The sequence below is a fragment of the Ostrea edulis genome, chromosome 9 (assembly GCF_947568905.1).
Source record: "Ostrea edulis chromosome 9, xbOstEdul1.1, whole genome shotgun sequence".
Classification (NCBI taxonomy): Eukaryota; Metazoa; Mollusca; class Bivalvia; order Ostreida; family Ostreidae; genus Ostrea; species Ostrea edulis.
In genome coordinates this window covers 31,481,806-31,553,894 of record NC_079172.1, presented here as the reverse complement: position 1 = coordinate 31,553,894, position 72,089 = coordinate 31,481,806, and the positions used below count along the sequence as shown (strand labels likewise).

Sequence of the window (72,089 nt, the reverse complement as noted above, 5' to 3'; positions counted from 1 at the left end):
CTTTAAGAAACTCTTGTACACAGTAAGGTGTGAAATAATCTGTATACACGTGGGGTGACACAAATCCCAATTGCCCATCACTGCATTACATTGTGAGTGAATGTGCTTAGTAAGTTTCTCATAAGCAGTTTCATCACCCGAATTCGATGGGACTTAATAAGCAATTGAAATCCTTTGTTTCATTGCATATAATTATATCATATCTAAGATATTAGTAGCAAATATGTTTTTATGTTAAAATCATTTCAGTAAAACATTTCTTTAAGAGCATTTTATATTTCTTACATTTACATTTTTAAACATAAGCCACTTTTCATATTTTTATCGCATTCCTCACTCACTGTAGATGCACTCTGTAACACTTAGGCATTCAGAGTAACACTAAATGCACCTCCTACACAGAAGAACTCTTATCTAAAAAAAACCTGTGTATTCTAATCTGCCCTTTTAGGGTGAATTTGAGCATTAGGAAATTATTCAAACATTTGGTACACTTTGTTTAGTACCTGGCAAAACAGACACGGTGGCTTTGGAAATGACATCCCTGACTTTATGATTGCAGTAGTCCGAGTTGATCAAAGCATTGTAGAGGGTCGATTTTCCACTGTTGGCAGTGCCAATCATGCACAAATCACCTGTGAACAAAAACAAAATCTAGTCAGAAAAGTCAAGTAGCTCAGGGTTTGACACTAAGGCACGTCCGACCGATCGAGTCTACTAAATGATAGGTCCGGTTGGGTAAAATGTCAATTTACTAGTCCGACTGGTCGTGTTTAAAAAATGAACAAATTTAAGAAACTTTACTTTAAATCATAAGATATTTCATTCTTTAAAAAACCTGTAAAAAGTCTGTGAGCAATTTTGAACCGCATGATGACATAATCTATATTTAAGTTCTAATAAGTCGCGGTCAGAAGTGATGTTCTACGACATCTACACAGTGTTAATGTGTGTAAAGTTATGTTTTGGTTAAATAGAATTAATGAATTCATTTTCATTTTAAAAAACCAAAACAGTTCATTTCAATTGAATATAAGAAAGTGTTTATCACATTAATGGATTACGTCATAAACAGCAATTTTTCGGTGTTAACATATGTGCTGGAATGTCTATAGTCTCGTCCTCAAGGAAAGCAAAATATGTCCCAAGAAAGAGAAAAAAGGAAAACGTTGGGAAGAAACAAAGCAGGGCTGACGAAATAGAATTTTTAAAAAAAATATTGAGGTCATTTTATTCTAAATGGATTAAAGAATTTCCGTGCCGGTAAGAATTTAAAGAAACTGAAAATATGTTTGAAAGTAAAATCATCAAATTGAATGGCAAAACTAAAGATTTTTTTGAGACAATTAAATGCATTTTAGTTCAAACTTAACGTTTGTCATTTAAAAGAAGTATTTAGATATGGAGAATCATCAGATTTTTTTTCTGGAAAGTTGGTCAGGGCTAGTGGATGTAAGGTCAGGTCTAGCAAATATCATTTGAAGTAACCCAATTGGTCTACTGCTCAAAAAAATTAATGTCAAACCCTGTAGCTGTTAATTTGCATGCATTCTGTTGACAATTGAATATACATATATCTATAGTATACAATGTGTGTACGTATTACACATCTACCTGTACAATGTGTGTACATATTATACATCTACCTATACAATGTGTGTACATATAATACATCTACCTATACAATATGTGTATGTATTATACATCTACCTGTACAATGTGTGTACGTATTATACATCTACCTGTACAATGTGTGTATATATTATACATCTACCTATACAATGTGTGTACATATAATACATCTACCTATACAATATGTGTATGTATTATACATCTACCTGTACAATGTGTGTACGTATTATACATCTACCTATACAATGTGTGTACATATTATACATCTACCAGTACAATGTGTGTACATATTATACATCTACCTATACAATGTGTGTATGTATTATACATCTACCAGTACAATGTGTGTACGTATTATACATCTACCTATACAATGTGTGTATGTATTATACATCTACCAGTACAATGTGTGTACGTATTATACATCTACCTATACAGTGTGTATGTATTATACATCTACCTGTACAATGTGTGTATGTATTATACATCTACCTATACAGTGTGTGTATGTATTATACATCTACCTATACAATGTGTGTGTATGTATTATACATCTACCTGTACAATGTGTGTATGTATTATACATCTACCTATACAGTGTGTGTATGTATTATACATCTACCTGTACAATGTGTGTACGTATTATACATCTACCTGTACAATGTGTGTGTATGTATTATACATCTACCTATACAATGTGTGTGTATGTATTATACATTTACCTGTACAATGTGTGTACATATTATACATCTACCTATACAATGTGTGTACAGATTATACATCTACCTGTACAATGTGTGTACGTATTATACATCTACCTATACAATGTGTGTGTATGTATTATACATCTACCTGTACAATGTGTGTGTATGTATTATACATCTACCTATATAATGTGTGTATGTATTATACATCTACCTGTACAATGTGTGTGTGTATGTATTATACATCTACCTGTACAATGTGTGTATGTATTATACATCTACCTATACAATGTGTGTGTATGTATTATACATCTACCTATATAATGTGTGTATGTATTATACATCTACCTATACAATGTGTGTGTGTATGTATTATACATCTACCTGTACAATGTGTATGTATTATACATCTACCTATACAATGTGTGTACATATAATACATCTACCTATACAATATGTGTATGTATTATACATCTACCTGTACAATGTGTGTACATATAATACATCTACCTATACAGTGTGTGTATGTATTATACATCTACCTATACAATGTGTGTGTATGTATTATACATCTACCTATACAATATGTGTATGTATTATACATCTACCTGTACAATGTGTGTGTATGTATTATACATCTACCTGTACAATGTGTGTACATATTATACATCTACCTATACAGTGTGTGTATGTATTATACATCTACCTGTACAATGTGTGTACATATTATACATCTACCTGTACAATGTGTGTATGTATTATACATCTACCTGTACAATGTGTGTATGTATTATACATCTACCTATACAATGTGTGTGTATGTATTATACATTTACCTGTACAATGTGTGTACATATTATACATCTACCTATACAATGTGTGTACATATTATACATCTACCTGTACAATGTGTGTACGTATTATACATCTACCTATACAATGTGTGTGTATGTATTATACATCTACCTGTACAATGTGTGTGTATGTATTATACATCTACCTATATAATGTGTGTATGTATTATACATCTACCTGTACAATGTGTGTGTGTATGTATTATACATCTACCTGTACAATGTGTGTATGTATTATACATCTACCTATATAATGTGTGTACGTATTATACATCTACCTATACAATGTGTGTGTATGTATTATACATCTACCTGTACAATGTGTGTGTATGTATTATACATCTACCTATATAATGTGTGTACGTATTATACATCTACCTGTACAATGTGTGTATGTATTATACATCTACCTGTACAATGTGTGTACATATTATACATCTACCTGTACAGTGTGTGTTCGTATTATACATCTACCTATACAGTGTGTGTACGTATTATACATCTACCTGTACAATGTGTGTACGTATTATACAACTACCTATACAGTGTGTGTAGGTATTATACATCTACCAGTACAATGTGTGTACGTATTATACATCTACCTGTACAATGTGTGTGTATGTATTATACATCTACCTGTACAATGTGTGTACGTATTATACATCTACCTGTACAATGTGTGTACGTATTATACATCTACCTGTACAATGTGTGTACATATTATACATCTACCTGTACAATGTGTGTGTATGTATTATACATCTACCTGTACAATGTGTGTGTATGTATTATACATCTACCTGTACAATGTGTGTGTATGTATTATACATCTACCTGTACAATGTGTGTGTATGTATTATACATCTACCTGTACAATGTGTGTATGTATTATACATCTACCTGTACAATATGTGTACATATTATACATCTACCTGTACAGTGTGTGTACGTATTATACATCCACCTGTACAGTGTGTGTTCGTATTATACATCTACTTATACAGTGTGTGTACGTATTATACATCTACTTGTACAATGTGTGTACGTATTATACATCTACCTATACAGTGTGTGTAGGTATTATACATCTACCAGTACAATGTGTGTACGTATTATACATCTACCTGTACAATGTATGTACGTATTATACATCTACCTGTACAATGTGTGTACATATTATACATCTACCTGTACAATGTGTGTGTATGTATTATACATCTACCTGTACAATGTGTGTACATATTATACATCTACCTGTACAGTGTGTGTATGTATTATACATCTACCAGTACAATGTGTGTACGTATTATACATCTACCTGTACAATGTGTGTGTATGTATTATACATCTACCTATACAGTGTGTGTATTATACATCTACCTGTACAATGTGTGTGTATGTATTATACATCTACCTATACAGTGTGTGTATGTATTATACATCTACCTGTACAATGTGTGTACATATTATACATCTACCTGTACAATGTGTGTACATATTATACATCTACCTGTACAGTGTGTGTATGTATTATACATCTACCTATACAATGTGTGTATGTATCATACATTGTCCTGTACAATGTGTGTATGTATTATACATCTACCTATACAGTGTGTGTATGTATTATACATCTACCTGTACAATGTGTGTACGTATTATACATCTACCTGTACAGTGTGTGTATGTATTATACATCTACCTATACAATGTGTGTACGTATTATACATCTACCTATACAATGTGTGTATGTATTATACATCTACCTGTACAATGTGTGTACGTATTATACATCTACCTATACAGTGTGTATGTATCATACATTGTCCTGTATAATGTGCGTAGTCAAAAAGTGAAGATGACGAACAGTGATCAATCTCAGAAATCCTGTGATTAATATGGAACAGTGATCAATCTCAGAAATCCTATGATTAATATGGAGCAGTGATTAATCTCAGAAATCCTATGATTAATATGGATTCACCACCAGTATGTTTAATTACATCTTTGCTTCATGTTGTAAAAATAAACTAGTTTCTACACATAACTCTACATCCAGCAGTTGTAATAATTGAAACACTCCCTAAAATAAAGCTTGATAAACTAGTAATTATGCTGAAGTAACAAAACACTCTGTAGTTTACAGACTGAGAACCTGAGGTGTGTACCTGACATGCCCCATTGTTCAAGAAGTGTTGTTATTAAATTTTCTACACCATATCCTGTTTTTGCACTTATTAGGGAGACATGTTTAACATTATGTTTCTCTAGTCCTCGTCGCCTGCATGAATTGATGAAAGTTTGTTCCACAGAATCTAGATAATAAGGGTGATCCTGGGGAATGATGTCAACTTTGTTTCCAATCAAATAGACAGGTAAGCGTTTAGGTAACATTTCTGGCAAAATGTCCGGAATGCTGTTTTCAATATCAAACAGATCTATCACCAACAAGACCAAACATTTCTTGGTCGTAATTTTTTGCATCATCTCCTTGAACCTGTCACCAGTAGCTCTGATGTCAATCACAACACCCTGATGTTGAATTTTGTGACATTTCTGACATTTGAATTTTCCCTGTTCTTCTGTTATTAAACTATTTAATTTCTCGCCATCCACGTAACCAGGCTCGGTCACGTCCCCACTGTGCAGTAAGGCCCCACAGCCCCCACAAGGGATGTCAGTCACTCTCCTGGACAGTGGTGTCCCCTGCAGATCGTGTTTGCTTTCCACATCATCCTTTTCAACAGAATACGTTTCCAGTTTTTGTGTAATAACATTCAGATCTTTCGTTAGATCGTTTATTTTTCCCTGCAAATCAGAAAGTTTTCGTGGAGTCTGTACGTTTTCAAGTTCATCATTGGTACGAAAATTGTAACTCACGTCGACGACAGCAGGTTTAACCGTCACATTCTCCTTCCAATTATTTTGACGATAAGTTTTCTTAATTCGAGTTTTATGAAACGACGTAAGGCTAAAAGTCCTTGAGAAGAGTACAGAATATGTTCTCTCGATATCCATTCGGAAGTCACAAGGTAATAAAGATTTAGTTACCCACAGTTTTTTCCACATGACTTTTATTTATTTTTTTCACTCAACCACGAGTTCTCGGTGTCACTTTGGCGCTTCAATTTGACAAACCTAAACTATTTTCAATCAAACGCACACTAGATTATGGAAATGCGGTTCTATTTAATTCCGACACACAAACGTTTCGGCCCCAAACCATACTAATGATCAGTGAGCAAATCATTTAACTTTTAGATTCGGGGTTTCCCATGCACGGATTTAGCTTAAGGAGTTGGGGGTCTACCACTTTCCTAGAGTTTGCTAAGTATATACCGTGAAAATTTACGGACGTGGGGGGTGGGGGGAGTCTGCTAAGTAGTGGCTAGAACCAAATCACAAAAATTAACATGAACTAATTATGTACAGAGTGTTCTCTTATAAGAAACTAAATTGCACGAGAGTATACTTCATGAAGCACATTCATAGAACATTATGGAATAATGACTTATAGCATTGCCAACAGTCTTTTTTAAGTGAAACTCCCACAAGAACACACCCCCCCCCCCCCCCCCCTCCCTCCAGTTTTGTCACATAATAAGGAACATTTGTATACGAAAGCCTATAAGGGTCAAGTTGATAAAAATTATATGTCGAATAAACGACATAACTATGTCGAATAAACGACTTAATATGTCGAATAAACGACATAACTTTGTCGAATAAACGACTTAATATGTCGAATAAACCACATAACTATGTCGAATAAACGACATAACTTTGTCGAATAAACGACTTAATATGTCGAATAAACGACATAACTTTGTCGAATAAACGATATTTTAATAGTTCTACAGTTGAATACACGCATTGTTTCGGAGAGTTGCATCAGGGACATTCCTAGTTCCATGTATCGGAGAGATATCAGGTATTTACGGAAGCCTATAAGGGTAAGTTGATAAAAATTATATGTCGAATAAACGACATAACTATGTCGAATAAACGACTTAATATGTCGAATAAACGACATAACTTTGTCGAATAAACGACTTAATATGTCGAATAAACGACATAACTTTGTCGAATAAACGACATGACTCTGTCGAATGAACGATATTTTAATAGTTCTACAGTTGAATACACGCATTGTTTCGGAGAGTTACAAATGGGTGGCAATATCCCGTGGATGTAGGAGAAGGCATAACATTGTACGGAAACTTGCGGAGATCGCTTATGATTGATCTCAATATCGAAGAAATCAAACCCCTCAATTAGTGCAGTGCTAAGTTTCCTTATTTTGATGACTATGATTCGAGTGCATATGATATACTAAAATAAAACAATACTAAAATATACAATGTAGTTAATGGTTTATTATACTTCCTCGTAACTTTAACAGAAATAAGCTCTATGAGAAGTCTATGATCGGTTATTGTTTACACGAAACATTCGGTCTACATCTCAAAAGTTGAACATGCTTAACTGTAATAATAGGGAAAAACCCGGTATTTTGCAGTTTGCAATAATGCAAACAAATACAGAATTTAAGCAGGGCGTAAAGATGTTTTTCACAATCTTTAACAAAACTAAAACATGCATCAAAATACAACACCTTGTGCCTCGAAAATTAAATAAAATTCTGAGCTATAAATCGCATATCGGTCATATACATGATATGAAAAGGTACTGCGACCTTGTGAGATATCGTAGTACTTCCTACGGATGTGTCACATGCAAGGCTAACTTATAGCATTAAAAACAACTTATACCATCGTCTATGTTTTATACCATAGACTGTTTTCCCTTCAAATCTTTCTACCAGAGTCTACTCTGCTCTGTTTTTTGGGGGGGTTTTTGCCAATAGATAATATCAACATACTTTGAATTGAAAAAGAGCATTTATTACAAACGCCAATGTAAGTAAAAACAATATACCTGTAGCAGAATTGTCCTATATAAAATATATGTTACACCTGTCACTAGCAAAATGAGAACAACCCAAAAAGGTACATACAATACAATAAGAGTATGTATTAGATATACCCTAATTAATATAGAGCAATCATGAATACAAAACTGTATATACACAATAAAAAACACATGACTAAAAAATTGCCAAAATTGATGGGACTAGCTTGAATCAAAACATGTCACCAACTTGTCACAAACCAGCGGGTTAGAGACAATTAAGTGCCCCATCCAATATTTTATCGTCTTCCATCTTTTGAATCGCATCTGGACCAACTCATCTCTCCCGTAGAAATATGTGCAAGTCTTAACCCATCATGCATGAGATTGTGTGACGTTTCCTTATGTCACTAGTTCAACACATGTATGTCGTTTATTCGACATAATTATGTCGTTTATTCGACATAGTTATGTCGTTTATTCGACATAATTATGTCGTTTATTCGACATAGTTATGTCGTTTATTCGACATATTATTTTTTATTAACTTGACCCTTATAGGCTTCCGTATTTGTATAATGTTCAGTTTACTTTTAGCATCGTCATTTGTCACCACTGAACCTAAATGGTGTATTTATTTATCCACAAACAAATAACACAATTTGAGCTGTATATCATTTTTCTTAAACTTGTTGTAACTTTTCAATTTATTTTGTACTTGTATTCTCCGTAGCGACAGTGTGTCGACTTTAACCTTGAATCGAGTAAACCTGTTGAATATGGTGCACGAAACATTTATTCAGCATGTAACAGTTTATTGATATTTAGCTACATGCAACAGGATATCAAATGTAATATACATTTGATACCCTATTGTATTTAGCCATCAAACATTTCATGATTCATTGTGGTTCATGTTACAAATAAAAAACAAAAAACAAACAAACTATTGCTGATTGCTTACAAAGAGATTTTCCATCATTTTGCATTGGATCACATATTGAGAACCTCCTACAGGAAAAAAAGACACACTGTCACGACCACAGGCACCTGAAGTATGAATATTAACCCCCCCCCCCCTTTGATATTTTTTTTGGTGGCAATAATTTCTCTGAAATGTGTGAATTCCCTGTCTATATCTCATCCCTCTTTCGATTCATGTAATAATTTCACGCTTTTTGTAAGCTTTAGAGATTGGCTTTCTACCGGTATAATAAAACACTGTACAAAAAGCGTGAAACGATTACATAAATCGAAAGATTTCAGAGAAATTATTATTCTGTTGCAATAAGTTTGAAATTGAAAACGATATGCATAAAAATTCAGTCGGCTGGGTGACATATGGGACAAACACAAGCTACTGTATACACACAATTTATGCATGAAAGTACTTTTTGCGTTAAGATGCGACATTGGACGTGGCGGGTCCTTGCAGAATATTTTTCGACATACTGTAACATTTTGGATATGGTGGGATAAGCGGAGGGAACGGTAAATTTTAGAAGTGATGTAAGGTAAATTCCAACGATTGACTGATTGAGTTCTTCGTTGTATTTACAGGACATATATGGTTTAATTAAATGTTAAATACCTATAGATAAATATTTATAAAAAAAAAAAAAAAAAAAAAACCAAGGAAACTACAAGCATTGCGCAAAAACATTAAGGATGAATAACATTTTGTCATAATGGTTGAATTTCTTTCGAAACACATACGGAATCAAAGTACTGAAAATACTGAAAGCCATGCTCACGAAGTTGTTCTTAAAATAGATACCGTCAATCACTATGTAGATACTAACTTTACAACAACATAGTATTCGAAAAGTTTGACATTTTGCAATAAAGCAATAACATGTTTTATTAATCAGCACCATTGAAAAACGTTCGTGACTCGTGAATAACGTTTCTAACGTTATTTGACGTGGTCTGGGGAATTACCTTAAATATTTCTTAGATGTTGGCAATACATGTACGTAATATGACCTGAATAATTGAGGTAGAAAACCCATCATGATAACAATGTAAAAGTAAAACATGTCTGAGTGTTACAAACGTCAGCGATAATAATTCACTTAAATGTACATTCAAGAAGCAGAGTTAGAAAACACAGAGACACGAAATAAATTTCTAGGCTTTCCTCCCCACACTCTGGGAAGGTAAGGAGCAAGGGCTGCATAGGAACAATAAGATTTTGTCATCCTTATGTAACATAGTAGCAATATTGTTCTCGATACATACCAATTCAATTTCCCATTTTTCTATATGGAAAAGATACAAATTCAAAAGACTCTTTGGAAATATTGTAATATTCATATAACCATACATTTTCAAAACTTTGTAAACAATAGCAAACCTTAATAATCTTTGTTTACACAACAAATATATGACAAACTCTCTATAGCGAGCTTCCGTCATACTGTTTAACCTTATTAATTCTTTTTTCTTGTTAAAGCTTTTAAACATAGCAGACGATAGATCTTGATCAGTTTAAAAAAGTGAAAAACAAACGTGAATCAGTCCCTTTAAACTTAAGATTTTTTGCCTAGCTGGTTGGCTCAGTCGATTGACGCATACGGTTACCGATCTGAAGATTGTGAGTTCGAGTCTAGCAGAGGATTTGTATTCTCCTCTGTTTTACACCTAATAAAATAAATCTTTTCTTAATTAAATTCAAATATAAAGAGAGAAAAACTAGTTTGACTGATGAGTTCGTTACAAGTTCCGCAACGTCGCACATGTTTAATTCACGAACTACATGTACATGAAAAAAAGAACTAGTAAATGTAACACAAGTCTGGTTAAGAAGGGAAAACCAAAGATATAAACCACCTTTTTGCAGTTGTAATGACTATCGTAATAGTCGAACAAGACTGTTTTCAATTTTATACCAAGGAGGCGAAATGTTATTTAGGATACAATCGTGTATAAAGTAGTATAGTATTCATTCAGCCCATTCACTGGGATTTTAAATGTGTTAAAATATAAACTAAGGTGATTCTGAAGATTTTCGTCCTCTGAAAGTGAATTGTAAGTATATGTTGGATTACAAAATGTTAAATTAAAGGTAAGTTCTTCTAAATACAGCGTAAAGTTATGATAACGAGCTTATTATGTACTTAATAACATGTTTATTCGCAATGTATACAGTCTAGAAAATTCTCTAGAACTTTGTTTCAGTTATACACAGACTGTTAATTTTATGGTTATAAGCACTGCAGAATTCTATTGGATATTGCATTACATTGCGTAAGGTGTTTGTCTATAAACTGATTCGTTACGCAAGAGCATGATCTGCGTATGATCAGTTTTTAAATGGAGACAGGCTACTAACAAATAAGTTGATGTTACAGGGGTTTCAACAGTCTCATTTAAAGTCAGCATTTCGCAAATTCTATGGTCGTTATAACTATCTATTTTACCAATACAACCTGTCATTAGGTCAAATGCTGTCTGGCGTGTTTCATAAATTCATATCAATTGTTAGGCTGTTCTTTACACACTGAATTACTTCATTTACCAGATCAAGATACAGGACTCACGGCGGGTGTCACCGCGGTCGACAGGGGATGCTTAGGAGCACCTGATCACACCTCTAGTATGTCCGGGGGACCGTGTTTGCCCTACACTTAATTTTGTATTCTTTATAGGGATTATGAGATTGATCACTGTACGTTATCTTCACCTTTTCATTACTGGAGACTGAAGTTAATGGCCGATTTCTCGTGTGTGAATTCAGCGCAGCGGTAAATCAACAACGGACACTGCTGTTTGACCTTGATTACGGTAAGTTAGTATTTTTCGTTGATTATTTTACTGTAAGTACAATGTATATTTCTAAATCTTTGAATTGTGTTTTAATTCATATTTACTGGACTTGGGTTATTCTGATCCTTAACACTATGTTGTTAAAAGTAAAAGAAGGATAGATGGTACTTACATTTGTAATAGTAATAATTTGTAATACGAGATTGAAATATCCCTCTTATAATCTTAATCCATTCTGACAAGATGTCAAGGTCTTCCCTTCATATTCAGCCCATCGTCTGACATAATTTTCGACAGAATTCATGACAAAAAATTTTGAAGCCCTTTGAAGGATTGGAGTTCCCTAAATTTTGAATCTATTTAAATGACTGCATGATTTCAAGACGTTTTTTTACTAGTAATGATGTCTACTCGCAATATAGCGAACGAATAACACGTAGTAAGATTTTGTCCATATTTGAGAACTGTTCGTGATTAAAAAGGTTTGGATGCATTAGTAGACGTTTATTTGTATAAACTTGATTTTGAAATGCAAGACTGAACATTTTTATTTTTCATGATATATGTTAAGATATTTTCATCAACGAGAACAAAAATCTGTTATAAAAGGAAAACATTATCTTAAAATCTTCCTATACAACTTCTGACATAGCATTGGGGAGAGAGAGAGAGAGAGAGAGAGAGAGAGAGAGAGAGAGAGAGAGAGAGAGAGAGAGAGAGAGAGAGAGAGTATGGTACTGGAGTATTTGTATATTTTAAATTCTGTTGTAAACGGTGTTTTTCATTCGTAGCTAACCTATAAAACCCCATGCAAATGATAAAATATTACAAAATACATATCATAATCCTCTGGTTCAAACCCCCCTTGAAAATTTCCTAGATCCGCGACTGCATAGTCTTTCAATACAGTTGGCATTTCCAAAAGTTTTCAATGAGAAAGTGAAGATAACGAACAGTCATTAGTATAGCAAATATATTTACGTCAATAAAAGTCCATGAAGTACATCATATATATGTACTATTGTTGATATCCACTTACATATTAATTGGATAACTCCGTGATGTACAAATGAATGCTAAACTTGCATGAACGATATCGATACAGTACACCTACAGCAGATAAAATGAAACAGGTGGTTTGTTTGTTTCTGTTTTTTGTTTTATATATCCCTACGAGGATGTTTTACTCATACTGAGACGTCACCAGCTGTCGGTAAAGTACTACTTTAGATTTATGCTTAGCGCCTACGGTCGTAGGAGTTAGGTTCTTTAATGTGCCTAAACGCCTAACGCGACACGAAATCCGAAAGACCTGTGACCCTCACTCTAAATACCGAGCATTTGGCGAAGGAGCAATCACTACCTATATTTACGTCTTAGGTCTGACGGGGCTCAAACTCACGACCTCCCGGTTACAAAGCGAACACTCTTCCACTAAGCTACTACTCCAGGAAGTGAGTAATATTCATATGAAATACTCATTGATAATGATAGCAAATATATCATTGAAGGTAGAGAGTGTGTGGACAACATGCTAAGATGCTTCTTAGGACTAAATATAATAGTTTTTCCCGATGAATAAACGTTTTTAAAAATTGCCAGTCAATCTCTATGTGTACATTACTGTATAGGATAATATACGATCTCCCATGGTTTGTGGTTGGATATGACTAAATATCCAACGAGTTGTGCGATCTTGGCAAGGGGATAGAAAACACACAACGAGTTGGATATCATATCCAACCACAAATTATGGGAGGTTTTTTCCATCACATATTTTATCCTAATAGACAATTGAATTCGCACAATCTAATTAAAACAGACTTCTTAGATTCGCGCTTGTAGCAATTGTGAGCGTATCTTAGGATCTGATTTTAATTAGATTGGAATTCGCATTTCAAAAATATTCTGTTTTGTTTACATCAACCGTAACTACCAGGTACGTTCGTAACGTTAACATTATGCGGCTACAAATGGTTCGTTGGGAAATATAAATAAAAATGAATATTGACTGACACAATGTTCAATTCATATAAGATCATTCTTAATGAGAAAAACATTTACATTTTACTTTGCAATTGTGTGATTATTCTTGAATAATTTAGTCATCCGAATCTATATCATAGATGCCGCACGGTCATCCCCCCCCCCCCCCCCCCATTTTGGGGGGATTAATTTGGATGATGAATTTTCCACCATGTAGGCCTATAACATTATTCAGAGATTTTTTTAAGTTTCCTGTGACATGGAGAGTTGTGAAGCTTGAAACAACTGTTACATGTGCTGGTGTTTCTTACATCTGTATTATTAAAAAGTGATGGAATGGTTTTGTGTGCAGTTGAACGTAGCGTATCCCGGGTTCATTTGGTGCATGGAGTTGGAAAGTTGATACTCGAAATAAAAGACACCACAGAGTCGTTCACTTCTGCTTCATACTTAGATATTTTATTGGAAGTAGATATTAACGGCAATCTAACAACTCATCTTTGTGACAAACGGGATGATTTCAACTTCTCCATCGTCAACTTCCCATATTCATGTAGCAATATTCCATCATCACCTGCATATGGTCTTATGTCTCTCATTTGATTCGACACGCAAGAGCTTGTTCTGCGCATGATCAGTTTTCAAATCAAGGCAGGCTAATGACGAACAAGTTGATGTTACAGGGGTTTCAACAGTCTCGTTTAAAGTCAGTATTTTGCAAATTCTATGATCTCTCAACTGATTCGATACGCAAGAGCTTGTTCTGCGTATGGTCAGTTTTTAAATCGAAGCAGGCTACTGACAAACAAGTTGATGGTGCAGGGGTTCCAACAGTCTCGTTTAAAGTCAGCATTTCGCAAATTATATGGTCGTTATAAAGATCTAGTTTGCCAATACAATCTATCATTGGGTCAAATGCTGTCTGACGTGTTTTATGTCCATTGTTAGGCCGTTCTTGGCACACTGATTTTGACTACGGATAACTCCGTTTACCTGGTCAAGATATAGGGCTCACGGCGGGTGTGGCCGGTCGACAGGGGATGCTTACTCCTACTAGGCACCTGATCCCACCTCTGGTATATCCAGGGGTCCGTGTTTGCCCAACTCTTTATTTTATATTGCTTATAGGAGTTATGAGATTGGTCACTGTTCGTTATCTTCGCCTTTCATTTACTAAATAAATGGGTAAATATGTGATATAAAAGATCTTAGTGTGTTCGCTTCCTAATGTGAAATATCGGGTTTTCTAACACTCAGAAAGATTACGCAGTAAGACATGATCAGTTCTGACGAGGGTTTTCATTCTGAGTTTCAAGAAAAAACGATTTCAATTCATGTCTTCTAATGAAATTTCTTTTCAATGTATTTTTGTTTCCTTGTCCATTGAGAATATTTTACGATCAATACAAAATATGATCAGGGGTTGTATGAAACGCAGAGCTGCAGGCTGTTTCACTTTTTCGAGATAACTACATGTATTAACTAGGCTAGATAATGGAAATGACCGGTCTGCTCCCTCCATCGTAATTAATTACTTTACATATAAATTCATTGTTTTCAAATTTTGAAGAATTTTTAAAACAACAACTGTGCCACTTTCATCAATTTTTACAATTTGGGGGGAATTATGTCACCCTGATCCAGTTCCTATGCACATTACGTCACGCGGCGTAGGAACACCTCCTATGGGATACGAACAATATCGTATGCGTGATATCCACTGGATAAAGGAGTAAATATGTGATAAAATATTTTGTGTCATCATTTATTACTGTCATAATTGGTTCATCATCCTTATCATTTTGATCCTCGGGGTATTATTTAGATTACAGCTGAGATGATACCGATCTTGATTTTGCTACTCTTGGTCTATGATTCACGCGCTGAGACAGAATCCAAAGGTTCTAAAAATGTCATACACGATTACATAAGAGAGCAGCAGCCACCTGTCCAAGCAGATCACCATGGAGAAGCACAAAAACGGCAACTTGGTAATGCCATGCTGCATGATACGGAAGAGGCCATGAGACTATTGAAACTTGGTACACCTTAATACTTGTACAACCGTATATATATGGGTATATATGTATGTTCATAAGCTTAAAGATCACAGCTCCTTTTGTTTACTTGAACTATAGCCATATGAGGTGCAATGACTCCTTCCTTCTTGTCAATGTAATTCTGTCCTGTTTCAATTCATGTTAACTCTGTCTCTTGGTTTTCTTTCCTTATGTATGTAACATCTCCTTATATGCCGTGTTGGGGACTCTGAATTAGAATTACGTCTAGATCTAATACATTCTATTTAGAGATTGTATTCTGTTTTCCTAAAAACAGTTATTTCTTATGCTACAGCCACGAGAATCGCAATCAAGAACGTTGTTTACACAAGGTGGGGAAAGAAGACCTGTCCTTCGAAAGCCGAGCTAGTTCACTCTGGTAAACACTCTTAAGGAGGACTTAACTGAAGTTTCTAAAAAAAAAAATCATTTGCTCAATTTCTTTCTGCCTAATTAAAACAAATTATTTTGGCAGGTGAAATAAAATGAAATCATTTTGACTCCAAAAAAACAGAAATGCTTGATATTTTGTAAGAATGTGTATCAACACCCTTGGGCAAGGCATATAAGTTTGCAAAATATAATTTGGACAATACTTATCGGGGAAAAATTTGAAACTCTTTTTACAGGATTTGTGGGTGGGTCGCATTCTTACCATTCGGGAGCGGCTGTTGAACCTCTTTGTTTACCAAGGGATCCGGAATGGGGACTATACAACAATAAGGTTGATCGTTACAGAGGTCTAGTGTATGGAGCAGAATACGAGACAAATTCGTTCTTTCGTCACATTTCTAACCATGATGTACCGTGTGCTGTCTGTCTCAGTCACGGTAGATCTGTTGTGGAGGTTTTTCCAGGTACATGGTTTGTTTATACTTTCGTGAGAACATTGTTAAAAACTATGTTAAAACAACTAAACCCATATAAATAGAGGATATCTATATTGCGTGTTTTGATATTTGGTTTATCCAACGAGTTGATATGGTGTATTTATTCGCGAGGCTTGCCGAGCGAATAAATACACCATATCAACTCGTTGGATAAACCAAATATCAAAATACGCAATCATAGATGTTCTATTTATCTCATACGTCTTCTTTTCACTTAATTTTGAGATGATCCCCAGTATGGTAGAAACAGCTGATTGAATTTGCTTTGAATCCGTGGTTCAGACGTCGTGCTTAATCTGTCTACCTTACGCGGGAAAAAATAGTGCGCTTATACAGTACAAAAGGTCATTGTTATAAAGAAAACATGGATAAAAATTGTTTTAGAAGGGATTATATTTTATAATTAATAATGGTTTTGCCATTCCAACAAAGTAACAACTATTGACCGAGTATTTATTTTTTGACGTAGGCCTGACCTGATAAAAGTTTGATGTCGTCGTCGTTTTGAAATAAACGTGTAATAACGATCAATGAAAGTAATATTTGAATGCAGCGTTATTAGAATGTTCAACAGTTTACAATGAAAAGTAGAAGTGTTTATGCATTTGGATTTTATTTACGTAGTTTCTTTGGATCTAAGGGCGAGAGGAAATCCTGAGCCACTTTAAATGGGCCTAGCCTAGTAAGTAAAGCTGTTGGGATTTGTTACATGTAATATGCTCCAGAAAAAAGAGACTGCTTGTGAATACTTGGTACCGCAGCATGTCGAGGTACTTTCGATTAGGCTTGTCCAATAGGCCGTCGATTCGTTGTCGATGATAATAGTGTGCACATATTTCTGTTTTCTGATCGTAATTTTGAGTAGTTACAGACCGAGTTGGCATTTTTGTGGCCGGTAACTTTTATTAGATGTCAGTGGGGGCAACATCATTTTAATTTTGCTATAAAAGAAATTCTAAATAAATACAGAATAATAAGTTTTACGCCTTACAAGATGTATTTCATGCATGGATATGCATAAACACAGAAAATGTCATCCAAGCGGGGACAGTGTCAAAAGTAGTTCGGACCGGAAGTGCTTTATCAAACGGGCTTGTGATAAAGCTAATGCTTTATCTCACTTTCAATATACACCACACGTATGAGATAAAGATTTTTATCACATGTTTACTCCTTTATCCAGTGGATATCACTTATAACATAAATTTTAATCATTACACTAAAAATGTTTTCCTACACCGTTTGTAACCAATTGGATCACGAGCACGTCTTTTTCCGTAACCGATTTTGCAGTTACGGAAATAGCCGAGTAATTACGATTGCGTTTGTAACGTCACAAACAAACGTCAATTTTACGAATGTGCTACACGGGCAGATGACAAACTCCCCGTCGAGGCCTCATTACGTCACAGTGCCTACGAATAGTGAATTTGTGAGCAAACGAACTCTGGTAGAAGTTTGGGGCAGATGAAAACAACCCATGGTCTCGCGCGGAAATGAGCGAAATGAAAGAGACGTATCCGGTAGTTAGTATTTATCCGGAATGCTTGTGCGCAATGGCGGCAATAAACAAACGAAGCGGATACGTTGAAGGAAAATCTTCTTTATTTATTTCTTACCGTTATGTAGACCAGTGAAAATAATGTACAACGATTAATCGTATAAATCCCATGAAGAATAGAAAACTGAAAGTAGGGCAAACATAGATCCCTGGACATATCAGAGGTGAGATCAGGTAAGTAGGGCTATTCTATGCATGAATGAAATGCAAAACTCACTGTCTGAACCAAATTATCCTACTGGTTTGACAATTCCATTACATCGAAATGATCATTGTATTTTCGTCCAACCCCCAACAAATAATCGGAAAGTAGACATTGATTTGGGGGAGTGGACATCAAGGGGGGGGGGGGGGGGAGCTAAAGTGTTGAGATGAAAATGTAATCAAATTTATCAGTTGTAGCATGAATACCAGAACTAGTAAATGCACAATTGGCTGGAAAAAGAGCAATATGGACTTGTATAATTATATAATGTGTATGTTTAATTGTTCAGAATGCAAAGTTGCAGTATGTATTCACATAGACATATAACGGATAACATATCTGTTATACATGTTATATGTCTATGCCCGGGGCAAGGTTGGCAAAAAAGTGGTCGATATGAGGCCGGTGGTCAATACTGGTTAAAACTGGTTAATACTGGTCGATTGAAAATTGTTTGGTATATATAATATACTTATAAGTCATAATATTACATAAATAATGTACAAATGACTGACTGGGGAGATGTAAAAGTTTCTGTTCAAATTCCTTAATTTAACAAGAACTACCTTAGTATAAGTATTGTTTCATCAATCTTCATTTTAACTGTTGAATACTGTTGAATAAACATTTGAGGGTGGGTTAATGATGTTTTCATAACAATAACAGGTACACTGGTCATCTCTGGTCCCAGCCTATGCTTATTAACACCTGTCCACTCTGCTTCCTGGGCTCAGGTAATGTCCAGCTACCTTTTATTCTTAATCTGTCCAGGTACATATATTAAGAGGTCTGTCTCCAATAATCAAGCTTTGTTATAGAACTGTGACCCTCTGGTAGGTACTGAAGATATTTCGGTCAGTTTTAGCAAACCAAATATATTAAACTTATGAAACTACATTTGATTATCTAATGAAAAATATTAATCAACAATGATCCATATAATGAAAAGACTTAATTTATCTTTATCTTTGCAAGAAATTTACAAAAATAGGAAAATGGACAGTTTAAATCACAACTGACCATTATTGACCACTTGGGGAGTATTGACCGGGATGGTTAAAACCACTGGTTAAAACCGGGGGCGGTTTTAACCGCCCAACCCTGCTATGCCTCTATGGTATTCAGAGATAGATCATACTAACTAATTACTTTTTCTTTAATTAAGTGAATTTATACATTACTTGTTTCTCCTAACTACATGTAATACTTTATGGCATAAAATGAAGATTCAGTCCCTGGTGTTGGAGATCTTTTATCTTGAAAACAATAGATGCTAGTGCCACACAACCAAAGAATGTAGTGAACATACTGCTACCTTTGCATGTATTAATTAGCATATTAAGGTACTAGGAAATATAAATGTAAGGAACAAATGTCTAGGGTGTTTTTTATCTATTAAAAAGATTGTATCAAACTCTAAATCTAATAAGTAAAATTTTGTAATATTCCAGCTTCAGGAAGTTTATCCTATCATAATGGAGATGATTATAGCTACTTTGAACCTACTTTCATGGATCTACCATATTATCTTTTTTTTACTATGACATTTGACTTTATGTTACTTTTCAAAGAAGGTGTAATTTATAAGTATAACGTGCATCACATGCAATTTTAATGATGCAGGCAAATAATTTTGATGCAACATAATTAATAAAAGGCAAGCGTGAACTGTATATCTACCCAGATTAGATTCAATAAGAATTGAAAGTCAAAACCATGGTGGTAACACAAAGCATCTGCATACAAGATTTTTTAGGCTTGTTAAATGGAAAAATTATATGAAAATAATAGTCTCCAGTAATATCTACATTTTAACTCATATGAGAAATCTTATAACAGTTTCAATATTCAGACAGATCATGAGATGGAAACCAATGTAATTGAGATGAAAAGGGAGTACAACTCGAAATATCAAGGAAAAACAAGAAAGGCCATTGTGAATCAGCAGATGATGTCCTATACAACCATCCTTCCATGACACATACAATGGGAAGGTAACAGCTAAGTATATACATATAAATGATATTAAAATCCTGCGTGCTCGTTCCATATAATGTCCCTTGAACATTACAAGTATTTACTTATTCCAAATACATGTAGTTCAAAATTAAGTCAGAAATTCTAAACATTTTTTTTAAATTAAAGTTTATTTCAGGAAACAAAGCCTGTCTGAAACTCCAAAATGACATTTCCAGAAAGCTGAAGAATGGATAAAAATGTATCTTTCATGTGATGCAACGGTGTTCGATCTTGTGACTTTGACCTGGAAGTTTGACCTATTTTTGATAAAAATCTGACCTATTCAATATCTCAACTATTTAAGACAGAGCTTTCATATTTTGTATATAGATTTCTTATGTCAAGATCTTTTGTATCATGCATGTACCATGATTAATTACGTTGTGACCTTGGTCTTATCCAGAACAGCAAGATCTTGTCGATCATATTGGTGTTGAGGCATTTCTGTGTAATGTGAATTCATTTTCAGTAATGTTGTGATCCTTTGGGGCTCATGTAGGCTGGGGCCACAATATGGGATCAACATTTCTCATAGGAATAAAGACTGAAATCTTTTTAAAATCACAACAGCTGTACAATGGCAAGGCCAAGGTGACTCCGTTGAGCGATGTGGCTCTTTGGCCTCTTGTACTGTTTAAGACGCATGTATTTAAAATTTATCATAGGGTATATTTGCATTTATTTTTTCAGAAATTTTGCATGTCCATATGTCTTGGAAGGTGAATAGGTGAAAAGTCAATAGATGCTTACCATATCAGATGCTTGCAGAGGATACTGGAGATAAAGTAGAATTATGGAAAACAGGAAGTGGCAGCCAGGACTGACATCAATGCAATAAACAATGAGCCGAGGAGACGGTCATGGAACTATATAGGACACGTGCTATGGAGGGGAGGTGACAATGACAGTGAGATGGCGTTGGGTTGGACACCAGAAGGGAAAAGGGCATTTAAGAGACCGAAAACAACCTGGAGAGGAACAGTAGAAGCAGAAAGAAAGATTGCAGAATGGAGAAACTTGAATGAGATCAAGATGGTAGCAATAGAACAGAGTGGATTGGAGAGAGTCTCGGTCCTATGTGTTTTGGCATGGAGAGAACTAAGTAATGTCTAGATTGTTGGAGATAGAATGACCAGGAATATGAATGGATGTGCTGGAAACTGTACTAAGACCCTTATGTATTTGGATAGATTTACATACCATCATGATTTTGCTATGAAAAGCTTGAAAAAAATCCTCAACTCATATTGTAGCTGACATTGTACATTTGTACTTATTAATATTTCAAATGAACATATTTTTAGACATACAATATCTAAACTTTGGAGTCCATGTACATCTCCACATTGGATAATAGGTTATGATATATGTGTGTGAAATCTTTTCCTATGGTATGCACATGTTAACACATGAGTTTAAATGATGATGTATATCTTATGACTATGGAAGAGAATGTGTTCAGAACAGAATATGTGTCTAGAAGAGTTGTTGCCCTTGAATGTAATTCATTATTTACATGGGGTTGAAAAATAATCCAGCACGCAGTAGTACTAAATGCATTATGTTAAAATACATTTATGAAGGGTATAAGTGATACTGTCAATTACTGATTAATACACTTTGTGAAATCATATTATTGTTATGTTTAATAAATTTCAAGGCTGCACCTTTGTACATTTTACAATATAATATTCTGCACTTTGGTATCAAATTCTCTTAACCTAATTTAAGAGTTACATATTCATTAACAGCAAGTTAATTATGATATGCTATGTAGTTTGTCAAAGGGGCATTAGCTGTGAAAGTGATGGCAACCTTTTTATTCAAAATCTCTCAATAAGAATATATATTAATGCCTAATAATAATATTTATTTTGTACAAAAACATGAGAAACCTAATAAAACGACAATAGATTGTCACTTTTAGTGTATAGAAATACATAAGGACGAATTATTGTCTTGCAAGACAATAATAATTTAATTACCAAAATTCATGTGATATTCATACACATTCATGTGCCTGTTTTGGGGTTAAAAGGTGTTTGAAATAATTAAATACTGGTGTTATCACTGAAATATACATGTATAATATGGAGCAAATTTCATTTAATTAATTTTTTGGTATCAAAATGGCAGCTAATGTCCCTTTAAGAATAACTATTTTCAATGCACATCATAATAACCTTGTTAAGCTTGAAAGAATATTGGCTATAAGGAATCTTGATCATAAATATTAAAAATATTTTTAATTTCTCTCAAGGAGTTCCTTATAAACAAGCATAAAATCATGATTATAGTACATTGACTCTTGTGTGTTTCAATCTGTTAGACTTTCCCATTTTATTGCATTTCTTGGAAGTTGTGTTAAAAGAATTGGTGGTCTTGAAAAAGGTTGTTGTAGTGAACAGCAAAGGTCAACTGCTATTCAACAGTCTGTATACCTAGTCACCAAGGGCAAGGGTAGATGTCATGTGGTTCTGCATTTCACAGGGCCAGTTAAGGGGCTAAAGAATATAGTGTTAATGACAATTATTTCCATGAATAATGAGAGACATCTCCCATCTCTTTTTATAGTGTTTGTCTTTAAAGATTTTGTGGGAGATGAGAAATACTTTATTTGATGCACAGACACCAAATTAAAAGTGGAGCTTGTTGATCCTAAGTGACATCCCTGCCATTATCTTCAATGCAATCTTTCAAGTGTCTTATAAAGCTGTGCAAAAACTAGTGCTTGCATAATGCACAGACACGTGAAGTGGGTAGTGTACTGTACAGATGTTGTGTACACACCACCACCCCTCCACTGTCTACAAAATATATACCTGAATAACCAGTAATATCACCAGAATATGTTATTTCCCCACCGATCATCTTCATAAGTCATTATGAAGTCAGTTCTACATTCTATGAGCTCTGGTGAGATATTAATACATACCGTACCACTGGATCTAAAAGAAATCCGTTTTACCACGGTCAACAAAAAGTTGAATTTTCCATTATATTCACAAGCATAGTAAATTATCATCCCTTGCGAATTATGATATACTGGCTGACACCCCCCCCCCCCTACATTGCATGGTAGGATGAATCCGTCCCCTTCTTTACATGTATGGTGTTGAAGTTTGGAATAGAGAACATCTGTTATGGATTTTTTGGACCCTTTTTTTATTTTCGTTTGATAGTCAAGAATTTTAGACAATCGCGAGTTATCCTCTGCTACCCCCCCCCCCCTTCCTTCAGAAAAAAACCCCACGCCATCTGTCTGTCTTCTTATGTGCAACAAAAATGGAAGTTCAGTAAAATTTCTGGCAACTTTCTTGCATATGGTATTGAAGAAAAAAATTTGATTTATATAGTCAATATTAGCCCTAAAATAATATATGTCTCTGATATAAAGCCTACCAAAAATACCGTGTAATTTCATTCCAAATGTACCTAGCCAAATTTGTAATGTAATTGGATATGTAAGGTATTTTATATCTATTAGAAAATATTTTATTAACATTAATTTTTCGAATTTGAATATGCTGTATTATACGCCAACAATTATTCCGGAAATATATTATCTATTGGTGACGTTTCACCCAAGTAAGTATAATCTCGCGAGAATACCGCTTGTTTTCATCTGCCCGTGTAGCACATTCCAAATTTATCACAATAAATACGTTACCTTTATAAATTTAGATATTCACCTGCTTGCAGTCTTGTATCGGAAAAAAACCATGTAATAAAAAAGCACCCTTTGTGACCCGCCACCTCTGACATGCTCAGAAACCAACATCCGGTTTCATCTTTTCTTTTCCGCCGTTGTGGAGTGCAGTCACGTTTTTCTCGAGGAGGAAAAGATTTTTTTCTACTTGCTATTTTGGCTAAGTATTGCATGGTATTTGTTGATATTACTTTATTACATTATTAAGCATTATGGCGAATGAAGGTGAAAATGTTAAATTACCTTTTATTGCTGTAGAGGGAGAGTATTGGGACTCTGTTGACTCTAGAAGTTTTGGTCCCATGGAATCTGACCCTTTTCTTTCTTATGGGAATGTCATGGATTCTCCAGGAATTCCTTCTACCCCGGTTACTTCGGTAGGTCAAATTAGAGCTACATCTACTATTACGCGACCTCCTGGTAGTCCGGTGGCTAGTTCTCGCCCTGAGAGTTTTCCTTCGGGTAATCGTAGGGAGACGTTTTATCGGTCTAGGTGGCCAGCTAGATTTCCTCATCCCATGTATTCTGTGCCACCTTATCCCTACTCGACTCAACCTGTGTGGACAGGGCAAGGTTTTGTTAGTAAACCAAACTTAATGGAGTCCTCCAATAAGGACGAAATTAAATGTTTGGTTTCATCTATTCAGAAACTGGAGGCTTCTATTTCTTCAAAATTTGTGACAGTGGAACGTAGACTAGATTTGATTGAAAAAAGCAAATCAGCTACGTCCCCCACTGTTCCTGGGGCTGCTCTTGTCACCCCTCGGCCCGCTTTTGATAATAAAGCGGACGAGGAGGTTGACTCATTATCTTTGGCTCCAAGTAGTCAAGAGGCATCTTTTCTGAGCGATAATTGCCTATCTCCGGTTCCTTCAGTCGATGAAGTTGGGCTTTCTCAGGAGCAACTTCCGGTAGAGAATCTCACTCTGAAAGACAAAGTGTACGCAATTCGTAGAGAATTGTCAGGTCACGATTCTTTAGTTTCTCCTCCCAGGAGTTCTCACATACCTTCTGATTTTCAGTCCTGCTCTGGTCTTGTGAGAGATTCTTCTAAGTCGTATGCTTCTTTTCCCGAGTCTAGTCATTTTAAATCTGCATTGGCTTCCATTAATTCTCATCTTGTCGACGATCAGATGTCCTCCAATAAGGCCTCTAATTTAGTTAGACAAAATCTGGCTTTTAGTACATCTTCTTTCCCTGGTAAGGTTAGAATGAAGTATTTTGATATTCATGATGTTTCCTTGGGAAAATCTCAACCTGTTTTTGATAAGACTTTTTCCAATCTTCTTGGTACTAAGTCTTCTGAGGGGGTCAAGTTATCTCAGACTTCTTATTCTAGGTCGGAGAACAATCTTCGGGGTGTTGCCGCAGCTTTACAATATGCGGAGCATTTTCTTGCTGCTGCAGGTGCCTCTCTTAAAGATAAGGGCGAAGAATTTGATGATGTTCGTTCTTTTCTTCTCCAAGTAGATAGATGTCTTTGCACTTCTCAGCTCTTGAATCTTGGCACTATTGCCAATTTTTCTTTAGCTAGGAGACAAGAGATTCTTCAAAAATCTAACGTCTCTGAGTTTCTTAAAGACAACCTACTTTTTTCTCCTCTTCATAAAGAGCAGTTATTTGGCATCTCTTTACGCAAATTACAAGAGGAATTACACAAAGAACCTCCTACTGTTAAAGTAGATGTACAACTCAACAATGGTAGTTCTAGGCGTGTTTCTTGTTCTTCTAAATCAGACTCTTCTAGAAGTAAGTCTCAAGGTGCTACTAAATCTGGCTCTTCTCTGCAAGGTTCAAATAATCTTAAGAGAAGTAATGAGCATCGTTCTTTCCCATCGGCTTCGGGATCTAATAATAAAAAACCCAAAGTAGCCAAGGGTAAGAAATCTCAGTTTTGATGCCTCCCCCCCTCCTGTAGCACAATCCACTCTTTCCGAGGAAGTAGGTGTTCCCTTTCCTCATCTTCCTGTGGGAGGACGCCTCTCTCTTTTTCTTCCTCATTGGTCCCGTCTCATTTCGGACAAATGGGTTCTTTCTGTGCTACGGAGGGGTTTAGAGCTTCAATTTCGAGAACAGCCTCCTCTCTCTGCGGTTCCTCTGGAATTTTCTATGACCAGAGACCCGCGGAAAAATCTGTTGTTGCAAGAGGAAGTGTCTTTACTTCTCCAAAAGAATGTATTGGAAGAAGTAAGTCCACCTCTAGGTTGGGGGTTCTACTCTCGTCTCTTTCTTGTACCCAAAAAGAATGGACAAATGAGACCTGTGTTGGACCTCTCTTTTCTGAATCAGTATCTGGTGATTCCACATTTCAAAATGGAGACCAACAGGTCGATCAGAACCTCTCTCCATACAGGGATGTGGACGTCTTCTTTAGATCTGACGGATGCTTATTTTCATGTCCCTATAGCTCCGGCTTATCGGAAGTTTCTTCGTCTGGTCTGGGAGGGCAAGGTATATGCTTTCAGGGCAATGCCTTTTGGCCTATCTACTGCTCCACTAGTGTTCACAAAAATTTTTCAAACAGTGGTTGCGTATCTACACTCCCAGTCCATTTTCATCCATACATATCTAGACGATTCTCTGATCAAGAATTTTTCTTTCAACCTTCTTCATCAACATACTCATCGAGTTATTCATCTTCTGTTGAAGCTGGGTTTCCTTATTTCTTGGGAAAAATCAGAGATAGTTCCCAGTCAGAGTTTCATTTTCCTAGGGGAACAATTTCGAACAGATCTTGGGATAGTTCTTCCTCCAGAGGAGAAATTTCTCAAGCTTCAGTATCTGTTGGATCAACTACTTTCAGCCAAACAGGCTTCAGCTCGCCAGTTTCTACAACTGATAGGTTTTCTGATTTCTCTGATGGACATAGTACCTTTAGGTCGTCTTCATATTCGCCCCATTCAGTGGTATCTTCTGGAATTTTGGGTACCAGCCTCACAACAGTGGGAAGCTGTTATTCCCATTCTTCCCAGATTGTATCCTCATCTTCTGTGGTGGTCAGTGAGAGAGAATGTTATGATAGGTTGCTCGCTAGACCCCCCAGTTCCTTCTATGACCCTGTTTACAGATGCTTCTCTGACAGGCTGGGGAGCTACCCTGGAGGGCAGAGAGGCATCAGGTATATGGTCCGGTCTCCAGTTGACAGAACACATCAATTTACTGGAGATGCGGGCTGTTCTTCTGGCATTGAAACAATTTTCCCAATTTGTTCAGGGTCAATCTCTGATGATAGCCACAGACAATACAACAGTAGTGGCTTATCTGCAGAATCAGGGCGGCACACATTCTCAGTCTCTTTACCTTCTGTGCAAAGAAATTCTGTTGTTTTGCCGTTCCCTGGGAATTCGCTTGTCAGTCAGGCATGTTCCTGGCAATCTGAATCTAGTAGCGGATGCTCTCTCAAGGTCACTGCATCCAGTGAATACAGAATGGGAGTTACATCCAGCAGTCTTTCAGGAGATCTGTCTCAAGTGGGATCGTCCTCATATAGACCTCTTTGCTACGCATCTGAATTGCAAACTGCCAACGTTTGTGTCTCCGATTCCAGACAACAAAGCTTTAGCAGTGGATGCAATGTCTTTCGATTGGAAGGGGATGTTTTCTTACATGTTTCCTCCTTTTCGCCTCCTTCCCAAGATTTTACACAAAATCAGGGTAGAAATTTGCAAGACCATTCTTATTGCTCCAGCATGGCCAAAACAATCTTGGTTTCCAGATCTTCTTCAACTGTGTTGTGCGAGACCAATTCTGCTTCCTCTCAGGAAAGATCTTTTGTCTCAATTCAAAGGCAGGAAAGTTCATCAGAATCTTTCCAACCTCCATCTACACGCATGGTTACTGTCAGGGAATCTCTCAGACAGGATGGCTTTTCTGACAGAGCAGCCAAACGTATCTCTAGTTCAGTCAGAAAATCTACAGGAGCAATTTATGACTCTAAGTGGAACATCTTCTGTTCTTGGTGTCGTTCAAAGGAAATTGATCCTCTCGCAGTTACTGTCCAACAGTTAGCTGAGTTTTTAGTTTATCTGTTTGAAGACAAAGGTTTCTCTCCCTCTACTATTAAGGGCTATCGTTCAGCTTTATCCAGAACTATAGCTTTGTCAGGAGGTCCTGATTTTGGGAAGAATGAGTTCTTGTCCCTCATGGTCAAGAATTTTTGTTTGGAACGACCTAGACAACGTAGGCTGGTTCCATCCTGGAATTTAGCTTTGGTTCTTAGGACTTTACAATTTCCTCCTTTCGAACCTTTATTTTTAGCTTCCTTTAAGTTTTTGACCTTGAAGTGCTGTTTTTTATTAGCTTTAGCTTCTGGTCGTAGAAGGAGTGAGATTCATGCTTTCTCCATTGCAGATTCTTGTCTCAGATTTTCTGCAGATAATTCTTCAGTTACTCTGTTGACAGATCCATCTTTCTTAGCCAAGAATCAGTTATCAGACAAAGGTTCTGGACCTATTGTTATTCCTGCTCTACCTAAATCATTAGGTAATCAGGATTTATGTCCAGTGCGTACACTTCAGAAATATATTTCTGTTTCGTCAACGCTCAGACCTACTGGTTCTACTAGACTTTTCATTCCTATTAAGAAAGGTCTAAAGGATATTTCGGCTAAGACTATTTCTACTTGGCTTTGTCATACTGTTAAGATGGCTTACCAATCTTCATCTCCAGAAGCCTTGTCTCGTGTTCAAGTTCAGGCACATGAAATTAGAGCATTGTCTTGCTCCTGGGCTATTTTCAATTCCTCCTCTATGTCGGAAATAATGTCAGCTGGTTATTGGAGGTCTGATAGTACCTTTTATAACCATTACCTTAGATCTATGCCCCTTCATAGTGACAGTTTGTTCTCGCTTGGACCTCTAGTTTCAGCTCAAAAAGTGGTTTTTCCTCCTAGTTGCCAATCTCAGGGGGATTCAGCTCTACTTTGAATTCTGCTTATCTAAATTTATAAAGGTAACGTATTTATTGTGATAAATTCTAAATTTTTAGTATTAAAATTTGTATTTGTTAAATAAATACTTACCTTTATAAATCAGAGGTCCCAACCCACCTCCCCTTCATCCCCCTTCTAATTTTTTGTTTTATGTCAAAGAATAGATGATACCGGATGTTGGTTTCTGAGCATGTCAGAGGTGGCGGGTCACAAAGGGTGCTTTTTTATTACATGGTTTTTTTCCGATACAAGACTGCAAGCAGGTGAATATCTAAATTTATAAAGGTAAGTATTTATTTAACAAATACAAATTTTAATACTAAAAATTTAGATTTTACGTAGTTTGTTTACGAAATGTCAGGAAACAAAATTCCGAACAATAGAGTAACGTAAATGAATAACCGGGGTGGGGGTTAACATGTGATAAAACGAATTTCCCATAGTTTGTGTTTTGATATGATTTACCGGTATATCCAACTCGTGCGTTTTCTATCATATTTATTCCACCTTCACACTCACGGATTTTTCTTACGAGTCCTTACGGATCTCCGACTCGTAGTCAATCGCAAGCATTCGTAAATCACTCGTCGGTATCCGTTAATAATTCGACACAACTCGCACACACTCGTAAGGATCCGTGAAAGTAGGGACAATTTTTTTGACATGTCAAAAAAATAATTCACGATTGTCCACGGATTTCATTTTCCGTAAATGACCCGTAAATAATTTGTAACAATCCGTAAGTATCGTAAACTGGTCGCAAGAACACGTAAACTGCTCGTAAGAATCCGTAAAACACTCGTAAAGGTTTTTTACGAACCTTTGCGGTTAGTTTACGATATATTACGGATAGTTTACGAGTTGTTTACGGATTATTACGAATGCCTAAATGATATTTACGATTTCATTCACTTCGGGTTACAATCGCTAAATACGGATTGTTCAGAGTCATTACGAGCGCTTTACGTATAGACACGATTACTTTACGAGTACATACTTAAACTTTACGATTAAGGAAAGGTATAAAAGACGCAAAATCTGACAGCTTCTTTCAGTTGTTATCAAGACATCAAAGAAGTTACACATTAATGTCAGTTGTCTAATGATGATACAAAGCCAATTGCGAACACTTGCGTCAAAAACGTAAACAATCGTAACTAACTCCTAACTATTCGTAACAACACGTTCGTAATGTACACGTAAAAGCTAAACTAAATCGTAAATTTCCGTAATATACTCGTAACAATCCTTAAAAAGCACGTAAAATATCGTAAATTGCTCGTATTTATCTGTGTTCACTCGGAACAAATCGTAAATGTTTGCCGTAAATGCATCGCAAGAACTCGTAATAAACCGTAAATGGCCAGTAAATACTCTTAAAACGTTCTTTTAAAATAGCTCTTTTTAAAAAGTGTCTAAATCGTAATAATCCGTATTTGTGGAATACGTAAGGATCCGTAAGAAAAATCCGTGAGTGTGAAGGTACCATATTAACCACAAACCATGGGATATCCTACATATCTCTGGTATATATTTTACGCATTTAGTCACATCTCTTCTCATTACAAAGCAAGGAAAACTTGTTACAAAGGATGGAACTTGGAATATAGTGGGTATCTTATGGCGGGACATTGGGACTACCATGCTGGAACAAAGTACACGTGTGTGGATAAAATACCCGACATAATATATGGTAGTCATTCAAATAAAAATGGTTACCTATTTCATCATGTGGAGGCCAGATGTGGATCATTGAAATGTCCACCATACGTACACGGGCGGGAACTTGTGTGTGCTGTCTGCTCCAGGGCGTGAAAAATGTGTGCATGGTTATAGTCAATAAAGTTCTTCATGCATGGAATAATATCTCGAGAAATATTATTATTCGCTGAAATAGCAAAATTTTAAAAAAGGATTAAAAATTTAAACAAACGCCCACACCTTTGGTTGCATGTGTTTAGATTTTGTCGTCCGGACACCGACATTGTGACTGACAGTAACGTCTCTATAGATACGCCAAGATTCAAGTCTATCCAAACTGTGACCGCTGGACCAATAATAGGGCCACAGGAGGGGTGCTTAGTTCTCCATAGGAGTATAACGGGGGAAATATTTACAAATCTTCTTTAGAACCACTTGGCCAAACTTCGCACAAAGTATCCTTGGATAAATGGGATTCAAGTTTGTTAGAATAAAGGGTTTTCTAAGGTGAGATAATTGTAATATAGTGAAAATTTGGTGATGTCTTTTGAAATATTCTCCATAACCACTGAGCTAATTTTAACCCAACTTGACACAAGGTATCCTCGGGTAAAAGGAATTCAAATTTGTTCAATGAAAGTCCAGACCCCTTTCCAAAAGGGACATGATTTTGAATAACTGAAAATTAAGTGTGTGTCTTACAAAATCTTCTCATAACCACTGCACCAGAATTGTCATTATTTACAGGAAAGATGCTCTACATCGTACAAGTTCAAGTCTGTTCAAACCGCGACTCCCTGATTAATAGCGTGGCCAAAGAGGGATAAACTGTTCAGGGAAACTGTATTTAAAGCTACTAAATTCTAACGCGGAGGGATAAACTGTTCAGGGAAACTATTTAAAGGTACTACATTCTTGCGAGGAGGGATTAACTGTACAGGGAAACTGTATTTAAAGGTACTAAATTCTTACGCGGGGGGATAAACTGTACAGGGAAACTATATTTAAAGGTACTAAATTCTTACGTGGAGGGATAAACTGTACAGAGAAACTATATCTAAAGGTACTAAACTCTTACGCGGAGGGGTAAACTGTACAGGGAAACTGTATTTAAAGATACTAAATTCTTACGCAGAGGGATGAAATGTATTGGGAAACTATATCTAAAAGGTACTAAATTCTTACTCTTTTCTGTATGTTGTTTTATCAAATCAGTGACTTGATCGTGCATAGAATATACTAGCATAGTAGGTAAATATTGACTTGTCGATAATTTTGCTTTCTCCAGTGGATCTTCAGGCAATGATGGGTTTACTGTTACATGTATATACGGTAATTCGAACCCAAGAGATATCATTGCCTGTAGTTTGGGTTTACTTGAAGTCGTTAAAGAAATGATTATCAAAAACTAAAATTATCATGATTAGATATTTATTGAGCAAAACGTGATGGACCAGCTGAACCGAAAAATGCCGTCCGCTCCAATGAATCTCTTACTCTGTAATTACCCTTACACTTCTCAACGTGACTCAATATATTGTACTCAAAATGGAATTTTAAGGAACTGGAGCCATTAGTCTAATGCCGCATTTCCTGTGCTACATAGAGAACTAAAAAGTCGATTACAGGAGCGAGGCTCACTGATACCTAAATCTTTTCACATTTATGAAATCGTCATTAACGATATTACAGAATTAATCTCGCCATTATCCCAAAATATGTAACATTAGCATCTGCAATTCTTTCTTTATTAAATAGAAAAGGCTTTTAGCTAGGCAAGAAATTTGTGAAACACCCCCTCCTCCGCCCTGCATATTTCTACAAATGATTTACTTCACATAATTGCCTCTGAGCATTCTTCTGCATTGCTTTACGTAACTCATCTTGCATAAAATATGTATTTATTGAAGTTATTATAGCACGCGTTCGTGTTTATAAATAACTTATCAGAAATCTCTTGGCTGGTTTGTTGGGTTAGATGTGGTATGACGTCATAGCCCGGGTTATCAGAGACATGTAAATCTATTCGAGGGCTCTTCATTTTCGTCCTAAAACAATGATTCTGTGTATATGTTGTTGGTGTGGTATTGATTATGTCAAAGAACGTTATTACGATCAAAGATTGAATTTTGTGCAGATTGTTTTGTTTTTTCTCTTCTCAGTAACATGTATTATACTTCAGAAATAAATTTCATTTTGAAAACACACGAGGGCGTGAACTGCGACGCCCCACGCCAGCATGCTTCATGTAAAGCATGCCGACGTGTAGCGTTGCAATTCATATCCTCATGTATATCTAAAAATGAAAATCATTTTTTAGATTTACATTCAGATTTCATTTCTGTCGAAATTTCCAGCCATTAAAATAGGCGTACTATATTTATCGAGATTCATACGCGCATTGTTCACAACTACCACGCATTGTCATTACAATTTGTAAAGGTATCAAATGCAAAAACATTGGAAATGTAAATAAATGAAAATGTTTGTCAATTCAAATACCTTAGCTTCTAATTAATGAAAATTATATCTTAACAATTATAGTCGAATTCCCAAGAAGTGGGGCGATTTTTCTAAAAGTTGTAATACACAAATGATACACTTTTTCATTGAACAACTATGAAGAGCGTACCAGACTTGTTTCTCTACATAGCAGTACATAATTACAGCAAGTGACTGAAAATGAAAGTTTAAAAAATAGCTACTTTTAATTTACGCTTTTTGCAACTAGGAAAAAGAAAAAGAATGTCTACATATTGAAATTGTCAAGTGCTACATGGAACAGTAATTAATAAATAAAAAACGTGGTGTTGATTATTAAAAACAGGAAAAGAAATATTCGCTACTCTCGATATCTGTCTGTGTGTCCATACGTTCGAGATCACATATAATCCTTGAAATTTTCATTGAATTGGATGACATCATTCAGAAATGATTCCATGGCAGGCTAAAATAGTATCAGTAACACAAGCGTGATGAAAATCCGGAAACGAGGTGGGAGAAATTCTTACAAGGACAGTTTTTCTGTCATGGAGTAAAAACTATTTACACTCTGTGCAGGGGGGGGGGGGGGGGGGGGGGGGGCATCCTCCGCCCTATCCCGTGTCGGAGGATCTGACCAAGGCCAATTTTTCCTAGGGGTAGATTCTAAAACCAACACCTGGTCTACAAAGAAGTTTGGGATTTTCTATGCTACAATACCTGCTGTATCAGGAAGTTTGGGGTGTTCTATGCTACAACACCTGCTGTATCAGGAAGTTTGGGGTGCTCTATGCTACAACACCTGCTGTATCAGGAAGTTTGGGGTGCTCTATGCTACAACACCTGCTGTATCAGGAAGTTTGGGGTGTTCTATGCTACAATACCTGCTCTACCAGGAAGTTTGGGGTGTTCTATGCTACAATACCTGCTCTACCAGGAAGTTTGGGGTGTTCTATGCTACAACACCTGCTCTACCAGGAAGTTTGGGGTGTTCTATGCTACAATACCTGCTCTACCAGGAAGTTTGGGGTGTTCTATGCTACAACACCTGCTCTACAAGGGAAGTTGTTTTCTACCACCCGTTAGTTTCGTTCCCTGGGGCGCGTTTTACAAAAGAACTTACGACTTACGAATTTTCCAGTTTACTGTAATATCCTTCACTCTAAATGCAAAATATACATATTTTTTAAAAATGTTGAAAATCAAGCCTCAGAAAAGTTTTACTTCATTTACTCAAAGTAATAACTGTGCAATGCAATGTAAGACTTGCAATGCGACTTTGTCGTAAGTTGTTTTGTAAAACGGGCCCCAGAAGTTTAAGAATAACGGAAAACGTTACTTTTCTTAATTAAAGTTGTTTTATTCTTTTTCTAAGATATACACATGCAGTGATAATACTCGCACGCATAAAAAAAAACCATATTTAAATTTTATTACATAAAACAAATCGAATAATTTGTGTTTCAATATATTGCGCCACTTCTTAATTGGAGTCGATAGATGTAGACCACGTTACAAAGAAATATAAGGAACAGCAATTGTGATATTAGAAACGGTATTTGCACTGCCGATCCATAATACCCGTTGTTGTTGATCATAACTCCACACCCCTATGGGATCCGCGCCAGATGGAATAACCTGTGTCCATGACAAAACTGATTTCACAACGCCCCCTTCTATCAAAAGATCATGAGGTCTCTCTGAAAAGTGAACAATGACAAATTGTCAACCTAATGAAAACTACGTGAGCGGATCAAAGGATCTTATCATAATTGAATATATAAATGTTCGAGAACTAGGTAATTCAATAGTTCCAATATTTTAGAATTTATTTCACAAATGCAACTTACCAGAAAGTAAAATCTGTGAAACAATCCACGTGTATTGCGTTGACCGTAAATTCATTCCGTAGGTGAATAGGTTGCTTTGAACTGAAAACATGTTACATACCTTACTGAACAGAATAAAAGAACACATACACAGCAGATATATATATATATATATATATATATATATATATATATATATATATATATATATAATCTAGATACTGTATGTGTACTTATTTTAACGTATTTTAATTTTTTTAGCGCAATTGGAGGCTAATAACTACTTGATGCAATCAGTGTTGAAGTATTCGTTACTAAATGTAAAAATACAAATGTATTTAACGAAAAAATTGCCACAAATATGTCTCAGAACAGCCTTTCTCCCCCTTTTTATCTACTAAGAACAGACCTGATGAGTTTCTGAATGCAAATGAATTATTCTGCCAGTCAGAGCCGTCAGCGTTCTTGAAAACATCAGGGAATACCCACAAATGTAACGTCTGAAAGAAAAAATAAGGAAGACCATCCATGTTATTGGAAAAATATGAGATATGTTGCGCGTGACAATGGTGTAATTAAAGGTTGCGTGATTCTGGGGTCTGATCATGCGTGTTGTGTTTTGTATGCGTGTCTGTGTGTGTTTGTATGTGAATGTGTGTGTGTAGGGGGGGGGGGAGACAAACAGGGGGTACTGACTGTCTTATTGTACAGACTGGTGACGTTAGGGTGGGACGCCTCTCGGAGAACTAGAACAGACGGATCCAACAGAGGAATAATAGAACCGGCTCTCACGAAGAATGGACACGTCTCCAATGAAGCCGCAACAATTAACGACCTACAAAGAATGTCACGGATTTACATGGAAATGTCTGACATCACCATCACATTCTGGTTATGTTTTACGTCATTTTCCCTTTATAACTGTTTACTAACTTTCCACCTAGCTGTATATCGGAATGTCCAATTCTGAACCGCCCATCTTCCTCATCATACTGAAAAACAGGGAGAAAAACTATCGGACGTGGAACAGTGAGCACGCTTACAGAGCTCGTTTGGCGGTAATCTAACAAGTTATCTAAGTTGTCTACGTTGTTTGTATTATAGAGAATGAAACAATGGGAATACGAGGTAAGTACACCAAAACTTTATTGTTGTTTCTTTAAATCCACCATCATAAAATATTGCTTTGTATTTCAAAATATGTTTCCCTACCAAGTTGAAAGTTCAATGTTTTCATCAAGAAATAAAATGCAGCAGTATAGGTATACTGCTGCTAAAATAATGGTGACGGTAAACATTAGATTTTAAATATATTTTAAACATTTTTACCAGTAAGTGGCTGCTGATGTCAATCCACGAGGAGTTGTTAGGCAGATAAACCTCTCTTTCCGACACTCCCGACTTATAAACAGGAGCGACCAATAACTTGTCACCAAACATGTACTATGTAGACAGATAAAATTACATTGTAATTTGAAAATTACTCACAATTACCGGTCATTGTAAAACTTTACTGATCGCCATGTGTTAGTACTAGTAGTTCTTGTTAACGTAGTTTATCATTTTGCATTACAATTCAGACAAAATCCAATTGGTCATAGTGAGGCCATATCATCAATTATGAAATACCGTTTGGCATTGAATAATCGTATTGTAAATCTGTTTCCAAAAATAGATCTGATGAAAAATGATAAAACAATTGTAGTACTATGTAGATTTCGGTTAAAAGAAAATAAACGAATAAAAAGTAACTGAAACATCAGTAACATGTTGACTTCGGTTAATCATATAGGATTACTGAAAGAACTAAGTTCGTTTGGTATCATATTTGGCCCCCTGAATTATTCAAAAATGAAGTACATGTTGAATCAAACTTCTACATTGCAAATTACTGTCGGAGATACACTTGTCTCAAAAATAAAACGAAACTTTGAAAATGTGTCACATTTCTACTACATTGACGTGGTCAAAAAACGTACGGAACACAAATTTCCGGAAAATTTCATAAAATTTAACCACTTTTGAAGATATTTGAATAGCTCCGCATAATATCACCACTTTAAAATTTTCACACATGAAACATTTATGGTTAAGCATTTCACATTAAAAAAATTACGATGGTGATATTGTGCGGACCATACTTATTTCTTATTTTAACGTTCATATTTTTAGCGTTTTTACAGCATGGAAATACATGTCATGTTTATGGATGTTGTTATATATATGTGTTGTTACATAAGTTTAGCTATATTTTGTTTACAAAAGAAAATACTCGCCTAACACCGCATCAAATGATAAAATTCCTAAAATCAATTTAACGGGGCAATGTCACGATGCGATATTTACTTGTCTTCCTTTGTCAGGCTTGTGTTGTGTATTATATATTAATCATGCCATCTTACTTCCGTGTCCTGTAACTAAGCGAAATGTACACTAATTAGGAATACTTTGATATCAATTACTTTTAATCAATGGAAATTGCATTATATGAAACATTTTGCCAAACACAAAATGCTACTATTTCTTATTAATCTATATAGCTAAATGCGTGGCAGAGCACGAGGCCGATTTATACATGTATTTCGGTATATAGACGTCACTTTTCAAAAGTGACGTCATAATGGGTTGATAGATCATTTTGTCAACTTACATACTACGTTACCTCAGCCGGTAGAGTGTAGTGGAAACGACCAATATGAAGATTTTTTTTTTTTCATTTAAAGTAGAGCTATTTCAATGTAATTCTTATCTACTTTTTATTTAACTTTACAGTGCACATGCCGTCGTGCTATACGACTATATTTAGGCCTAGGCCTATATCTGCAGCATTTGTATTGTTATAATTTTTTAATTACCCCAGGATTCGTAACGTGTTACCCTTTCGTGAATATTAGTATATTACCTATTTTATTACAGACATGTAGGATCGTTTTTTCAAGGGGGAGCGGGGAGCCAGAGAAGTTGACTTCACTATGTCTAAAATTAATACTTGTAAAATTCAGTGAAACAAAAAGCCAACATGTTCTTCAAAATCCTAATTTGTGGGGTGGGGGAGGGTTAGGGTTGACATACATCAAATATATTTTCATTAAATATAATATTGATTAAAGTTTACGTTTTCCCTAACTTCTAGTTCTTCATTTTGGGGGTGGGGTTGCTCCCTTCTATACATGAATTCATTTCATAACTCCTATTAGTACTACTTCGAAACTGCATTCTTACCATTCACTATTACTTTTTAAAAAGTGGCCTAGGGAAGTCACCAAATATATCTTTACTACAAAAATATACGTTGTTAAGAAAGCTCCCCCTATTTTATGTGCCTGTATCATTCATCGTTTTGTGTTATACACGGATAAATTGTTGTTCAAGTAGTAGAGCACGATTTTCACGCACAGGGAGACCGTTACATCCATCCGCCGTTGACGTAACATTGTCTTAATGTACGATCCTCTCCCATGCGGACCTCGGACGCGGATGGAGACGATAATACTGATTTATAATTCAAACTGTTACAATTGCGTAAATACCAATGCATTGAAAGATGTGTTGTATATAAAGAAGTATTTATCATATATTTTTAAATAGAAACACGTGAATTTGCTAAAATCTTGAATCTTAAAATCCCGCAAGATTATTTTTAGTTAACCTTTTCGTTGTGATAGTGTTGAATACGTGTGCAGTACATTCTTAATCCCAATGTAATGTTTTTTGGGGTTTTTTTTTCAAGACATTTTAATATTTCTTCTCACATTACTTTGAATGAATTTCATGTTATTTTCACTATATCCAATGTAGCATTGTTTAGTGTCTTCGCTGAATACACCTTTAGTGTTCTTGGAGGGGAATTTGAATATGCTGTATATATACTATATATGAAACTATATAAGTATAGTTTCATGTACCCACTCACCATGTATACAATTGATATTCATTTAATTCATATTTAAACAATGCAATTTAATCCAAATGTAAAGACACAAACATGTGCTGAATGATAACAAATTAATTGAATATGGGTTAATATACAATTACTAAATACCATTACACAAATTCGTCATTCAAATCGTAGCATACGCCACATTTGAATCATTTACAAATCATGAATTCATGATAACTTTCGGAGTGAGTCATCCCGTGGGGATCCGGGTTAGAATACGTCCTCAGTACCCCTTGCTTGACATAAGAGGCGACTAATTGGGGCGATCCTTCGGATGAGACCGCAAAAACCGAGGTCCCGTGTCACAGTAGGTGTGGCATGATAAAGATCCCTCCCTGCTCAATGGCCATAAGCACCGAGCATAGGCCTAAATTTTGCAGCCCTTCACCGGCAGTCTCCATGAGCGAAATATTCTCGAGAGGGATGTTAAACAATATTCAATCAATCAATCGGAGTGAGTCAATTAAACTTTTCAAATAATAATCACAGTACACTGATACGGCACTCTATGCAACAACGAAACGGTCCCGGAATCAGCCTAAAAAGGTGCAGTCTCCGCACGCGGTTGCAAAGCGTTGCGCGAATGACGACGCTATGTACCAAAAAGTATCGTTACACTGTGCATACCTTCGCCATTTCTGCCACTGTATATAACATACCCTCTCGTTATTACATACCGTGCCGTATCAATGCACTTTTATTTTTGCCAACTTGTTCATGACGTCGCATAACGTAACGTCAAAATGGCACAAAGTTATTGTAAACTATACTGTATTTACGTATGTATTATATGAAAATAAAGCTTCTTACGGACATATGATAATCATTTTATAAAAACATATACCTTATTAAAGAACTTTGAGGGATATCTTTTAATTTGAACACGGGGCCAAATTTGGCCCCAAACGCACTGAGTCCTTTTATTTCCGAATGTTGGTTGATTTGGGTCTGAAAATTCGCGAACTTGTGAGCGACACTTATACCTGGTAGCTAAACTATATTTCTGTGGTTTTATGTTGATGATTGATTCATTTTCTCGTTATGTTTAGAAACTGAACATTATTGACACTAATATGAATGCGGGCAACATAACAGTTACGCACGTTTTCAATCGTTCACCAAAAGTTTCAAATTGTGAATAATATTTGCTGGTCCTTAATTGTAAATCAGGGTCAAAATATAGCAAGAATTAACTGATATTTGATAATATATCGAAGCGGGCTACCAGAACTTACCAAACGATAGCTGGTCCGCCATCTTTGTTTACAGCTCGAGTGCAGTACTTAACGTTAACTTGTACCTGGAACGCTTCGGTATGGATCCTTTTATTTCAAGAAAAGTTGAAGCTTATTATTGGTCTAGGTATCGCACCTAAAATTCTCTAGAAAATAAGGAACATTTTATTCTTTAAAAATTCTCAGCAATATAATAGATAATTAACGAAGAGTACAATATCAGCTGAGGAATCGCGATCTTTTGGTTCGTGCCATAAAACCGTGGACTGACCGAAATCAACATGCAATAATTGTATATTATTGAATAAGGATCTACAATGTCGACGACCTGATACTGCTTTGATATGGCTTGATTATCATCGTCAAAATCCAGAATATGGTGTCTCATGATAGGGAGCCCTACCTGTTACAACAGAAAATATATTATTTATAAAGGCACGCTTAATTAACGATAAATATTCCTAAACAACATTTTCATGATAGTAATTCACTTTATGCTATAAGTATATGTATTTATTTTGTCTATACATATGTTTTATGAGAATTGTTATCAATTAATCTACGGTGAGAATCTCGTAAGTTGTAAGAACTTGTGTTCAAACCTGCTGTGTATTATATATGCAATAAAATATGTTCAAACCAAACAACTTACAACTTTATTAAAACGTTTTATTCTAACTTTATCACAGGGGCTAAACCCGTTCGTTTTGTCGTCGAAAGTTACATTTACCACATGAATATCATACAAATATATAGTCTTTTGATGAAATATTTAAAGTTTTTTGTGGTACTGTATGAGTGTCAATACAAGGATAGATCGAGCTCAGAAAAAACAGTCTACAATCAGACTATGATTTGGCTTTTCTTTTTCTTTCTGTTTTTGTTCCTTTTTAACTTTTTTGGGGGTTCAAATCAGCATGATTAGAATTTTAACATTAACTCTAGCACTTGTATTACCGTTGTTGGTCTTCGTAGGTACTAGTAACTAACGTACTTTAATTTGTGTTTAATCATGGGTATATGTTCAATATACTGATGTGAATCTTACTTGATTTGCTGTGTGGGCTTGTGTGTATATGTAAGGGAAGAGCTGAGTTCTAAGTTTTGCAAACTTCCGCCACAATCTTGTTCCGTTGATTGAGTCAAAAATGTGAGGTTTTCTCCCAAAGCCTTTGCCACCGCCTGCAAATAAATAATGAAAAGGTGAAGAAAAGGAACAATGATCAATCTCATAACTCCTATAAGGAATACAAAATTAAGAGTAGGACAAATCACGGATCCCTGGACATACCAGAGGGGGGGGGGGGGGTCATGTGCCTAGGAGTAAGCATCCCTGTCGACCGGTCACACCACCATGAACCCTGTAACTTGATCAGGTAAACGGAGTAATTTGTAGTCAAAATCAATGTTTAAAGAACGACCTAACAATTGGTATGAAACATGTCAGACAGCATTTTACCTAATGACAGGTTTGTTAGATCGTTATAACTACATAACATTTGTGAAATGCTGACTTTATACGAGACTGTTGAAACCCCTGAAACATCAACTTATTTGTCAGTAGTCTGAATACTTCGTATGTTTTGTAATAAGCTTCCTATTTGCATTCACAACGAAAAATGAGAACACACACTAATCCAAACAGTATGTACACTACAAGTACAATATATCTATATTCGGTACGATCAACACATGTTTGTCTCCAATTCATCTGATTACATTACCATCAGTTTGGAGGAAAATATTTTTTTTAAAAATGCAACAGTGTCCAAAGATGATGTACTCTCCCTGTTCCAAGATCAGTCCTGCTCATACTCCCTTACTAGTAAGGAAGATGTGTTTGTGTGGCAGCAAAGTAATTATGGTACCTAAAGAGAGTTCTTGTCGCCAAGGAATACACATGTGAAATGCGAAAGCCCCAACACTAAACGCTCAAAAGTTATGGCTAAGGGTAAAGTTTTTAAAAAACTTACCAAATCTTAAGATCATTACATTAAAAAAAAATGCTACGTATAAAGAAATATCTTGTCAAAAGAAATTCAGATGTGCAATATGAAAGCCATATCACCATCCATTCAAAAATGATGGCCAAGGTTAAAGTTTACGGACAGACTAACGGACAGATCAAAAACTAGTGAAGCCCCCGAGTCTCCGATTACGGAGGCATAAAACTGACACAAAAAGTAACGCACAGATTAAATGATTTAGTAATTAAAGGATGTCTGGAAGTGTTATTCGTATGTGGTGGGGACAAAGTTCAATAGCGCGTAGTCAAGAAAACACCGTCGTGTTAAAACAACTTTACACAACGCGGCTATTGAACTTTCGAAAATGGCTGTGCCGGGATACAATATTTATGGTTACCTTGTTCATGCATGTAACCACTAAAAGCACCCAGCTGTGTCCATCTCACCCACAGTTCCTCATCTGGTGGCGGCGAGGTGTACCATTCAAACCCTCCTACAAAAAGGAAACGTTAAAAGTTACCGCTTACTGGCAAATACGTTTCTGGTTGCATTCGAGCTAATAATTGTTTTACCTATGTCAGATCCAGAGAATGGGATACCGGAAATGCCTACATTCAACATGGCGGTCAGCTGAGCTGGAAGTCCACTGGTCTCAGACCTTGTGTAAAAAATACTTTTGCACAATAACTTAACCTGGTACATTGTACCGTTTACGCAGAATTTATTTTAGCGAGGATTTAATTTTGGCATTATTAGCATGATGAATCGCTAAGATTGAATATCGCTAATATCTATTCCATATCGGAGGTAATAGTTATCTTTCCTGGAATTATAATGTCGCTAAAATTAGCTCTCCCTAAATACAGTAAAATATCTGTATCTCGAATATGATTTATCTCGAATACCCCGCTTGAGTCGAAGTCGACCGCCGGTCCCGGCCGTTTTCCCTAGATAAATAATTTAAAAAACTTCTGATATTTCGAACACGGTAATCTCGACCACCCCGCTTATGTCGAAGTATTTTCAAGGTCCCATACTCTAAATTCACCTGGTTTATCTCGAAGTGCAGTCGATTGTCTGCTCTGCTTACCATACCTGGCATCATTAAGTCACACATTCACACCCGCAGCTACGGCAATTATAATTAATGACCGCTAATCCACGCTCGCCTTTTCCGAGTAGAACCAGGTCGCGATGAATGGTTCAACAGCTTAGGTGATTAGAGAAGCCTTCCGACAATACGGCTAAAGTTCACCGCCAATTATGAACTAACACCCGATTCTAGGGATGGTGTTGTGAATGACACACGCTCTATCATTAACATGTGGGTTAGATAAACGCACAAAATCGTCAAAGTACCCTTGAAGGTACTGCTCTTAATAACGATTATGCATTTAATAACACACGCTTCATCATTAAAACTAGTACAGAGAAAACACGAAAATTTATTTAATAAACATTTAAAAGTTTTTTTTAAATCTGTCTTTTCTTTTTTGTTTCTTACGTGATAGGTTCTTTCATTACAATGCAATAACTGCATCTCAGTCGAGCCTGGACATCTTAAAGTAAGAATACAGGCACGATCATCTTAATTTTGAAACACAATGGCAATTCAATTGGATGTTTATATATACAATGTATTTAAAAAAAAAACCCGAAATGTTTGTCTTTGAAATTCTACAATATTAATTTATCAACTTGTATTAAACTATAAGAAACGGCAACGGGGTTGTTGTTTATAATGCAAATCCCATACTATTCATCAAATATCCTCCTTCAAAAATATATCCAAAATCGATTTTGAATATCTAGAACCCCTGGATATCTCGAAGTTTTTTCGAGGTCCCTCGGACTTCGAGATAGAGATATTTTACTGTATATATACCCATTTTTAGGGGGGGGGGGGGGGGTGCTATATTTGTGTATCGGTAAAAATTCCACTTGCACGATACAAAGCTTCACTTTTAAGTATTATTGATTATTTGATTGATTGAATATTGTTTAACGTCCCTCTCGAGAATATTTCACTCATATGGAGACGTTACCATTGCCGGTGAAGGGCTGCAACATTTAGGCCTATGCTCGGCGCTTATGGTCATTAAGCAGGGAGGGATCTTTATCGTGACACACCTGCAGTAACACGGGATCTCGGTTTTTTCGGTCTCATCCGAAGGACCGCCCCATCTAGTCGCCTCTTACGACAAGCAAGGTGGTACTGAGGACCTATTCTAACCCGGATCCCCACAGGATCTTTTTAGTATTATATACAATGTCCATACAGATGAAGTATGTTGCAACATATATCTCGTGTAGTATAGCATAAACTACTGTACCAATCAGATGAGGGATCACCAGTCCAATGGGCCCACGTGACCGCCTGTGTCCCCAGGTAACCAGACCTGTACAACCAAAAGTTAGCTTTCTTTAATAGGGAGACAACATTTGAGTTTTCTAAAATATCAAACAACTATATTCATGAACAATACTGGTAGGATCATGTAAACTGAAAACGTAAACATGTATATAGGCCTAATACTACATTGCGCTGTAAGTTAACAAAATATAACAAACCTCACGTAAAACAGATAATCTGGAGCATAAGGAGAGTTCGGATTATCCTTGGTCTTCACTAGGTGATCAAAGCAGGCTTTCTGGTATAGCAATGGGTACCGATTGTGCACCTCCAACCCCGACGAACCGTCAGCTGACACTGAATCAGGTGGAGTGTACTCCCCGAAATCGTACATCCACCCACGGAAACCAAGATCCATAGCATGCTGCAACTCACCTTGGTACCACGTGACTGCATCGGGATTAGTAAAATCCACTTGAGAGACAAAGAAGTCACTAAAAATAAATGAAAATTATTTGATAATGATATTGTTTCTGGATAACAGACCCTTTATGATTTCGTCAGATTGTCCCGTCCAGAATTTAAAAGGATGAATTTACACTAATTTAGGGGGAAGCAAATCAGTTTGCTTTTCTGTCTCATTTTGAAAACATTAGTAACAGGGGCATGGTGGGAAGAAAATCCTTCAGTATGTACAGTATTGATTTACATGCCTTGCTGCGATATAGGAGAAGTTGTAGGGCTGTCCCTGTTGATTTCTCACAAAGAAACCCTTTCCGGCGGCGTAAGCATAACCCTGCGTCCACCTCTGGTCCACCATGGGGTTGAAATAAGCTGTCGTCTGCCAAATGTATATTACAGTGCTTGCAATACGGTGAATTAATTCAATGATGATTATTCTAATAATACATTCCTCTTCCATCTGCCATTAGTAGATCAATTCAACCCATTCTAGCCAGGTTCCAAACATCATTCTGTGATACAGTAGATCATTTCTATTTTGAGATACCTTATTTTTGCGTGGATGCAATGATGTATTTGTTCGCGGGACATAACTTTTCTCAAATCATTATTTATTGCCTTAGTCTTCTATGTGTAAGTGTTAATTCGTAAGAACTAAATTTTCATGAATGGCTAATTTCGCGAAATTACATGTCAATCTTCCCGCGAATAAAATATATAATTTACGTACCCTAACCAACGGTACATAATGTGTCACATTCATATTCAGAAGAGTTCAAATTACCGGTAGCCCTAGAGATAATAGATATTCGTTTTGTTGCAAGACCTCGGGCTGAGGTCCTCGGTCGCCACCAGCAGGAAAGAAATGAACAGGGTTTATAACGGTTGATATAGGTATGTCCAAATCGAACAGCAGTTCTCTGAAAATGAAAGTAGATAAATGATTCAAGGAGACATTTTTGCTAATTGCAATGATTATAATAAAAATGGTCGGATGATTCTGCAAAATCGTTCCCCCCATTTATTTCATTCAGAGAAAAATCAAATGTACCATATGATAGACCATCCAGAGACTTCAATGACAAGTGAGAGAAAAATGGAGAAAAAATCTCCATGAGAAAATTAAATTTTCCATATATTATGGGATTTTCACAAACTCCTATGGGAAAATCCAGAATAAAAATTCTACAGAAAATTACATTTCGTATGAGAAATAGAACTTCCATCAGATTTCGACAGAATTTTAGGAGATTTAAAGTTTCCGTTTGACATAATTAAATTTGTCTAAAGGATTTTGTCAATTGAGGAAATTAATATTTCTGAAAGAATACAAGATACATTGTTGGATTTTTAAAAATCAAATCTTACATTTTATTTTAAAAAGTTGAAGAAAATCAAAAATCGTAAGGAATTTTGATTTCTTAATTCATATAAAGACACACCTGAATCTAAAATAGGTTTTCATAGGATAATTTCGGTTAATGGTCTGTAAAGAGAATGCATGGTGGGGTCGAATTCTCTCAAATGAGTTTAGGTAAATGTTAACTATCATATTGCAACATTATGTAATTGTGAGAAAAGGTAGAGGGTCATTGCCCACAGAAAAAGGTCCACAAAGCGGATATCTCTGAATTTCTCTCCACTGACCTTGACCTGCTACATATAACTTTAAAGGTAAAGGGGAACACATATATTTGCGTAAGTTAGCATCCGTGCAATAGTTATGCAAAATACCGTACACGATTGGAAAATCTTGTGCAAAGAGATTTATGATGTCCCTGGAATTCCACTGACCCCCTTTTTTTAGTTTCACTTTGAAAATCAATACAAGCCAAAGTCTTTACGCAAGGATACATTCCTGAATATATTTGTAAAACTAGGCCTGTGCTTAAATTTAGCTCTCGAGTACAAACAAACGAATGTACAAATATGTTTAAATTTAAGGAGGAATGATACTTGGTCATAATGGCTGACTTCCTTTTAAAGCATGAATGAAAATATAAGTATCAGCAATACGTGTATACTCCCTTTCTATCTAATTGGCTAGCTGAGTAGTTCGGAAGGTTAACGTGTCGATTCCTAGTCTGTAACGCAATAAGTGTCAGACCTTCTCTTCCAGTAATCCTGACCTTTAACATTTGAACTTGAAAACTAATATCAAACTATATTTCTATGCAAGATAACATTACAGCAAATATGGAAGAAAACAGTTCAACAGATAAATGGGGTTTAATCTTGTATATAAATCTGATGCAACGAACTGAGCAAATCCCTCCCTGTAGATATTGATTTCTTAAGCGGATAAACAGGTATAGAACAACTGAATATCCACCTGTACAATGCAGGGATCTCTCTCTCTCTCTCTCTCTCTCTCTCTCTCTCTCTCTGCTTCATCTTACTTTGCTCGATCTGTAAGGTTGGTTCCGCCTGGAACTTCAGAATCTAGCTGATTTCAAGGACCAAACTTAAAAACAGGAATATGAAATATTGTAAGAATTTACTGTAAGATTCGTTGCATTAAGTCTCAGTATTACATTCCCTTGCAATACGTCCCATTGTTTTAAGTTCCATTGCAATACGCCACATTCCATCAAAACATCAAATGATATCAACACCCACCCAGCATACCCCCTAAAAGGAACACGTGCACGAAAAACATGTATCTTGTCATTACATTTGAAATAATACTATAAGTGGACCCAAAGACCAAACCGCTTGTTTCAATTGGAAAAAAGTCATAAACTTTATTTCATACCATACGGTACCATTTAAGGACCATTATTTTAGCAAACTTGAATCCACACTATCCGATGCAAATGTACAGAATGTTTACATTTTAATTTCGGAGGTTTTGAAGAAATACTGTGAAATACCCTGAAGTTTGGAGTCGACGTCATCTGGCGGAAAGTTTCATTGAATTGTTTTAACTGATTATCATCCAATCAGGACGTAGTGGGCGGAGCTAAGATATCAGCGTTGTCGTGTGAATGACAGGTGTCGCGGTCGGGTTAAAATTCACTTTTTACAAATCATCTCAATTTTTTTCATTCCCCCCAAATGTTTCACTTAAAAAAATAGGTGGGGTCAAAAATGTAAAACTGTATCACTATCAGACAAACAGAAGGCCGACAGACTTTGAGGCCAATTTTTTTTTAAATTGGTTTACGGATTTCAAAATTTTCAAATCCGTTCGGAGGAGGTAAAAAAAAAAGGTTCAAATGACAAAATGCTAAGAATAAAAATGAACTTGAGAGGTCAATAGTTTATTATCAACTTTAATATTCTCTTCACTGTCAACTTAAGACGGAGGTATATAGCGACTATTGTGCATCTTGGCAACAATGCTGTTTCCTTAAAAAATGTTATTTGTTTATTAAATTAACTTTCTATCATTACCAAATGTCCATTGTTTACCGTTTAGTTATATAAATCCCAAAATAAAAGAACCACATCGTTTTTCCATTCAAAAAATGGCATCCATGACGTATATAGGGACGCACTAATCACCTGAAGTACTAAAATCCTGACTGACCTTACCAAGCATATATTTTGTCTTAAGTTTTAAAGTCTTATTTATGAAGTCAAGCAAAGTTATAAATAAAATTCATGAACCCTATAAACATTTATTAAAAAATTCTGAATTTTATATAGGTCAGATCAATTTATTGTTGGTAGTCAACAAATTTTATACAATGAATGAATTCAATAATGTTAAATATGTTTTCAACCTCCTTCAATATATGAAGAATTACACATTAATTATGAAGAATATTTCTTTAAAATTCATTAATAAGAATTTAAAAGTGTATCCTCGACAAACTGTATGCATGGTAAGGTCAGGTAGGGTTATACTTGTTTAGGTGATTAGTGCAACCCAATGTACGTCATGGATGCCATCTGAAAACAAGTGTTTGTTTTTATTTTGGGATTTACATATCTAAGTGGTATGCAATACATAACTCATGCTAATTAGAAGTTAGTTTCATAAACAGATAACTTATTGGAAGCAAAAAGCATTGTCACTAAGGTGCAGAATAATTGTTAACACCGACTGAAGTTGACTGATATTCCACACGACACATGAATATTATGGACTGTCCTGAGATTTCGACGGAGACGTCTGTCCAAATATCCAGTACAGCGTAATCTATTTTCTTTTCTTTCTGTCTTTTTTTTTTTTTTTTTTTTTTTTTTGTGAAAAAGGAAAAATTACAGCGTCGGAAATATAAAAAGGAGTGAAAAACTTTTTTTTTTTTTCCCAACATCCAAAAAAATCAGTGCGGCGGATCCGTAAACCAACTCAATAAAAAAAAGGCCTAAATGAAGTGGCTTTTTATAACCTTGACAGCAATGTACAGTTAAATGCAACTCACTGCCCACGCTGGAGGAATTAATGATTTCCCGTTTCTTTCCACCATCATGCGAAAACTTTCCTGAAATATTAAACATCGAAGCATAAGTACAAGGGAGAGAAGGGCATCGTGTATACAAGATGTTAATTGTTTTTCAAAAAAGGAATACAGAAGATGAAAATGTGTAATATATGAGGTAGGTGCAGTATTGTAGCTCTCTTGGGGGGGGGGGGGGGGGGGTCCAAACAAATTCCCAGAGAGCTACAGTTCTGCATCTACATATGAGACATATTTCGGATTGGGTATTTTAGAACAATAACTAGATGTGTCGGCACGACACGAATTCAACCACCTGCAGTAAAGTCAAATGTAGGAAATCCATCGAAGTATTGAATTAAATGTGGTGGTCAGATTGTATGTTACACGCATTTAGTACTATGAAGAACTCAACAACAGCAATAAAATAAATCTGATCGTAACAGTAATTTTTTTATGTTTAAGGGGCACAACTCCATCAAAAATCAACGAACAGGAACAAAACTCAAACTCGATCTTAACTCATCAATAATATCTGCATACCAAAAAAAAAAAAATCAGTTCAATATCTCAAGGCTTTTAAAGAGAAAAATCCGGAAGGACGGACAATTGTAAAACTATATGCATGTCCCGACCACTTTGTAGCGGGGGCATAAAAAAGGAGAAATTCTACATGTTCCATTTTCTCTTAATAGTAAATATTTTCATAAAGTGAATGGCGTTTATATTGTCTTCCTTTTCTGTGTGTGGTGGCGATGTTCCGTAAATCAGCTCTTATATCCAGGCCCATCAAATTACAAACCTTCACAGTTTTCCTGGCAAAAATCGTTCCGGACATGACGTTCGATTCAGTCGTTATGTACATGACATCATTTCGGAATTCGTTGTCAAAAACGGACCTAGATAAATATAGAATAAATCTATGATATTGATTTCTACATGTCGGAAACAAACTTTTGATGTTTCATTGGGGTAATCACTGTAGCAAACAAACAAAAGAAACAAGTTAATTCACAGATATATAAAAACAAACATAGCAGGGAAAAGTGGGGTGATAAATTTCTACATAATCGATCTCTTAATCAGCGGTAAGTGAACTGGGAACGCAGTAACAAGCTTGGGAGAAGGATGTATTGAAGCCCCCAATGGGTCCAAGTCAACGGCAAACTAAAAACTCGAGTATAACACAAACGGGGTGACTTCAGCTTCTTCATCGTCAACTTCCCATATTTATGTAACAATATTCCATTATCATCTGTTTATGTCTCTCTACTGATTCAATACGCAAGAGTATGGTCTGCACATGATCAATTTTCAAAACGAGGTAGGCTATTGATAAATAAGTTGATGTTACAAGGGTTTCAACAGTCTTGTTAAAGTCAGCATTTCGAAAATTCCATGGTAGTTGTCACGATCTAATTTGGAAATACAACCTGTCATTAGGTCAAATGGTGTCTAGCATGTTTCACACCAATTGTTAGGCCGTTCTTTACACATTGATTTTGACTACGGATTACTCCGTTTACCTGATCAAGATAGAGGATCGATCACGTCGAGTGTGACCGGTCAACAGGGAATGCTAACTTCTCCTAAACACCTGAATCTACCTCTGGTGTTTCCAGGGGTCCGTGTTTGCCCTAATCTTAATTTTGTATTCTTTATAGTATTTATGACACTGGTCACTGGTCGCCGTCTTCATTTTCTCATGTTGGCATATTCTAAGTCATCAATATCGCCTATTATCGTGTAAAATTTATCATTGATAACTAAAATATCAACAACGAAAATGAGTTGGAAATGGAAGCAAATTATCAATCCTTTGTATGTAAACTGATTTACCTTTAGAACTTGTCCAGCTGTAGACCGTATTACTAGATTTACCTGTAGATTGTGTCCAGCTGTAGACCGTATCAGATTTATCTGTAGAACGTGTCCAGCTGTAGACCGTATCACTAGATTTACCTGTAGAACGTGTCCAGCTGTAGACCGTATCAGATTTACCTGTAGAACGTGTCCAGCTGTAGACCGTATCAGATTTACCTGTAGATTGTGTCCAGCTGTAGACCGTATCAGATGTACCTGTAAAACATGTCCAGCTGTAGACCGTATCACTAGATTTACCTGTAGAACGTGTCCAGCTGTAGACCGTATCAGATTTACATGTAGAACGTGTCCAGCTGTAGACCGTATCAGATTTACATGTAGAACGTGTCCAGCTGTAGACCGTATCAGATGTACCTGTAAAACATGTCCAGCTGTAGACCGTATCACTAGATTTACCTGTAGAACGTGTCCAGCTGTAGACCGTATCAGATTTACATGTAGAACGTGTCCAGCTGTAGACCGTATCAGATTTACATGTAGAACGTGTCCAGCTGTAGACCGTATCAGATTTACCTGTAGAACGTGCCCAGCTGTAGACCGAATCAGATTTACCTATAGAACGTGTCCAGCTGTAGACCGTATCCCTTGGATGAGAAAAACAGTGGCATTGGCATGTAGGTGCTCTCTGCGCCTTTTGGTACCTTTTGGAGTATATTAACATTTGTTTAATGCATATTCACTAATATAGAAACTAGTCCATGCTTTGCCTCGGTCGACAATGGTTTTCTCAGGCTGACAATTTCCAATGTTACCCTCGCGTGCATGCAATATCTATATGATATTATCATATCACTACTGTAATCCAAGAATACTGCTTTTATAAAAAGCTTAATTTGCAAAATTACGCTATAACTCGAAATATAGTTTGCTATCAAAGTACTTTCTTATTGATTATCTGGTTTCTTCACTTGATCTTTTTAGGATAAATTTTGAACAAATACACCAATCGTTAATGACGTCAAATGTGACGCAAATTATGTTATCAAAAATAAAGTGTGTTGCTATGTAACAATATTCCATTATCATCTGTACATGGTGTTTATATCACCTTTTAAACTGAGGCAGGCTTTAGGATAAATTTTAAACAAAAACATAAATCGTTAATGACGTCATAATGCTTTATGCAGCAAATTATGTTATTGAAAAATTCAAACGTACGGTGCCACAACATATGCCAGAAGTGGTGTAAATCAAATGTAGATTCTAAAAAATTCTAAAGAACTTTTTAGTAAATGAAATCGCAAAACCTTTCTCAAATCAACAACATCAAAACGTATGACTTTTCAACACTGGAAATATTCGTATCTAGTGATCAGTCATCCCCAAAAATTACTTTGTTAAACACCACTCTGATTCCACGTACAAGTACTCTAAAGTTGAAATAAATAAAGTGCACCGCCACGGCACATGATACGCCCGTCACATATTGTTAACATGAACATATCACCATGAAGAGATAGGTATGCATGGAGCCAAATGTCAACCTTCCTTTAAGAATCTTACCCACTTTATGGCCTCATGTGACATTGCTTCAAATATTGATAATGTAAGCTTAATGATTTTTAAAAGGATATAAAAACATTTTCCCAAATGTTTTCAATGAAATTATTAAAGTGCAAGATAGCCCTTTATCCAAGTAAACAATTTACAATAAAAATATAGACTGGCCATCAAGAACAAATTTGAAAGAATACCAATATTTCAACAGTTATTAAGAGGCTTAATTAATAAACTTCCTCTGCCCAATTCCTTAGAGATGTAGATAACACCTGCTTGATCAGAGATGCTCTACCAGAAATGATTAAGACAGTCTCCTTACACTAAACTCATTAATTAATCTTATCAAAATGCTCTTTGCATGCTACTCCCATGGGACAAGTGGAATTTCTCTTGTTATTGTTAGAAACAAAAGAAACATTATATATACTAAAAAAAGCTGCACAGTATATCATAAAAAATATGTGTTTTTTTAATGCAACATTTTTGAATACGCAACAGTATAGATTGTATCCATTAAAACATTTTTTTATATCACCTTAATTAAATGTCACAGTGACCTTAAAGTAGGATGCGACACACCTTCTACCTAAGATGCATTAGTTGACCAATTTTGGTGATTCTAGGTCTAATAGTTTTCAAGTTATGAACCGGACAAGTTTTTGCCATATATGGCCATATCTTCTTAATAAAAAGTCACAGTGACCTGGTTTTAATGTGCGACACACCTTCTACCCAAGATGTATCTACAGACAAAGTTTGATGATTCTAGGCCTTGTAGTGTTTAAGTTACGGGTCGGACACGAAAAAGCTAACAGACGGACGGACATGAACGCCATACCATAATACGTCCCGTCTTAAGATGGGCGTATAAAAATATGCTGGAGTTCCTCATTGACAATATCTTCGTAGTCTTTAGTAATCAGATCTTCCAACAGTCTGTTGGGATTCCCATGGGCACTAATTGTGCTCCTTTGTTAGCTGACCTGTTTTTATATTCTTTGGAAGCAGCATTTATTCAAAAGCTTTTACGTGAGAAGAGAAAAATTCTTGCTGTGGCCTTTAATGCGACATTTAGATCTATCGACGACGCTTTATCTATTTACAATAATCATTTTCATTCATATGTCCATTCGATATATCCATGTGAACTCGAGATAAAAGACACTAAGGAGTCCTCCGCATCTGCTTTGTACTACGATATTTTATTGAAAATGGATATTAACGGCAAACTAACAACTCAACTTTATGACAAACGGGATGATTTCAGCTTCTCCATCGTCAACTTCCCATATTTACATGTATGTAACATTATTCCATTATCACCTGCATATGGTCTTATGTATCTCAATTGATTCGATACGCAAGAGCTTGTTCTGAGCATGATCAGTTTTCAAATCAAGACAGGCTACTGACAAACAAGTTGATGTTACAGGGGTGTCCAACAGTCTCGTTTAAAGTCAGTATTTTGCAAAATCTATGGTCGTTATAATGATCTACTGTAGAATCATTTAAATTCATGGGGGTCAGTTTTCGTGGATTGCTGAATTTTTACGGGTTCGTGGGAACGTAATTTCGTGGATTTATATATTTGTAAGAAAGATAACTCTGGAATGTCTTTATTCGTTGAGGATGTAAATTCGTGGGTGAGGGGTACCCACGAATTCCACGAAAATTGAGCCACCACTAATTCCAATGATTCCACAGTAGTTTGCCCATACAACCTATCATTGGGTCAAATGCTGTTTGACGTGTTTCATACCGATTGTTAGGCCGTTCTTGGTACACTGATTTCGACTACGGATTACTCCGTTTACCTGATCAAAATATAAGGTTCATGGCGGGTGTGTCGACAGGGGATGCTTACTCCTCCTAGACACTGATCCTACCTCTGGTATGTCCAGGAGTCCGTGTTTGCCCAACTCTTTATTTCGTATTCCTTGTGGGATTTATGAGATTGATCACTGTTCGTTATCTTCGATTTTCAGCAAATACTAGTAATATTGCGTGTAGTAAACCAAACAAAACTATCACAGCATATAAAAAATAAATTTTCTGTTTCAGTGTGAATGTATATTGATTTATAACATCCATGGCATATCAAATCCTCAAATCCATGTGCATAATGAAAAACTATGTTTTGTATTCTTAATCTGTGGTCTATGGTAAGAAACCAAAGATGTTAAACCACAATTCTCAAAACTACATCTCACCCTTTTGTATGAAGTGTCATGTAGAAATGGCCATTATTTCTATGTATTTTATTGGATTTTTCAAGATCATTTTCTTTCCCTGGTCGTTTAAATTCTCCAGAACAATTGTGTCATAAAAATTTGTTGAATTCTACATTCCACTCAAGTTAACCATTCAGAAAACGCAATAAAATCATATTAAAAGATAATTCAATATAAATACGTTGTTGTTGTTGTTGTTTTTGGTTGTTGTTGTTTTTTTTTTTAGATCGGATATGATTTCCATCTTACCCGTCGTAAGCTGTCTATCCGTCTCTTATTGCCAAGACCATGCAAATGGTCGGATAAAAATCCTAGTATTATCATGTATAAGACGACACTAAATTGAACATGGCAGGGTGAAGAATCTGAAATGTGTTGTTACTTTCACAGTACCCTGATATTTGGGAATAGCTGCCCTACAGCCCAGCTACCCTCCTCCAGCCAGTTTGAGACCCTTCTTCCGCGTTGATTACTTTGAGTAAATCTGGAAGAACCAACGTTGTGAATTAATCGATTGATCGATCAGCTGATAAATTTCCAAATACCCGTATACGAATGTTGCTTAGTATGATTAATAGTCTATTCTAATGTTGCTTAGTGTGATTAAATGATGCATAGCATGATTAAATGTTGCTTAGTGTGATTAAAAGGTACAGAGTATGATTAAATGTTGTTTAGTATAATTGAATGTTGCTTAGTGTGATAAAATGTTGCTTAGTGTGATTAAATGTTGCTTACTGTAATTAATAGTATATTCTAAATGTTGCTATGTGTGATCAAATGTTGCTTAGTGTGATAAAATGTTGCTTAGTATGATTAAATGTTGCTTATTGTGATTGGATGTTGCTTAGTATGATTAACAGATTATTCTAATGCTGATTAGTGTACTTAATAATATATACTAATGTTGCTTAGTGTGATATAATGTTGCTTAGAGTGATTAAATGTTGCTTAGTATGATCAAATGTTGCTAAGGGTGATTAAATGGTGCTTAGTATGATTAATAGTCTATACTGTTGTTGCTTAGTAAAATTGACTGTCTATACTAAAGTTGCTAAGTATGATTAATAGTTCTTTTGGTTGTTGTATTTCCATATCCTTTCTCATTACAGATAATGTTTCTTTTATACAACATATCACCTATACCTTGTTATTTTTACAACATATTAGCTATATTAGTGTTATTTTTACAACATGTTAGCTATATTAGTGTTATTTTTACAACATATTAGCTATATTAGTGTTATTTTTACAACATATTAGCTATATTAGTGTTATTTTTACAACATATTAGCTATATTAGTGTTATTTTTACAACATATTAGCTATATTAGTGTTATTTTCTATAACATGTTAGCTATATTAGTGTTATTTTTACAACATATTAGCTATATTAGTGTTATTTTTTACAACATGTTAGCTATATTAGTGTTATTTTTACAACATATTAGCTATATTAGTGTTATTTTCTATAACATGTTAGCTATATTAGTGTTATTTTTACAACATATTAGCTATATTAGTGTTATTTTTACAACATGTTAGCTATATTAGTGTTATTTTTACAACATGTTAGCTATATTAGTGTTATTTTTACAACATATTAGCTATATTAGTGTTATTTTTACAACATGTTAGCTATATTAGTGTTATTTTTACAACATGTTAGCTATATTAGTGTTATTTTTACAACATATTAGCTATATTAGTGTTATTTTTACAACATGTTAGCTATATTAGTGTTATTTTTACAACATGTTAGCTATATTAGTGTTATTTTTACAACATGTTAGCTATATTAGTGTTATTTTTACAACATATTAGCTATATTAGTGTTATTTTTACAACATGTTAGCTATATTAGTGTTATTTTTACAACATGTTAGCTATATTAGTGTTATTTTTACAACATGTTAGCTATATTAGTGTTATTTTTACAACATGTTAGCTATATTAGTGTTATTTTTACAACATATTAGCTATATTAGTGTTATTTTCTATAACATATTAGCTATATTAGTGTTATTTTCTATAACATATGAGGTATTCTAGTATTATTTTTACAACATGTTAGCTATATTAGTGTTATTTTTACAACATGTTAGCTATATTAGTGTTATTTTCTATAACATATGAGGTATTCTAGTATTATTTCATAAAACACACTACTGGTAGCAATACTAGTAGTATTTCATACAACTTATCAACTACATGTATACTAGTAGTATTTTATAAAATATATTAGCTATAATTGTAGTATTTCATACATAATGTGTTATCAATTATTCTAGTATTACGAGATACATTTGAAAAATTCTTAATATCGATGCATTATCATAAATCGGATGATAAATTTTATAAGTACTATGCATACATTGTGTCAATTGTTTGAGCATGCATTAACAACAGAGAGAGAGAGAGAGAGAGAGAGAGAGAGAGAGAGAGAGAGAGAGAGAGAGAGAGAGAGAGAGATGTGAAAATTGAAATACTGTACTTTAATTTCGTAAGACATTGCTAAACCCCTCTTTACATCTGATTTGAACTATTGAGATTACTCCGTTTATCTGATCAAGACAGAGGGCACACAGCGGGTGAACAGGGAATGCTTACTCCTAAACACCTGATCCCGCCTCAGGTGTGTCCAGGGCTCTTTGTTTTCCCTTCTCTCTTTGTATTCTGAGATTGATCACGGTTCGTTATTCTTTTTCATTCATAGTTTGTCTTTTTTATTCATATTTTGTTTGTAAATAATAAACAGAGCTGTTCCTATTGCGACATATATACAGTACCGCATCCAGGATTTTACGATGGTGGGGAGGGGAAAGAAAAAAGCTAGATATGATTAAATTATTGGAAAATGGAAAATACTCTATGGAATTTGGAATTATTACACTGGAGTCCGGAAGTTGAAGGATTTTACGAGATTTGAAACTGTACTTAAGGACCCACTTTTCAATTCTGTTGTGGACCCAAAGAGAATATAAACACTTTTTAAAAAAAAATTCTATTGCCGACTCAAATGCAAAGAAAACAAGTCGTTGAACATTTACCTACTATTTCAACTGATAATGTTAAATTGATTTGACTTTTATAACAGTAACATTTGTATTCTCCTTAAAACTTCTCAAACGTAACAAACTGAATCCCAAACATCACCAGACTGAAATATTCATTATTGTTCTACGCACCAGGAATTTAAACGCACTAACAATAAAATAATTAGAAATACCGGCAGTGGTAAAGAAACAAAATTACTGAACAGTTACTTTTAAATCATTATTTGCGCACAACAATAACAGGAAACAGACGGAGGCTTCACATTAAGGTACAGTTCATTCTTCTCTTTATGAATTTAAAATCGAAGTCTGTTAAATTCCGATAATATCTAATTAGAATATTCATAAAGTGAAAACGTCATTCATACACCCGTAAAATGTCATTCTCACCTTTCTCCAAATCCGTAGAATCCCTCGTTTTCATCCCGAATAAACAAAGGCCATGAGATTCTGTTACTTTTTTTAAAAAGAGAGAAAGAAAGAAAAAGACATGTTAATTTTGTCTTTGAGTTTGTCTTGTGTATAACCGATGTTTAAAGGTGGGTGATATGGTGTAACATCATACCAATTTGTTGTATCGTTCACGAGAAAAGTAAACGAAAATTGTCGATCTCTGACGTCATAAAGATGTACCGATAGTGTTCGATTGCGTTCCTTGTCTGTTGTTCCAATATAGAAAATGATGTCTGTCGAGCCTAGTTTGTAACTAATGAGGTTGGTGACGTCATACCATTCCACCATTTCGCCGACCCTGAGCAGGTAGCCCTCGTATATATGTAAATATCGTCCTTTCCATTTTCCAAATCCCTATAGCAATATAATTCAATAGATATATCATTATTCATTCAAAGAAAACCCAGCCCTATTATTTTGATAATCGTTCTACATTTGCAACATTTTCTCTATAAACCTTAGAAGAATATGTACGTATATGTACCATGCATGGCCCTCTTGTGCCGCACGTTCCGCACAACGTGGTAAAACAGTTAAAACGACTAATATAAATATTCATATGGTTATAAAAAGTACTTGTTGAATTATTGAATAAGAGAAATGAAAATTAACTTCGGTCTCTAATTTTTAAAGTTTTTTGGGACTCTGGGGAGTCTAAGCGAGGGAGGATAATGTAAGCCCATTCACTCGACAAATTAGATAACTGTCGATGTTCTTAGAATTACTTACATTTAAATAATGGCGTATGTTTTGTCATCATAGGAATGTGACGGTTGTCAGCATGGTAGCAAAATTACATGATGAATTGTCAAAACTCAAATTGCATCAACACACAAAATGTAATGATACAATATGGCATTTGAATGACGTCACGTGCCCAAAGCAGTACTAGTATTCGCGGTGTGATTAACTTTCAAAATTTCCATTTGGTAATATCTAAACTTTTTCAGCATAGGTTAAGTTTAGAGCCTCCCCTCCGCCTCTTTTAACCAGAGCTTTTCTTCATCTTACAGCATCTTGTTTGTCAAGAAATTCAAGTCAAGCCCTGATAAAATCAAACTGGATAGATTGATGACATCTGAAAATGTTAAAAGTTTCAATCTTTCTTCTTGTGCATGAGAGCTTTATTTTCAGCAAGTGAGTGTACTGTTTTGTGATACTTTAATACGAATGTTCCGTTTTGAGGTACTCTGGTATAAACGTACCACTTTGAGGTATTTTAAATGAACGTACTGTTTTGAGGTACTCTAAAATGACGGCATCGTTTTGAGGTATTCCAATGGCAACATACTGTTCTGAGGTACTCTTGCATGAACGTACCGTTTTTAGGTACTCTAAAATGAACGTATCGTTTTGAGGTACTCTGGTATGAACGTACCGTTTTGAGGTACTCTGTTATGAACGTACTGTTTTGAGGTACTCTGTTATGAACGTACCGTTTTGAGGTACTCGGTCCGTGCCTCCTCAGCGATGGTCTGATTGGTCTTGGAGTCGTAAAATGTCATACCCCAGGGAGTTTTCTCCACCTCCACCCGAACGTCGGCCGACAAGGAAATTGATATCGTAGACCTGTCCTGTTTAGTAAAGTAGATATTTTAAGCACGCTGGACTTCTTTATAACATGAAATTGATCTAGAATAAGCTTTTACTGCTGGTACAAAGATAAACAAAGAAAACACAATAAAACTAAACGATAAGGTATAGTAAGGATTGACACGAATCGCAGAAAGAAACTTTGCGATTTGTGCATGTACTATAAAAGGTATTACTTACGCTGCAGTTTATTTTCGGCTAATTCGCTGAACAAAAACCGTGAAATTAAGGATGTCAGAATGGGTTAAAAGCATAAAAGGAATATTAAAATCCTGCATTAGACATATTTTAAAAACAAAAGTACGTACCATCTATATCCTTCTGTGTTTAGTAAACCAGAAGTGATAAAAACATTAGATAGGTAACATGAGGAATATGTTTTGGTTCCAGCTGACAAAGCTTGTAACAACCTTGTCTTTGTAAGGCTCATTATTACAACTGTATTTTAAACGAACTTGGCACTAATTCCACTTTTGGTAATCGTTTATATATATATATATATATATATATATATATATATATATATATATATAAAGGGAATAGTATGTTTTAATTAATGTATTATACCTGAGACATTATATGCTGTGTGCGCGTGTGTGTATTTCATTATTATTATTATTTTAATACGCCCTGAAACTAATGTTTATTCTTATCTAGCATATTTATGGTATCTTGTGTTTTCATGTTTTATATGTACAATGAGGATAGGTACAGCTTTTAATGTTTTATTTATTTTCTATGTATTATGTGTATAACATTCTGTAGTAAGGTATGTATGCATTGTAAAGCACCTTTGAGCGTACATAGTGTATGAAAAGGGTGCTACATAAATATGGTATTATTATTATTATTAATTGTACTTATATACTCGAATTGCCCTTTCAAAAGATGAAATTCTTCAAAACCATGCTTCAATTTTAGACACATTTAATATCCCAGTCAAAGGGTCGAATGAATATGAGTTAACGTACCTATACTGGATTCCTAAACTACATAAAAACCCTTACAAACAAAGATACATTGCTGGATCCAGTAAGTGCTCTACCAAGCCCCTATCTTTGCTCCTCACGAAAATATTAACAGCTGTAAAAGAGAAACTTCAAACTTACTGTTCGACTACATATGCCAGAAGTGGTGTTAATCAAATGTGGATTCTAAAAAGTTCACTTGAAATCGCAAAACTTTTCCAAAATCAATAACATCAAAACATATTAATTTTCAACACTTTACACGAGCATTCCCCACGATAAATTTAAGAATAGACTTTTTGATATCATAGACAGTTGCTTCTTCAACAAAAATGGAAAACGGAAATATTCATATCTAGTGATCAGTCATCCAAAAAATCATTTCGGTAAACACCACTCTGATTCCACGCACAAGTACTCTGAAGTTGAAATAAAAAATATGCTAGAGTTCCTCATTGACAATATCTTCGTAGTCTTTGGTGATCAGGTCTTCCAACAGTCTATTGGAATTTCCATGGGCACGAATTGTGCTCCTTTGTTAGCTGATCTGTTTTTATATTCATATGAATCAGAATTTATTCAAAAACTTCTACGTGAAAAGAAAACATTTCTTGCTGTGGCCCTCAATTGGACATTTAGATATATCGACGACGTTTTGGCTATTAACAATAATAACTTTCATTCATGTGTCGAATCGATATATCCCTGTTAGCTCGAAATAAAAGACACCACAGAATTGTCCACTTCTGCTTCATACTTAGATATTTTATTGAAAGTAGACATTAACGGCAAACTGACAACTCAACTGTATGACAAACGGGATGATTTCAGTTTCTCTGTCGTCAACTTCCCATATTAATGTAGCAATATTCCATTATCACCTGCATATGGTGTTTATATATCTCAACTGATTCGATACGCAAGAGCTTGTTCTGCGTATGGTCAGTTTTTAAATCGAGCTAAGCTACTGACAAACAAGTTGATGGTACAGGGGTTTCAACAGTCTCGATTAAAGTCAGCATTTCGCAAATTCTATGGTCATTTATAACGATCTAGTTTGCCAATACAACCTATCAATGGGTCAAATGCATCGTCGGGACCCCACGGTCTATCGCTAGATCCGTTTACCTCCCGTGGGACACAACGCCGATATTTTCGCACAAATCATTAAAATGCATGACCTTACGTGACCTATCGAGGACCAAGGGAATTGCTGTAAGTATTCCCGGAACTTAAAGTGTCAGCTGTATTGGCGGCGCACATGAAAGTGTGTGTGTTTTGTTGTGCCACTATCAAAGATAGAAAGATGAAAACTCCAGATTTTGGCACCCAAAATGGCCGATTATTTTGGCTAATACTGCACTTTTACATGCCCCCCCCCCCTTTCGGAAATCCTGGATCCACCTCTGGTATGTTAATTATCATCACTGCTACATGGCACTTGAATAAAATCAGTCATGCATGTTACAATTTAAAAATTAGATGCAAATTTGAATTAAAATATGGTCTCACAACCCAGTTCTAGTCTATTCACATGTCATTTTGTAATTAGCGTAGGTGAGACATCAATTGTGTTTACACAACGTAAAGAAGGTCATAATTACTGGTTCAAATTGTGCCGACAACACAACTGGAACAAATTACGGCAGTAACTTAATACGCAAGTAAGTTTAACATACCTATATAAAGCGATGAAATACCAAGTCCGTTATAAAAACACATTGCTATAAACCGATGAAATACCAAGTCCGTTAAAAAAACCCACATTGCTCCCGTATGATGGATAAAAGTGGCGAGACTACGAGTGCTGAACATGCACATGTAGACCTGAACATAGACTCGTACGCAGCAGTAAACGCTGAGTATTACAAGCCTTGTCCTCCCCTGTCTTTATAGACAAAAATACACTCCCCGCTTCAATAATGCAGATAAAGCATCTCGCTGAAAGTTTTGTAAGTTAAACGTAGTCAAAATCTTCGCTTCGAAAGCATGTTTTTCTATGCTCCCGAGGACTGGAAATAAGGGTTTTTTCATTGGTTGAATATCGCAATAGGGAATGGTAAAGCGACCAATCGCATATATAGAAGCCGAGACACACCTTCCAGCGAAAATACTGGCGTTGTGTCCCACGGTAGGTAAACGGAGAGCGACCGACCGTGGGTTTCCGAGGATGGGTCAAATGCTGTCTGACGTGTTTCATACCGATTGTTAGACTGTTCTTGGTACACTGATTTTGACTACGGATAACTCCGTTTACCTGGTCAGAATATAGGGCTCACGGCGAGTGTGATCGGTCGACAGGGGATGCTTACTTCTCCTAGGCACCTGATCCCACCTCTGGTGTGTCTAGGGGTCCGTGTTTGCCCAACTATTTATTTCGTATTCCTTACAGAAACTATGAGATTGATCACTGATCGTCATCTTCACCTTTCATACTACAGTTCATAATGTAGATCGTCATAATGGCTGATGTCCTTTTAAAACATGACTGAAAATACAAATTTCATCAATATTTATATATTCCTTTTAGATTTGCCAAGGTGAATAGCTCAGTAGTTTAGCACGTCGACTGCTGAACTATAGATCGCAGGTTCGAGTCCACTAGGGGATTTTCATCTTCACAAGTCAAGGGTTATTGATTCGTTACCTCGCATTAAGACAAGTCAAGGGTTATTGATTTGTTACCTCGCACTAACGAATCAATAACCCTTGACTTGTGAAGATGGGGCATTTTTAAAAAGCAGATTACTTTCAACTGAAACTGCAGGTTTTGACTAAATAAAACCCAAACCGTGAAATTAAAACTGTAGTAATTATAAACAAAAAAATGTTTACAGCGAATGAACATAAAAAGGATTTAAACCAGAAACCGCATAAAAAATCTTGGAGCAAATTTAATGTTTTATACAGCACTATTGAAGATACCTAGCACAGGACAGAGAAGTATTATTCTGAAGGAGATTTTGAAGCCTCGTTATAAACCCATTCACAGATGGAAGTTGTCCCTACCTCTTGAAGAATCAAAGGTCTAGACTGCTGGCCTTCAAAACCCGCATTTAGAGCCACCATTTGTATCAATATTGTAAAGAGTAACACGTGACAAGCCTGCAGCAACATGGTTAATTTCGGTAGTTGACACAATATCAGTTATTTTCCTCTACAGAACCTCCTTAAGTAGCATGCAGTTACTGATTAATTATTTATACTTTAATGTGTCTTTCATCCATAGAATATTATTTACTTCATCCACGATGAATTGTTTAACAGTCCACTGATTAATTTACAGCCCGAGTTATCTCCACGTGATCGCACCAGATAACGATGAAAATAATGACACAATTATTTCTTCTGCAGATAGTGTTTTTAAGCACAAAATTTCCAGCTACAAGATTAACCAATTTAGGGTGGAATATTCATTTGCAGAAGTCCTACTCTAACTAACACTTCGGGATCCGCCCATTTCTTAAGCATTTTTATCAAATCAGTGAATTATCACCAACTGGGAGACAGATAGCACTGTGTACTTGCACCGGGGTATCTGTTAATCTTTAGTACATGTCATCATTCTCAGATCTTTAGTACAGGTCACGTGATCAATCTCAGATCTTTGGTTTATGTCACGTGATCATTCTCAGATCTTTAGTGTAGGTCATGTGATCATTCTCAGATATCTTTAGTTCATGTCACGTGGTCATTCTCAGATCTTTAGTAAAGACCACGTGATCATTCTCAGATCATAATCCCGTGGAGATCCGGGTTAAATCCCTTCACCGGCAATGGTGACGTCTCCATGTCAGTGAAAAATTCTCGAGTAATCAATCATTAGTACAAGGTATGTGATTATTCTCAGATTTTAGTACAGGACATATGGTTCTTGATCATTTCAGGTTCTATGCACCTTGATTGTCATGGGAACAGGTCGTAATAGTGGGAATTTAAAGCTAATAGTTTTTTTGTTTTTTTTTTATCTTGGGTGTGCTCTTCTGCAATATAATGACAGCTAGCTTTCTTTCTTATAGGCTGAAAACTGATTACAGGCGTTATAAATGAAAATGACAAAAGGCCTATAGTATGGAATAGCATATGTTTTTGTTTTTTTTATTGGAAAAGCAACCCCGTCCTGCAGCCCCTTCCCAGGTCGCTTCATGACTCGACCCGCTACCTATCGTAGTTGAATCCCTCCTTTTAATATTTTTGGAATCCGTCTACATTAGGCATGCGTATATTGATGAAGCGAAAGTGCGAGGGTGAAGGAGCGAGCGAAGATTCAATGCTGCGACAGCAAAGTAGTGAAGAAACTGTATCTTAGTATTGAACTTTCACCTTCGCACTTTTTTCCCCCACGCTGTTTTCCGAAATTTCGCTCCACCACTCTCGCAGTTCGCTCCTTCGTTCTAAAACGTAAAGGAGCAAGTGATCTGAACAAAACATTGACTAACACCAGCATGTTACTTTTTATACTTTGATTGTGGTCGATACATGTGGTTAATCTTTCTTGGCCATCTAAAAGAACAATGGCGAGAAGAGCACGTACAAGTAGTGACGTTGTACACAGTAAATTCATGATAGCGTACTCAACTTAGATTTTGTTATATTTCATACCCCACCTCATTTACACAAACAGTTCTGTTATTCGCATGAACAAGTGAAGAAAACGTACAGTGATCAATGTCATAAATCTTTTAAAAGATGCAAAATTAAGAGAAGGGGAAACTCGGAGCCCTAGACATATCATAAGTGAGGTCATGTGTATAGAAGTAGTAAGTATTCCCTGTTGACTGATCATACCAGCCTTGAGTCCTATATCTTGATCAGGTAAACATATGAATGAAAATGAGTATTTTAAATAGATATGATGAAGCCAAATTTGTGCCCATGGAAATTCCAACAGAATGAGGTCAAACAGACTGTAAAAGAAAATCTATTCCTTTTAGTCTCATCATCCTTACGTTTGTGCATACACAAGACTCCCCAAAAAGGGAGTCGCAATTGTCGGGATTACATGCATAAGTATATTAAAATAGCGTAGGTTTCCAACCCAACCCCACTTTTTCCAATGTGTAAAGTTATTTATCACTTTTTTTTTTTTTTTTTTACTTCTTAACAACCAATGAAATTAAATGTAAACTGATGTTTCAAGTACATAATAGACCCGTAGCAAGCAGTAAACTTTGAAAGTGTACAGAGCCCCCCCCCCCCCCCCCCCCCCCCCCAACTTCCCCTTTCCCCGTGTTCTACGACTCAATGTCAGTTTACAAATTCTAATTTGCTTCTCATCCTATCATTCGCTATAAAACCGATGTAACTTAAGTTTATAAGCAATAAGAGCGCAAAACGAAACTGGGAAGGAAAATGACGGCTACAATAGACGTAAACCCCGTGCATTATGGATTAGTTTTGGCAGTTTCGCTTTGCATGTAATAATTAAAGAGGGAATCGCGCGTTCTAATTTTAATATGATAAGTCGAATCAATTTGCTGCATGACTGATTTTTCTTCTTCTTCTTTTTACAAACAAAAGATGCTGTTCTATTATCATCAAATCAGTATCTGCAATTTTTACTTTATTTGATTAGATAAAACAGGTAAGAAAGGATACTAATTGCAATTTGGTCAAATTCAAGGGGTGGGGGGGGGGGGGGGGTGAGACAAATAATGATAGCTAACTTCAATCAAGTAACCTCCCCCCTTTTCCTTTAATTCTGTCTAATTTATATGTATTTCAAAATGAATTTCAGGTACCCTAACAGAAATGGTAGGTTTTTTGGGATGTGTGTGTGGGGTGTGTGTGTGTGTGGGGGGGGGGGGGGGGGGGGGGTCTTATAGCAATAAACTCGTGACCTGACATGCCATTCCAGAAACAATGAAATGATATGAATTAAAACACACACACAAACAAACAATCAAACAAAAAACCCATACCCCCCCCTAAAAAAACTTTTAAAAAAAACAAAAAAAAAACAATAACAACAACAACAAAAACCCAAATAAAATGAAAATATAAGAGCTACCATATTGGACTCTATGCCTACGGATCTCTTGTTAATATCCGCAAGGCATTTAAAAACAAATTGTATGCTAAAGAAACGATAACTCAAATTAATTTTTAAAAAATCAAAAAATCTTTACTTTAATACTGTATGCAGTATCAGGTCTCTTTAAATAGGTTATTTTCGAAAATAGGTCACTTGTCAAATATACAGGCATTGTTTGGTAAAAAAATATCACCTATGCAAATCTCTCTTCCTTTGATTTCAAATCCAGCGATTGTAGATTGTCAAAGAGTGTGCATTTTTTTTGGAGAGACCCTGTAGAGTTTACGAATCTGCGTCTCTAGTCTGTAAAGTAGCTCGCACTATGGGCTGTTCCGATAATTCCCATGTAAATACTATTTTTCTTCCCAGTTAGATCACAAAATGACATTTCTATTTAGCCATTGGAAGTCCAGAATGTTTGAATAAATATTTTGTAAATTTACTATCAATTTTTAGCTTGATTTGCGGCTTTAGTTACGTTTTTACAGTTATGTTTTATGTTTTTTCCGGAGGGAGTTTCGTAAATAAAAAAAAAAATTGAAGGCAAAGGTCAAACTTCAACAGCGTGTCTCTCATGTCGGATTAGTGTGAAAAAATACATCCATATTATTTTTATTAGAGGATTTTTATATATTAAGACAATTACACCCAAGCGATTGCACGTGGTAAGTAACTGCATGATGAACGAATACAGTATTTTAGTTAAAGCGGTAGATGTATCGCGTTGTCCCCATTACATTTTATATGGGGTAATTATTTTGGAATTTTCAGTGCAAATTTACATTTAATCGTTTTGAATCTTTTCGAAAAGCTCTAGTGTGACACGGTTGGAAATATTTATATTCATTGCAATCTAATTATGTAAATGTAACCGAATGGCGTCTCTTTTGCTAGATTTAGCACTAGGCCAATGTCTAAAAAGTTCGATGATTCATTCCAATAAAAAGTTATCTCCAATGCACCCGTTCACCAAATACACAGGTGTCCGATGTGGCTGTGGATACTTGAGGGTGGATTCATTGGGTTCTGAGGGGGGTACACAGGCACCTTTAATCGGGTACAAATTAAAATCCAATCATCTTTAGACCTACTATTAGACTTTTTTTTTTTTTTTAAAGAATCTCTAACAGTGAAAGTGATGGACAATCTGTAGGCCTACACTTTCAATTTGTATTTCATTGACTGATTGAGACAATAATTGGAGGAAGTTATTCAGGAAAATCAGCATATTTTGCATGTTGATAGGTGATGATTTTTTTCTTGGCCTGTTTAAGATATGTTCTAGCATAGATGGATCTAGGGATTATTGAAACAGTCAATACTGAATAGACCTGTAGATGCTAAATGTTTAGGGGGAGGGGTGGGAACTGTCATTCAGGTCCCAGGAAGGCAAAGCTCTCTCTATCCTGAAAGTTTTTAATTTAAAAATGAAATGCAAGATTTATTAGACTAAATAGCTACAGAATTGCAGCTAGCATTTTGTACGGTGATTTGTTTGGTTTTTTGTTTGGCAAGATATTATAATAGAAGTTGATTGTGATCCTTGTGGAATAAGGAGTTGATAGTGATCCTTGTGGAAGAGGGGAAATCTTACGTTCAGATTGGAATATTTTGGTCTGAGACACTTGTTTGATGATTTTCCTTCCATTATTTGTGAATTATATCAATGAAGAAGAATTAAATTCATTTATGTCAAAGGGGCATACCCAGAAGTTGTTGACAATTTGTAAACTTTAACGTTTAATGTTATTTCTGGAAAATTACAAGGAGAGGAAAAGTTACTAAAACTGATCTATAAAGACATTGATGTATATATTGTACCTAGATATCTATATGCTTATAAAGTATTAAAATTTATGACATCATGGTGGATGACATCACAGTTATGTAATAAGATAAGTCGACCTCTCCAGACTTTCTCACCAGGGGGAAAACCTTAATTTAGACGGGTTGTAATGGTACTTTTACAGTGTTGCAGTCAATTTTGGTAGAAACAACACTACGTGATTTCTGGGACATATGTATACACTAGCTATTTTACCTGTAGTTCTTCACATTTAAGCCACAGTTAGAAGAAATGAATTGAAGTTATCAATCTGAATTTAAAATCAAAGGTTTTTGATCTTCAGTTGCTTTACAAGTAACTAGGTAACTAATATCTTTATGTCTGTTATTTGTAAAATTAAAAAATAAAATCTGTAATTACCCACCCACCCCTTCAAGGGCCCTTAATTGGTGAAATAAGTATATGAAAACATGAAATATTGAACACTATCAGAGTATCTCTGCCTTTCTCCCTCTTCCTTTTTTCCTATTTCTTTTAGAAACTGAAAACTTGTTTGGAGATTTTCTTGTAGAAATTTGTCAGTTGTTTGTCAGTCTGTTATCTGTACAATCTTTACTTTTACTTCTTTTAAAGCACCACTAGGCCAACTTACAAAAAAATTACCCCAAAATATCTTTGGTTAAAGAGGAGTAAGTTTCTTCAAATTATGAAGAATCTGGTCCCATTCCAAGGGGAGGTAATTAACAAAACATCTTAATATCTCAAGAAGCACTGAAGCAGAAAAGTAAAAACTTGTATGATAAGAGATTTCTGATGTAATAAAGATTGTAATAGTGTGTTCAAAATGAGCCCCAGGGGCTGGGATGAGACCACTGTAGGGGGGGGGGGGGATAAAATTTTCTCAAGAAACCCAAGATTACAATGCATGTTATGATGATGTGTGAAATTCACATGTAATCATTGTATGTAATATGCACCAGTAAGGTAAGCAACTGTACTATGTAATATATAATTAAGTTTGTCACAGCATTTTAAGTTGTCTAGTGGTAGGATGGGGCCATAAGAGGGATTCAGTGTTTTACATATAACTAAGAATAGGAGAAGTCTGTAAAAATCTTTTTGTAAGAACCACAGGTATTAAAGAGATCCTCATTCAGTGTAGGTATAAGTGTGTCCTTACAACATGTATATATAATGATTCCAGGGGTTAGGAGGGGACTGCAAAGTTTTACATAGAAATATATTCAAGGACTTTAAAAAAAGATTTATGTCAATAACTACAGCATGTACTAGGGTGGAGCTTTTCAAATAATATTCAATGACATGTAAGAATATGAAGTATAGATTCAAATGTGTTCACTACATGACCCCTTGGGGTCCATGGTGGTGCTCTACAATGGGTTGCAGCTAGGAATAAGTCGGAGAGTGCATGGATTGAAAATATTCTTCTTAAGAACAACAAAGGTTAATAAGTCAGTTTGTCAATTTGATGATCTTCAGGTCCATAGATTTCAATTTATTCGTACTGTGACAAGGGGAGGGCAATGCATGTAGTTATTGGGAATTTCTTGAAAAAAACGTTCTCTAAAACTGCTAGAGTTCCAAGGTGTGAAATTTAACTTGAAAGCATCCTCATGAAGTTCCGATTCAAAAATATTTACAACATGATACCATGGACAATGACACCCCTTCTCAGATTACAGTATCTCCGAACAAGTGTGTAAACAACTGCACGATCTCTGATTACAGAGCCGGTCGAAAGGGGATGCTTACTCCTCCTAGGCACCTGATCCCACTTCTGGTGTGTCCAGGGGTCCATCTTTGTCCAACGTACTGCTCTATATTGTATTGCTTATATAGGAGTTATGAGATCGATCACTGTTGGTTATCTTCATCTTTCACATATTGATTATAGCGATAGACTTTGATTATATTGGTGATGATAGAAATGGGTAGTATAATATGCACAGAAAGGAATTTTGTGATAACTCCAGTACAATCTTTATGTAGGGAATTTTTCCAATTTTAATAGGAATTTTGTAGAACTGAATAATATAGCAATAATACCTATAATCTTTATACCGGGGGAAGCACAGATGCTCACTTTTTGTCAAAAGGAGGAGAGTGCTCTTTACCGTTGGTAGTAAAAAAGAACTTGGTAAATCCCTGGACATCGGGAATTTAATGTTGTACAGGGGTAAGTGCAGTAGCTCAGATTTATAAGGATGGGGTACATGTACTTTGTAGGGTTTTCTTTGAATATTAGTTTACTCCTTTTTTTTGGCCAGAGTTTTAAGTACCCACTTTGTCAGTTTTAAGTAGCTTTATACTCTGGTGTGTTGTGTGAAGGAGCTCCGAGCTCTTCACATGAGTGGGGTTCCTATAGACGCGGTGGCATCACAAGAGCTGTAAAGTGTGAGCGGTTTTCAGTAACCTCAGTGTTAGCTGTTGGATTGAGGTTAAGCTGGATTCGCTGGCTACTTACAGCTGCTTCAGTGATATAAATAGGACACACTGCAGTAGCTCTGTGATTTATATGATTTTAGTATCTGTTGATCATGAGACCCCACATTGTAAGTGTCGTCATGGTTATTCCTGGATGTTTTCTTTTATGAGAATCTTACCAATTTTTAGAATGACTTGTCTATTGATATACAGGTGACTCTTGAGTCATGATAGCCCAAACTTTGGTCACTATAGCTCTCAAAGGTTTTTGAACGTTCTATTTAAAATCAATTCCCAGTTCTATGTATTTATCAACACTGAGTTATGTCCCTTGTCTGCCATCTACTTAGGTGAAAAAAGCCTTATTCCTCTGTGCAGGGCTGTGTTTAAGATTGTAGCAGCTTTGTAGTACATGTAGCTACATGTACTTGACCGAACATCTAGGCTTAGCCCTGCATAGGGATAACGAGCGTTTATTCACACAGTGCATTCAATAGACCTAGATATCTAGCCTAGCTGCTAGGCTAGCCACTATGATCTTGAACACAGCCCTC

At 35.7% G+C, this 72,089-nt stretch overlaps 4 protein-coding genes and 3 long non-coding RNA genes across 9 annotated transcripts in view; 3 read left to right on the top strand and 4 right to left on the bottom strand.

Annotated features, from left to right (window-relative positions):
* Positions 1-6,356, bottom strand: part of LOC125660020 (nitric oxide-associated protein 1-like) — an 18,620-nt gene extending 12,264 nt beyond the window's left edge. The window contains exons 1-2 of one of the 2 annotated variants that reach the window (XM_048891868.2): positions 5,359-6,356; positions 507-635 (exon numbers count right to left, since the gene is read on the bottom strand). In XM_048891868.2, the coding sequence (XP_048747825.2) occupies positions 507-635; positions 5,359-6,259 (1,030 nt within the window). In that variant the 5' untranslated portion in view covers positions 6,260-6,356. The remainder of the gene's footprint in view (positions 1-506; positions 636-5,358) is intronic. The other variant, XM_056150188.1, reaches the window with a different exon arrangement.
* Positions 6,357-13,105: 6,749 nt separating this feature from the next.
* LOC125660325 (uncharacterized) lies at positions 13,106-33,007 on the top strand. Its single transcript, XM_048892134.2, has 5 exons — positions 13,106-13,323; positions 15,681-15,897; positions 16,211-16,294; positions 16,545-16,772; positions 30,800-33,007. The coding sequence occupies exons 2-5, from the start codon at positions 15,693-15,695 to the stop codon at positions 31,042-31,044; spliced, it is 762 nt and encodes a 253-aa protein (XP_048748091.2). The 5' UTR covers positions 13,106-13,323; positions 15,681-15,692; the 3' UTR covers positions 31,045-33,007.
* LOC130050347 (uncharacterized) lies at positions 18,224-22,254 on the top strand. Its single transcript, XR_008798779.1, has 2 exons — positions 18,224-18,540; positions 20,424-22,254. It is a non-coding gene; the product is annotated as an uncharacterized LOC130050347 (long non-coding RNA).
* A 1,743-nt stretch (positions 33,008-34,750) lies between the features above and the next one.
* On the bottom strand, positions 34,751-45,209 carry LOC125658835 (uncharacterized). Its single transcript, XM_056150205.1, has 12 exons — positions 44,954-45,209; positions 44,716-44,781; positions 42,955-43,040; positions 42,780-42,875; positions 41,464-41,597; positions 40,744-40,818; positions 36,570-36,683; positions 36,174-36,232; positions 35,937-36,075; positions 35,650-35,740; positions 35,262-35,342; positions 34,751-35,111 (listed from the first exon to the last, which is right to left on the bottom strand). Exons 1-12 carry the CDS (start codon positions 45,151-45,153, stop codon positions 34,924-34,926), a joined length of 1,329 nt encoding a protein of 442 aa, XP_056006180.1. The 5' UTR covers positions 45,154-45,209; the 3' UTR covers positions 34,751-34,923.
* Positions 45,210-45,456: 247 nt separating this feature from the next.
* LOC130050349 (uncharacterized) lies at positions 45,457-50,486 on the bottom strand. Its single transcript, XR_008798786.1, has 5 exons — positions 50,388-50,486; positions 49,571-49,630; positions 47,597-47,661; positions 45,982-46,117; positions 45,457-45,576 (listed from the first exon to the last, which is right to left on the bottom strand). It is a non-coding gene; the product is annotated as an uncharacterized LOC130050349 (long non-coding RNA).
* An 8,174-nt stretch (positions 50,487-58,660) lies between these two features.
* LOC125657944 (uncharacterized) lies at positions 58,661-60,270 on the bottom strand. The gene is made up of 3 exons (XR_007363530.2): positions 60,146-60,270; positions 58,822-59,063; positions 58,661-58,712 (listed from the first exon to the last, which is right to left on the bottom strand). It is a non-coding gene; the product is annotated as an uncharacterized LOC125657944 (long non-coding RNA).
* Positions 60,271-67,351: 7,081 nt separating this feature from the next.
* Positions 67,352-72,089, top strand: part of LOC125657718 (FERM, ARHGEF and pleckstrin domain-containing protein 2-like) — a 76,779-nt gene continuing 72,041 nt past the window's right edge. Inside the window, exon 1 of one of the 2 annotated variants that reach the window (XM_048888453.2) lies at positions 67,352-67,969. The gene's annotated coding sequence lies outside the window, so the exon portion shown is untranslated. The remainder of the gene's footprint in view (positions 67,970-72,089) is intronic. The other variant, XM_048888456.2, reaches the window with a different exon arrangement.

Coding starts and splice junctions, on each gene's coding strand:
- LOC125660325 (XM_048892134.2), top strand. CDS start 15,693: ATGATACCGATCTTGATTTTGCTACTCTTGGTCTATGATTCACGCGCT. Junction 15,898..16,210: donor CATGAGACTATTGAAACTTG/GTACACCTTAAT, acceptor CTTATGCTACAG/CCACGAGAATCGCAATCAAG. Junction 16,773..30,799: donor TGTTGTGGAGGTTTTTCCAG/GTACATGGTTTG, acceptor CTCATTACAAAG/CAAGGAAAACTTGTTACAAA.
- LOC125658835 (XM_056150205.1), bottom strand. CDS start 45,153: ATGGATCTTGGTTTCCGTGGGTGGATGTACGATTTCGGGGAGTACACT. Junction 36,233..36,569: donor ACATCAGCAGCCACTTACTG/GTAAAAATGTTT, acceptor CCTGTTTTTCAG/TATGATGAGGAAGATGGGCG. Junction 36,076..36,173: donor GATATACAGCTAGGTGGAAA/GTTAGTAAACAG, acceptor CATTCTTTGTAG/GTCGTTAATTGTTGCGGCTT.